The sequence below is a fragment of the Trichoplusia ni genome, chromosome 19 (genome assembly GCF_003590095.1).
Source record: "Trichoplusia ni isolate ovarian cell line Hi5 chromosome 19, tn1, whole genome shotgun sequence".
NCBI classification, from domain to species: Eukaryota; Metazoa; Arthropoda; class Insecta; order Lepidoptera; family Noctuidae; genus Trichoplusia; species Trichoplusia ni.
In genome coordinates, this window is record NC_039496.1 from 6,693,319 (window position 1) to 6,765,407 (window position 72,089).

The 72,089-nt window shown below is 34.4% G+C and overlaps 3 protein-coding genes across 3 annotated transcripts; 2 read left to right on the forward strand and 1 right to left on the reverse strand.

The window, feature by feature from the left end:
* Positions 1 to 11,497: 11,497 nt before the first annotated feature.
* LOC113503414 lies at positions 11,498 to 57,721 on the reverse strand. The gene is made up of 3 exons (XM_026885361.1): positions 57,390 to 57,721; positions 56,908 to 57,098; positions 11,498 to 11,958 (listed from the first exon to the last, which is right to left on the reverse strand). The coding sequence occupies exons 1-3, from the start codon at positions 57,395 to 57,397 to the stop codon at positions 11,852 to 11,854; spliced, it is 306 nt and encodes a 101-aa protein (XP_026741162.1). The 5' UTR covers positions 57,398 to 57,721; the 3' UTR covers positions 11,498 to 11,851.
* Positions 30,266 to 32,954, forward strand: LOC113503411 (sporozoite surface protein 2-like). Its single transcript, XM_026885359.1, has 2 exons — positions 30,266 to 31,072; positions 31,368 to 32,954. The coding sequence occupies exon 2, from the start codon at positions 31,394 to 31,396 to the stop codon at positions 32,417 to 32,419; it is 1,026 nt and encodes a 341-aa protein (XP_026741160.1). The 5' UTR covers positions 30,266 to 31,072; positions 31,368 to 31,393; the 3' UTR covers positions 32,420 to 32,954.
* LOC113503413 lies at positions 33,700 to 34,508 on the forward strand. The gene has a single exon (XM_026885360.1). The coding sequence runs from the start codon at positions 33,863 to 33,865 to the stop codon at positions 34,469 to 34,471; it is 609 nt and encodes a 202-aa protein (XP_026741161.1). The 5' UTR covers positions 33,700 to 33,862; the 3' UTR covers positions 34,472 to 34,508.
* Positions 57,722 to 72,089: the final 14,368 nt, after the last annotated feature.

Genomic DNA, 72,089 nt, shown 5'->3' on the forward strand with positions numbered 1-72,089 from the left:
ACACGGTTGAGTTAATCTTATAAATATATTCCGTCACTTCATCTCAGAAGGAAATTCAACGCCGTCTCCCCATTCATTTCTTTATTTAACTGTTTTTTCCCTCATATGATGGAATCTACTGTTATGTGGTCGCTGAATACAAAATTATTTGGTTCAAATGTGTCGAATCTTTGAAATTATAAAAGAAGCGTAATATATGTTATTATATAGGTATGAGATATGAGATATAAGATTATTGAGTACGTTTTTCTCTTTTTTAAATTCGTGTTACCATACCTAAATATAAAGTAATCGATTCAACGTCTATGATTAAAGTCCAAGTTTCCATCGCATTAATTAAAAGAGAAAAGAAGAAAAAATATTTAAATGTAAACTGATTTCTCATTAAACCTTTTTTAACAAAATAAATCCCCGAGTTATTTAATAAAGGCAGAGGTATTTACAAAAAGTCTTGCGTATTAGGCAACGAGGATTTAACACCTAATTAATGAGTCTGTTCATTATTGGGAATACCAGCGCTGAAGGGTTCGACTTTTCGTAAATTCAATGAGTAACGTAATTGGTAGAGCCTACTTAAAATAACGTATTTTACGTCCAAACGTGGGGAAAGTTTGGACGTCACATTAACTGATTACCGGGTCTAATAAACTGTTAACGATTTAGTCATATTGATAGTTTAAATTTCGTATGTTTTACACTTAGTTGTTTGCAGACTAATAAACAGAGAAACTCCTCGTAGCGGAGTGCTACGCCGTAGCTACGTCGTAGCTCAGTTAAATGCATTCTGACCAATTACGAAACATATTTTAACTCATCTCATTTGATCGTTCATTTGAAAAAGATATTTAAATAATGTTTTTTTATTTGTAAAACGATCTTGTCCAAAATCACGTTTTTAATATTCAGTGTCAAAAAATCTTCGTTTATTCCGTATCTTTATATGATAACAGCCGGTTTTTTCACAAGGAGGTTCTGTTTTTACTTTCTGGAGTAAATAGATATCGCTGAGTTCACTGCACTAAGGCAGACGTGTTTGCATCGCATCCTATTTTCGTAGAGCCTCCACGTTCAAAAGAGATGACACACGGTCAGGAAAGTAATATAATCTGAAAAAAAGACGTAAAAGAAATAATTTCGAATTTATAATATTTTGTTTTCTGTTGTTTTTTTTTCTCACATTATAATTATTCTCATTTTATTATTTTATTCTATACATACAATTTGAATTAGTTTATTATTATGTTTTGTTTTACTTTTAATTTTGATTCTCTTATTATGATTTTTGTTCATTGTATTTTAATTATTTCTGCCTAATCAAACTTGTTGTACCTACCTAGACAATAAGTGAATGATGTGGTCGCCTGTAATTGGAGGCGCACACTAATATTGTACGCAAAAATGTTAATATGCATGAAATTGTGTAGCCTCTGTTGGCGATCCGATCCAATAAATAAATAAATAAATAAATAAAATATTTATATTAAGTACACTCTTTATATTAATGACGATCATGCTTGAAATGTTGGTAATTAATGAACGACCAGGACTAAAAAAAAATTTTTGATATTATACTTCAGTCCATAAAAATAAAATTTAATTATTTTTTATCATACATAACTCTTTCAAGAAATTGATAAAAAGTCCCAACCACTTGAAACTATTTAGAAAGATCTGTATTGGGATCATTACTGACGACTTTTGTACATTATGAAAACTTAACAATACATCAAAAATACAAATATAAGGCTATATCGAAACCAAACCTATTCACTAGCTCAATATTGTATCACTTGTCCACCCCTGTGTATCATAGGCATTCTTATTCAGCAGTAAGTGCAACGACCCCTGTCAGGTATAAAAATCCTCAGCTGGGGTCCTATTGTTGGTTCAACGTGACTTTATACATCGGGGGTCCTGAAAAACTGGTTTTCCCATGTCTGACACATGAAAAATATGTAGACTATTGAAACATTTAGTATTTGTAGACCATGAAATTTATCGGGCATTTGAAAAACTGTGAAAAGTTTGTGTTATATTAAATAGCGAACTGACTTTAATTGGAATTTTAGTTTTCTTTTGTAAGCTTTAAGTCAGAGTGTACTACTAATAAACGGTTAAATGATCGACCCACAAAGGGCTAGTTGTCTTAAAAGTATAGTGGTATCCTATCTTGAATACATTTTGAATTTGAAAGTAATTTCTAAATCTTTTTGAATTAAATTCTTAGAGCAAATTAAATATAGAAACACTCATAAAAAGCAAACCTCTCCTAGGTATGAAAATAAAAATAAAGAAACACGCGAACATCAGCAGAAAACAGATTAAAGAAATAATTGCTTTCCCTAATTCGTTTCTTGGGAAAAAGTCCTTGAATCATATCAAAAGTCAAGTCAATATTCAATTAGAATAATCCTTGTGATCATGTGTTCTGAGAATGGAACAAAAAGTGTTCGTCTAAATTGCTTTTAGCGGCAATTTCAAGCGATCCCCATTCAATAAATTCTTTACAAATGAATATATCGGATAATAATATAACATAATATTGTGAACTCTGTACCGTATCGAGTTATATTGATAGATTTCTGTCTTTTTATAGAAATAGAACACTCAATGTGACTCTCATTGATTTTCTTGTCGTTAAACACAAAGAAACCACGCTTAGATGTAAATCTAATTAGGATAATTTATAAGTCTTCAATAAAATAAACTACTTACTCTACATGCCTACAAAAATAATCTCCAATTCCAAGTTGACATGCTACAAACAACGAAGGAAAAATAGAGGGCGTAGAAAACCCATTTACAAACCCAAATAGATTTGGATTGACGTAAAAAAGGACATTTTCACGCTCAAATGTACGACAAACTATAAGTCTTGGTGAATCGTCACTTTGGGCAATACATCTCAATATATTAGTTTGACAGACTTTCGAAGATACGAATGTATAGGATAGCTCTCGTGTTCAAGATGATTCTGATGAGGAAATATGCCTATGTAAGGAAACTGTGCAGTAGTGAAATAATATTAAAGAGAGACTGTTCCATGGAACCCATCTAAATTATGTGAATTACAAGTTTGCAATACAGTTAAGGGTAAGTAAGGCAAGTCTCAAAGTCTTGTCTCTAGTACTTGTAATAAAGGTTGTTTTGTATACAAAATAATTTCACCGTGAATGCTCCTGGAAGTTTTGTCTTAAAGATCCTCAATCATGCTTAGAATATAATTTTCAATTCAAAGAAGTTACTGTAAAATTTCGGCGACCACAATAAAACACACGTCTCCAGCCGGAGCCGACCCGAGTTATGGCGCTAAAACACCTTTCGTATCAAAAAGCGAAGAGCCGCCTCACGCCAGGGAACAATAACCTTTTTCAATAAAAATCCTTAATATTATCCGACATGGTTTGAGACAAAAAATACGGGAGAAAAACATTCTTAACACGTAACTGAAATAAAATCCGGCATTCGTTCGTCCAATGGACGGAATTGCTGTCCAAGAGTTTACGCACCGCTGGCTTTTAGCTATGGCCACCCGATGACGTAATTAGGTACCTAACCATATTTGGACCCAGCTTTAGAATAATTTTGCTTTATTTTCGTAGGCCTGTGAAAACTCCAACGTTTCGTCTGTACATAAGATGAATTTAGAAAATTGGAATATGGAATGGGTAGTAAACATTTTACTGGATTTTAAAAGTAATCTAGATATTTTAACATAAAATAACATTCCGCTTCCTAAAACGTTTTACTTGCACTTCTGATAAAAATAGCTTTTCTTGAAAATTATGTATCGAATCATATCAGTCCGCTGATTACAAAGCCATTTTTGTCAGACTCATATCTATTTATTTAAAATTTATCCGGTAACTAAAATGGAATAACATTTATTACGTTCATTTATCAACACTTTTCCACATGATTGGATGTACCAAACTCCACGTGTGATCCCCACTTCATTCCCTTTTTTAACACGATTGCACAGGCCTATTTTTAAGGTTCATGGAATATGTTTAAAGTGTGAGATGAACGCAATATAGGGCTTCTAAGGCGTGGATAATATAGGATGGTAGAATGATATTATAATATCTTGAAAATTTAAAAACTTTTCCTACTGCTAACCAACACCAAAACTATAAGTCCATCTCATATCTTTTCCACATTACCCTACTTTCAGCAAAGATAGCCAAAAATTTAAGCGAGTAATTCCGCAAACTTTCCAAAATAGTAAAGAACGAAAGTCTTAAGAAAAAACCCAAACAGGGAATCTTTGTCTAAACTCTGGATAATCTCTAAGAAGGCCAATTGATGAAATCTTATCTTTATTGTGACAGCCTTGATCCCGTTCGCTGTAGACTAATCATGAAGTATGGCCAATAACAAAGTTCTATCCCCGTTCGGAGTTAACTTTCATTAGGCCCCTTTAGGCCTCTTTAGGCCTCCTCATATAAAAACGTCAATGTAAAGTTAAGTTGGATTTATCGAGTTTTGTGGAACATTTTCTGAGACCTTTCGCTTGTTTACTTTGTACTGAATGTTACTTAAATAAGTTGGTTTGTACTTTTTGGGTTAGTTGAGGTTAGGAGTAAAAAGTTTTTGAGTAAAATAAGGACTTGAAATAAAGTATGGGTTAAGTATAATTAAGATGCGCTTCTTTTCATCAGAACTTACTAGTTATGTGAAGGTCTCAATTAAACTTATTTCGTTAGCAGTAGACGACAGGGTAATGAAACTTTTCCATTAAATTCAATACTAGCATTGTCTATAAATTGTCTTCATTGCCAAAAATACCGACTAAAATTAATTTGAAACGACTCCAAAAGTTAAATAAACCTTTTTATAGTTTTTATATCCACAAAGTTTTGCATTGTAACATTGGATTGGTCTGGTTATATCCGAATTTAACCGGTCTGGGCCGGTTCCCAAAGTTGGCACACTGTCAAAAGTGGTGCATGGCTTACGCTTGCACCAAATTTGGATCGTCGCAGAGTTATCGGACCGAATAAATTATAAGAAGAATGTTTTTGCTGAATTGGACGATAGAATAATTAAGTTTCCTATACGTAAAGTTCGAATTTCCAGTTTAATCAAGAACTTAGTTTGTGGGCAGTGGGTACGATGGAAATAGTTTATAAGATTCAGAATATTTTAACTTGGACCTCATTGGTCTACCGTGCGTGATTAAAAAACTCAGGACGGTAAGTAAAGATCTTTTAAGAAAGAATTTCCTCGAACTGTGTTAAGTTGCGACGGTTAGTAACGTAGATATTATAAAAAGTTTAATTATGATGGCTAAAAGTTAGAAATTTATCAAGAAAGTCGACCACCTACGATTATTATCAAATTTATGCCGTATCAAACGTTGCTTAACTTTGATTTTTATTTCTAATCTTTCCTATTATAGTGATAGCAGAAATCTGTATTTCCGTTTTTACCTTTTGAAAACAAAACCTTAATATGTAAACAATACTGTTAAAACACCAACACAACTATCGCTAAACGTCATTGAAGTTAAGAACTTGACAGCAATGATTAAACAAACTATCCTTAGTGATTTGCTATCGCTCTGCTCTTGCGATACACGTTATACGGCCGGTCCTGGAAGTAACGTGTCATCGACAAACTCTTATAACACTCTAGAGTAAGTACTAGCGTCTAAGTGTATTTACAGCGTGTGATTTTGAAGGCTCATATTATCACTTTTATGCTGCAATTTCTGATTTTATATGTTGTTGTTAGTGTTGCACTTTGCTTTTAAAACGTCAGCTTCAGAACTTAGAGATCGGAGGGGAAATATATTTTATTTAAGTTATTGTTTCAATTGCGTCATTTAATTTCATTTGTTTTTCTGGATTGGGCAAATGGGATTTTTAAGTAAAGAGAAAATTTTACTTGGACTTCGGTTTTGACCTTTTTATGTGAGATGTGAAATTGTTTCGTAATTGTTGAATAATTAAAATTAAAATACCAATGAAATGATAACTCAAGAACCAAGTATTAAATTAATAATGCTCTTGGCAAGTGTACTTAATTCAACGTGAACGTGAAACAACTCAGAAGAAAACTTCGGATAAATTACTTCACATTAATCTATACTTATACTAATATATAAAGCTGAAGAGTTTGTTTGAACGCGCTAATCTCAGGAACTACTGGTTCGATTTGAAAAAATATTTTTGTGTTGAATAGACCATTTATCAAGGAAGGCTATAGGCTATATAACATCACGCTGTGACTAATAGGAGCGAAGATATAATGGAAAATGTGGAAAAGACGGAAAATTCTAACCACGTGGACGAAGTCGCGGGCAAAAGCTAGTTATATTATAAACCGAGTGGACTGTATCTTGAGTTTGTCAAAACGATACAGATTTTCAATCAGGAAGCCCTTTTTATGCACTGTAAATTCATTTTATAGATACAGTATCACTTTTAATTTGACGAAAAATATCTTAAAACAAAAATAAACTTAGCAACACCTCGTTAAATAAAAAAAGAAAATATTATCGTACTCTGTATAAATTTAATATGAAGCTTATACCTGGGCAAAGGTTGTGGATGACGTCACACCGCCCGCGATCCCGCCCCGCCTACGCAACGAACATTACTTAGTAAGGATGCCCCAATTAGTATTTGAAGTTCATTGCCGACTAGCGACTATCGAGTAAGGTCTTGTAATCCGAGTAATCGATAAAGCCAATTACTGTTACGAATGTTAAACTTGGAATTGATTCGGCCCGATTTTATTACCGCCGTTTCATGTATTGAATTTTGAAATTGGAATAATATTAACTTCGTTGATAAAACGGAACGCAAAATTTGGTCGTTGTTAAAATGATATTGCTCTTATCAACGTTGGGAAGTTTTCTTTTAATCTTGATTATGGAAAATGAACTTATATCGTTCTGTTATTAGAGCTATTTTTGGCTGAGTAATTATTAAATTGTTTGATACGCTTTTAATGTTTGGTTATTAATTCAAACTCCTTTTACAGGAAAAGAATTATAATCTATACTCTATGCTAATATATAAAGCTGAAGAGGTTGTTTGTTTGAACACGCTAATCTCAAGAACTACTGGTTCAAACTGAAAAAAATGTTTTGTATTGAAAAGACAATTCATCGAGGAAGGTTTTAGGCTATATACAAGCGAAGATACAATAGAAAAAACAGGACAGGTATAAATCATAACTTATATCTTCTAACCACGCGGACGACAGCATCTATTCGCGGGCAACAGCTAGTAATATCATAATCTAAATGAAATGTTATGAATGTATATGCACTAAAAAAGGTAAATGTATGCGATAAATGACCTTAATATAAATATACAAACAACACGTATTCAAATATTAGCCGCCTATAAAACAAAAACAACAGCGACATCGAATTTTAAGTATCGCGCGCTTTACATTGCTGTTGTTATATGTCATCACTTGATAGCAGCTCGTTCGCAGCGGCCATGCATCATGCCGTCTGGCGTTTTTATAGCCGAAACGTCCATCGGCGTTATTTGCACTTAGAGGACGATTTAGGAAGCCTCATTGACGGATGTTTTGGATGAAAAATTTTCAGTAGATGTGTTGAACAATGTCAAACAATGGAGCTTATATAAAAGCCATTCATTACGGTTCACTGAATAATTTGAATATAACATGATTTAGGAGTTTGTCGTGTCAATTCATTAAGGGTGTTATCCCGGTTCTGATTGCCGGTTGATCAATTCATTTATGTTTATTACTGACTGAAATTTACTGTTATGCTGTGTTTCTCTGATTAAAGTACGATTGGTTTATATTATGAAAGGAAACATTGATAACAAAATTATTTTGACACAAATTTTATTCGATCAATTTTATACGTTTTTTCTTGTCCTTCTTGTATATTAAAATGACGATATGAATAATAATATAAACGTGAAGTTTGTAAGTACGGATGGACGGTTGTTTCTCACAACTACCAAAAAAATAACACCTGTGTAGTGCAACTGTATCATTCAAATATTGTAAGGCTGCTATCATTTTTAAATGCGACCCAAAATTTATTAATGTTATGATTTTAATGTCATTATATAAGTTACTTCTACAAGTCTACGCTATTCTAATATAAGCTACTCAAAATACTATTCCTGAGCAAATCTCAGGCTCTAGATAGTTTAATATAAAATATTTGCTTTAGTTTATCCATCCAACACAATTGATACCGTATGGAACTATTGACTAACAAAATAGTTTAGATAATCTTCAATCCAAACGAGTGACACTTCATTACAATACAGCACCTAATCATATTAAAGATCTCGAAGTTTCCTCACAGAATGGGATTCAAAACTTACAATCATTGAACAAGAATTCCCAAAGGGTGGAATATTTGAATACAAATGTTCCAGGAAGATGCGGAAGATCTCTTTCGAGATCTAGAAACTACCTATTTCTGAAGAAAATCTAACTTTGTATTCTATTCAGTAGTGTGTCCCATAAAACACACTGTTTAATAGAAGCCTAGATGTAGGGAAAAATTTTGGGTTTCTGTGACAAAGGTCATGTCGATAAGGGTAGCGGCTGAATTATGTAATCGCTCGCTTTGTATTGCTCTTGAAGTATGGCGCCCTAGTACTTCGGACGGAAACAAGGCTTTTTATTAGGTTATAAATTTTGGCTCTGTTTGGTTCCTAGGATCAATAAGGTTTTTAAACAAAGGAGAAACACATACTGAGTAAAGAAATATATCTATTATGTCTATAGATGTAAAGGTTATTATTGCCTGTCAAACCTGTGTTATTAAACAAGATAAGGATCTTACTCCAAGGAATACATGTCAGTAACATGTTCAATTCACGTAATCGAACAGTCACGTACTTTTATTAAGTACCTGCAGAACAAAAGATTCGCTGACGTAATACTTAATTGCATAGAATTGAGGATAAAAATCTTTTCTAAGGGAGTGTAACTTAAACTCTTTAAAACAGTAGTAGGATGTAAAGAAAATGAATTAAAATACTAAGTTTTACAGAGTACGAACTAGTAATACGAACATTAAATTACAAAATAAGACCATAAAGAATGTCAATATGGTTAGAACCAGCAAAATTTGAAAGCAACTTCACAACATTAATCAATGCAAAGTTACCCCAAACCAAGTGACCAACAAGAAACTTGTCTTCACTGGACATCAATGGACTTGAACTTATCAATTTATCTCAACACCACAATACAAAAATTCCCACTCATTTATCAAAGCCTATCTAAAAAAAAACAATAGTCCCCTTACTTAGAATGAATTAATCAGCGGAGTCACGATCGCTCGTAACGATGGCACGGAGCAAAATATAACGAAAGTTAGTTAGTCGAGAGGTACAAGGGAGAGTTGATACCTTATATCGGCGTTTTATAGAAGTTTTTACGTTGTTCCTATTATTATCTTGTGTGTGAAATGGTGTGAGGATGATTGGATTTGTTTCTCTCGATGGCGGAAAGTTTCGACATCAGTCAACGTTATGGACGCACGTGATCTTTTCGAGTATTGTCATTAGTTTGTGAAATGTATTTTTTGTTGGTATGTAAACTTGTATTTTTCTTTTTTTCAGAACAGGCACTTAGTGAACAAAATGATAGCCCGTACAAAGTTGGCTAAAAGTCTACTGTTAATCCAAGATGTCATCTACTTACAAATCGTTCTATCTAAATCACTCTAGCACTATGGACGTTAAGATGTAACATTCATTCCGAAACACACACACACATACACACTCACACACATACACATACGTTAACACATACTGTTATACATATAATGTAAGTTAGATATGGCAATAGTGGTTTCGACAATTATAACTTTCAGCTTCGGCGATTCGCGTTGACTCTTCGCAATGAAGTTTCAAGTCAAATATAACAAAAATAATACACACATTGCCAATAACTCAAATCAAAGGTATTTGGTACAAAACGACAAAAACGTTCTTAAACGTAACGAAAACAAAACAGTTTTGTTATTTTACTTAAGATTGTTGACAAAAGTCTGGTGTTTCATGGGAAAGGTTGTTCATCAATCAATATTGTCAAACGAAGCTGATCAACGTAACTAACTGATGTTCCTCGGTTCCCATAAATCAAACGGTAGCTTGTTTTAATTTAATCCATTAAGCGATTCCCTTTGTTAATGTCCGAATAATTGTTTGAGCTGAAATAAATTGTGCAAATAATACGAAACTGTGTACATAGTTTATGTAGATTCGTGATTCGAGTGTCGTTTTTATTTAATTTGGAAAATGGTTATTTAAAAAGATTCAATTTAATTAGAATTGTTTATTTTAATTTAGTAGTTAGACTGTGTTCGTAAAACAACCATGATATAGTCGTCAATAGTAAACTATTAATTACCAAATAATACAAACATGTTTTTTTTAGTATACTAAATAATTTATTTTATATAATGTTGTTGAAAAGTAATCAAAAGAACGTAGAGGTTTTTATTTTAAAATGCATTCGTGTTAATAACCGCCATGACAATAAAGCAAATGCACCAAGATGTTTATTTTAACATTAAAATAAAATAATTAGTTTATTACAAAAACAAATAAAATATTTAAATGACTCTCGCAATTTTCTTATAAATGAGAATTTTTAACTTAATTACTTAGTAACAAATTATATCCAGGTTCACGTAGTACGCGTCGTTCATACAGGTACCAGGCAATTATAAATCAAAGGAGTTACAGAATTTAATTTAACCTACTAAGCATTCTATTTGTGCGAGCTTGCTAAAAGCAAAAAAAAACTTGTATAGGCAACGTAGCGGGACAATCTCGGGCGTTAATATAAATTTCATGAGTCAAGCTATCGCTGTGTTGCTGTTTTATTAAAAGGCCGTTGTTTAGGCTCGATTCATATTAAAGTATCCTGCCTCACACCGTTTCGAACGTTTGAATTTATTTATTGGCACTACGATGTAGGTCACTTTTGATTTTCGTGTAAATCGGTTGTGATATACCTACATACTTCACTAAAGAAAAGTTGACATATATAATTATATTATAGAATGTTACTCCATAGTATCGTAATAATCCTTGTCGTTTTGCTTTTTTACCAACCAAACAATAATTCGTAAAGTTAAGGCAATTCAAACGTTCTTTGAGTGATAAGCCTGTCGTATGATTTCATTAAAAATACAAGGCTTAAAATTGATAATGGATTACGTTAATCAAATTATATTCAAGTCATCTTTAAAAACATCCATAATAAATTGAGTTGCAAAAAAAACACAACCACAAAAATCTTATAACGCTTCGGTGTAAGAGGCGGCTCAAAAAACGGGGGCCGTAGAGCAGTAGTACCTATTACTTATTAAAACCCCACTGAAAAGCTAGCTTCTAATTAGCTCATAACTCGAAAGATGGACCATACCTATGAGAGCCATGATTCCTAAAGTGGTTTTCCAAACTTTTAAAGGAATTAATAATTACAATATAGCTTAAGAGTTGCTAATTCGAAATTGCTTGGCAAGTTTCATTATGAATATGCCATTAAGAAGTGCGGAGTGTTTATTTAATGATATTTTCTTGGACGCTTGTGTTTGTTTGTTAAAGTAAGTGTAATAATTAATAGCGACATTTTCTGGAACGTTACAGTCTCTCTGCAAGTCTTTTTAAATTAAGACTGTTTTCAAAGACTCCAATAGAGATTAGTATTTTAAAGAAAAGTATTCTCCAATTGTAAAAAGCTAATGAGATGGTGAACACGGTTGTACTTAATCACGTAATTATATTTAAAAACTTGCAATGATTCAATTCTTGAAGAATCGCTCTTAAGTATTCAAGAGAGTATCATACGATTTATGTTTAGTTTAACACACAACATGCTACACAAAAACAGAGCAAATAAACAACATTGAAGCTAGTATTACATGAGGCCTACCAGTAAGACATGGGTCCTCCTTGGTTGCGTCATCGACAGATCGAGACTTACCTGAAAAAAGAAACAAACATATTAGACAATTTTCTTTAATTACTAACGTATATATGTAGGTTAATAAAATAAAAACGACAAATTTAAAAATAATAGATATGTTTAAGAAAGTTACGTGAGGCTAAGTGAGGAGCTGGTGGCTAAGTTATAACCGCATAAGTGAAACACTCACAGGTTAAGCTAGGCTTGACGCGGTTGGCCCATAGATGGGTGACCATCTGTGTCATAGCGAGTTCCTCCGTGTTTCGGAAGGCACGTTAAATTGTGGGTCCCATCTGTTATCCTACATCCTTGACAGTCGTTACAGGTAGTCAGAAACTTGAAAAGTCTGACAACTAGTCTAACCTAGGGGTATCGTGTTGCCCAGGTAACTGGGTTGAGGAGGTCAGATAGGCAGTCGCTCCCTGTAAAACACTGGTACTCAGCTGAAACCGGTTAGACTGGTAGCCGACCCCAACATAGTTGGGAAAAGGCTAGGCCAATTAATGTTTAAGAAAGTTACGTCTGTCATAAGAAATCATAACTAGTAGGTATTAAGTAAAAAATGTACATACGTACTATATTTACAATATATTTTTTTGTTCAATGGAAAAAGAGAAATAATAACTTTCTCCGATTATGAACCTTCATCCTTTGTAATTTGGAACAAAATTTATTTAAAACTAGCTGTTGCCCGCGACTTCGTTCCCGTGGGTAGAAGAAGACATAAGTTATGATTTATACCCGTCCTGTTTTTTTCACATTTTCCATTGTATCTTCGCTCCTATTAGTCGCAGCGTGATGTTTTATAGCCTAAAGCCTTCCTCGATTAATGGCCTATTCAACACTAAATATTTTTTTAATTTGGACCATTAGTTCCTGAGATTAGCGCGTTCAAACAAACAAACTCTTCAGCTTTATATATTAGTATAGAAGTATAGATATAGATATAGATTACCTACTTAAAGTTGAACAAGGTTAATGACTACTGTACATTTCCGTTGTATCTTTAGATGGCTTTTGCTCTACACTATATCTTAATCTAAACCGTTAAAAATAAATTATTTTCGGTCATGAAATTAAATAGTCAAGAACCAAATGAGATTCCTTAAAGCGAAAGCTGAAGTATCTCAAAATATTCGACACATCAATGCCTTGATTGACACTCCATCAATCAGGAAGCAAGTCTTCGAGACAAAGTCGCTGAAAGAAAAGTTTAAGGTTCACAAGTTTTGATTTGTCCTGAATTTTTGCATTAAAAATTAAATATTGAGTTTTAGCATTGAGGCCTTCATGGTTCTTGGTGGAATACCGTGTTTTAATAAATTTAGTATAAAAATATTTAATTGATGCATCCAATGTGATATCAAATTAAAAAGTTTGTTCGCTTTTTAAAATTCGGACTAAGAGCAGCTACTCACATATTTAAATACCTACATTTTAATTATTCCAATCTTAAAAGACCGGGACAATTGATATAAACGTGCAATGAATCATTTTGTAAGACAATAATAAGAACTACTCACAAGCTCCCCAACTATAATTTATAAACAAAGGTTTTTTCCCTTATCCTTGGGGAAATCATTCTCGCTGTGACATCATCAATGCACTACTTCACATAATGTTACCCATTTACCTTAGCTGGTTGTCATATTACTACAATAAATAAAGCCGATGAAAAAACTGGTATGATTTTTTTTCTTGAATGTTCATCAGAGGGAAATATTAAGGGAATATTTCATTCACATTCAATGTTTTATGTTCAATAAATATAATATTTATAAATAGTCAATTATTAAGTAAGTTTAAAGCACATTTTGGACCCTGTCAAATACAGTAATAGTACGATAGAGGAGAAATATGCTTATTATTATATTTTTTATGAAATTTGTCGTATTTTGTACTAATAGGCATCTTTGATTACTCTATATTCTTAATCCAGCCGGTACATTGACTGCCTTAGACACCACTGTTCAGTTTGCCTCAAGTCAATGCCACGTTATCAAAGGAAGATATATTATTGCGGTACTTTAATAAGTAATAAAATTTGTCCACCTCCCACAAAAGTCAATACATTACAACCTGATTATTATAACTGACAGTTTCGACACCAGCAAATCGTTCAAAACCGACATTTAATTGTGACGTATTAACGTGTGATATAATAATTAACGACAGACTGCACCGCTGTTGAGTGTCGACCACTAAACCGCAATCCATTAGTTATAATTGTTGAATAGAAATATCTCGTTTTACACGAGTTTGAATTTATTATGGTTATGTGAAACCGATGAGTTTGAAATTATTATCTGGGAGTGTCTGACCGCGTTGTGTTGGGTGTCTGTGTTGTGTTAGTTTTGAATTACAATTGTTGATAATAGTTTGATCATTCGAAGGGATCTTTTATTTAGAGTTTTCGGAACAAAAGCCGCTTCATAAAATTATTTTAGATTCTGTTTTATCTGGGTCAAACGAAACCCTTATTGGTAATCGAACCGAAATAGAAAAATTCAATCGAACAAATTATATTTTAAGCAGTAAGCCAAGCTTGGTCAAATACCAGGAGAGCAGAAGTTTGTAGGAGCAACGTAACAGCACAGCGATAAAGTAAAACGATAACCGGCTAGTTTCAACAAAAAATCATTTTGAGCCCGTGTCCCTTTCTTGATAGAATTGTCCGTAACTCCCGGGAGCCTTCATGAGCCCCTGAATTATTTCTATGAAATAACTTCTTGCCGTGGCCCAAAAAAATAATTGGGGAAAAAGAAAGATAGAAAAAAAACCGCGCACAGAAACTAACCGTTCCCAAAAAGGCAATTTCACTCGCAATCATGAGAAATAACGATATTACCCCATAAACTTTCGACGTGAAACCTAAATATCTCCTCATACCTTTTTACTTCTTTACAGACATTGTTTATTTTATATACGTGGACCATTCCGACGGTCCTATGATATTTTTATTGTGAGGTGAACGAAAACGATTCTGTCCCTTCTGTTTATCGTGTTTTAAGTTTGGTGAACGTTTAGAATTTTTATGTTGAATTTTATCGTGTAAACCATTTCAGGTAGGAATCATTACGTGTTTGAATTTCAACTAATGTCCGCTTGTTGTTGCCGCGTGGCTTTATGTGGCAGTTTCCTTAACGACATTGGAGCTTGTAGTACCGACAATGTTGTAGTTTTCAGATGTCTCGCTGTAGCCCGTCCATTTACGACACTTGTGGGGCTCATACTGAACATAATGAAAATTGAAACCTAGAGTTTTTCAATAATACGTGCTTCCCGTGTACATTGATAATATTTTTATTGGAGCTTTGTTTTATTTTGTAACTGTAATAGGGATTCAATTGTGTCTTGTTGCTATCTATCAAAAAGCAGTATAACTGACTACTACGGTTACACTGCTTTTTTGAAGACATAACTTTAAAAGTTTGATTTACTGTCTCTTCTTAAATCTTAAGTAAAGTATAGTCCAAAATTTGTTCAAGTCTGCCACCAATATTCAGATACTACCGGTTTAAGCAAAATAACCACTCGATAATACATACCAAAACATCCAAGAATATATGATTACCCGTCTCTTCTACTGCGTCATCTCATACAGCAGAGTTGTTAACAAAAAGCACATACACATAAATAAGCAAAAACAGAAGCAGACTACGTAATCCAATAAAGTCTGCGAATCTTTAATATCACAAGCAAAAGTTTGGATCATAACGATGAATAATAGCCAAAGTCTGGATGCATTATACATGAGTTCACATACGAGTGAGCTTAATAAAAATAACAAAATATTATGCATGTGTGTGTGGGATCAGTGCCGTCCTTGGCCTAGTTTTGGTGTTATTGAAATCTAAAACTGCCTGTTTAGTACTTCGTTCGAGTTGACTGAGGAAAGCGATGCCGTTGTAATTTACTGTTAGGGGTGAGGAAAAGTCCGGCGGAGTCCCTTCGTAGATGCAGCTGAGATGTTCAAGGATTTTGTCATCGCGTGCCTATTAATGAATCTGTAAGAGTAATTAAGGTTGGAGTCGCTTGGAGATTTAAGTTGTCGTATATGCTTGAATTATTCTTTATAAAATATTATTACTACAACTTTATAAATATTGTTCGATTTAATGCCCATAGACATAGACTAGGGATCCGTAAAAATAGACTAAGAGACTGAGATACAGCCTGGTGGTAGACGGGCAGGTACATAGCGGTGCCGTTTTTATCCTGGTACTTGCAGCATCTTAAGAATACGATGTCAAAATATCTATCCACATTTACGTATCGCGGTAAAATGACCGCTACCAAAAGGTTTTGTAAATTTCGTATAGCTTAAATTCCAAGGATAAAAGCCCTTTTGCCGCATTTCAAAGCCATGGCCAAAAATGTTCAATGAAAACACGAGCTTCACATGCTCTCAGATTAATCAATCAGTTACCCCTTTTTTCATTCGATCTGTGGTGCTGGTGGCATAGCAGTGATCGTTGGCTTTCACACAACTGTAACCAATGTGGTCGCGAGAGGAAATAATTGTTTTCGGACCTGATACGTCATTTAATTTATTTTTCCAATAGAATTATTCGTGATTTATTGAATGCAATAAAGGGTTTGGTGGTTTAACCGCAAATATCTAAAATTGCTTTGAGAGTCATAAGTCATGTTATTAAAATCAAATCGCGAATAATCATCAATAAATTTTTATGTTTGTATGTCTTTTTGTTTGTCCTGTATTTTCTGAACCATTGGATAAAATGGTCTCGAAACTTCAAAAGGGTCTAAACCCTGTCCATGAGTCCATGTAGACACAGGTATAAAAAGTAACTTGTCAAGAGTATTCTACAAAAAAAAACACACACACATGTTAAACACATATGCAAATATGTCTACGTAAAACAAAAGGCTTGATTAACCTTCAAGTCGGACGTGTTCTAGTGGACGATTCTTGATTTAACCAAGTTATGTGAAATGCTGAATGTTTCTTCAAGGTTAATAGTTGTTGACGTCATTACAAAATCTGGTAAAGGAAAACGGGATCTAGCTTAGCTAGCATTCTTTTGTTTTTAATAGAACGTACATCGTACAAGTAGATAGCTAAAGATAGCTTAATTGTCGCAATTTTTAGATTTTACATCAGTCAGAAGCTAAAACGTGCTTTTAACTAGCAAGATCGACTACTATGCATATACAGAGCGATATACATAAAAGCCAAAACTGAAGTCTGAACAATACTCTCTAAGATCACAGAACAAGTCAAAAGGTTCTGACCTTTAAATGTAATTAACAAAGCAAAACAGAACGTTAAATGTTATCCGATGTTTACTGATATAACAGTCAATATTATAAACATAAAACTATTAAAAACCGAATTCGTTTAACATTTGACATTTAGATGTTATGTACATTTTAATATCATACAAAGCTCTGTTTTTTATCCTAAATACACAAAGTATACTGAAGACTCTATTCTCAAGAGATTTTGTTTAAGATGTCCCCGTCATCATTGGCCTTGAAAATTCCACTACATATACACTTTTTTATGTCATTTTTCTGTCTCTTAGCCTTCGCATCCATCTACTTCCTGCTATCTTTTTTATATCACCTACCAATTTCATTCTCGGCCTGCCGGGGTTTAATCGCCCAAGTTTTGGCCATATTCCATCATCAAAATTAGGCTAGGCTCATTTATGTTTCCACTTTATGTTTAATCCGATTACAATTATAATAATTTAGAAAATATAAATGTGTTTGGCGGTAAAACAAATAGTATATCTACACATGTACACATACATAAAATCCCATCCTTTTACTTACGAAAAAAGGGCAACTCAAATCAGCATTCCATTTCCGAAATAGGTAGACTACTCTCATCAAGTTTGCAGAAAATTCAAAGAATATAATTCAACAAAATCCAGATCTCGTTAAAACAAAGCCGAGCATATAACAGTGAGTAACATCGTCTAACTAACTACACGAGCTCATGCAACTTACTTAATGAAGCCGACTCTAATCCCAATTTCTATACAAATGCAAGAGAAACAGCCGGCGCAGCTGATTCAACAGTACTGGTACCTCTGGGAGCCCACGGCATAGATAATGCGTCTTGTTAGGCGGACGTTGCTGAGAAAATATAATTAACTTGCATGTATAATGTATTGTATGAGTTTGAGTTTGTTTATAATAATCATGAGCTAAAAGCAGTGCGTCATCTAATAAATAAAGTTTTTTCAAAACATACAAGAGTGTTTTTAAAGTAAGGGTTAAGAACTATGTATGAAATTTACAATGACATAATTACATGAGATGTAGTGCAATCAAAATTCAATGGTACCGTAAATGAGAAACAACATTTAAGGGCTATTGCTAAGGTTCCGCTGACTGGACTAAAATGTTTGCCTGAACATAAGCGTCGTATCTATTAGAAAATAATATTCCTGAAAAAAAATATATATAAAAATTAAAAAAAACGAGACAAACAAAGAACTCACTATCACCTCGAAACTTGTACCAAACCACAGGAAACATCAACAATATAATTCCAATGTAAACAATAACTCGCTGATTTATCCATCGAGCTAACTGAAATCTCCAGGCAAAGTTGTCCGTTGCCAACGGGGCGCTACCACGAAAACATAATGCAATATTATTGTATTTGTGAAAGAAAAACAGCACCAATATATTGTAAGGCAGCGTCCTGCTCTCGCAACAGCAATAATCTTACTTTTGGAGAAAGTGGTAGGCACCCAGATCGCCTAATCTATGCCGTAGCCAGATCCCCAGGGCATTCTCAATCGAATCTGCTGGTCTTCAAACGTCTCTATCTTGTTAAACAGAAACTTCATTATGGAACTAATTGCTTGCTTAGCAACAAATTCTGTTTGACTTGTTTATGGAAAAGCGTAGTTGTGTTTTGTAAAAGAAGATTAAAATAGAACGCTGTGGATCTGAAAAGTAGGTTTATCTATCGCTGTATTGATATTACTAGCTTACTTATTACTACTGCTTGCGATAACAGTTATGCAGAAAGCTCGTCTCATGTGCAAACATACTAAACACACCCAAAACTGTTCGTTTGGTTTGTGTGATTAATAAAGTAAATCAGTGTCGTGGCTAATCGCAAAGAGTTGACTTTTCTCGAGTACATTGAAACACTCGATCCGAGAACACACTGGTCCATTATATTTAACACTTCATTTTTTTCCTCTCCACCCACCATAAAATTTGATTCGATAATATTTATGCATTTATTCTGAAATTGTATTTGTTCGTCACCTTTTACCCCGTCGTTCGGATGAATGGGTTTCCAGTGGAGACTTGTCAAAAGATTGCCCTCAATCTTGAATCCAATCTTACGAGTCAGGAGTCAGAGGTGTCTGCTCACTGACCTGATACGTGTTTTAGAGATCCGTGTACCTCGATAAAAAGGTATATGATAATGTTGATTTAGATTATTTTGATTTTCGTTTCAATTTTGTCTTTAGACTTTTATTATGATAAAATTGTAGTATGTCTATATCTTATTTTACTTTCCATATTGTTTGTATAATAGAGAACATACATTTGTAGGAATGTTATAAGTACCTTTTCGACAAATGACATGATATCCAGTTAGGCAAAACGTAAGTTATCAATACGTAAACCTAGAGTAGAAATATCAAAATGATAATATTGTAGCAAGAAGCGATAGAAGCAAAGAAAAAACAACCAGATTCTGGAGAAACACTCGTGGAACTCACAAATGTTTATCACACTATCAAAACATAACATCCAAAACAGCTAATCTCAATTCGCTAATTCCTCAAGCCACTTGAACCATCAATCCTGCTAAGGAAGCGTAGTCCAGTCCGCTCAAGATTCATTAATATAAGGACGCTCCACACATCTTGCAATTACAATAGCCTTCTTTGTTCCCTGACGGGTATTAATTGACAAATCGCTCGGCATTTAATTGATGGCGAAGTCAACAGCAGACGCGCATGACTGATGGTACGAAAGAATGGAGAGTACATATGTGGTTTCTTGTTTTGGGCTAGAGAGAAGTTTCTGTGTAGGGGATCAACTATAACATCCGATGACCGTAGTTTTTGTTTTTTTTTTGTGACAAAATGAAATGATCTTGACTCCGTTTTACGTGATTAAAAAGTTGTGATGTGTTGAAATTCAAATACGTTGCCATTAGAGTTTTATCAAAATAGAGAATGTGACAATGCCACGAAGACCTGTGTTTGGGTCATGATTTTTGCCATATGGGCATCATCGACTACTTAACATAATTCACATTACGTTCTACAGTCTTTTTTCAAAACAAAATCAACAGTATTCTATCAAAAACCTACGTAAAGATGACTTCAAAAAAGTGTATCAATAAAGCAACGAGAACTAAGTTTTAGTTCCAAAAGTCAAATCTAACTCAATCACCGCCTCAAACAAACTCGAATTCGAAGCATGAACGTCCAACTAAATGTAAATATCGCTATTTAACATCCAATTGCCCAATTTACGTTAACATACAAACTTTACTAAACTTGTGAATACTAGTGATGAAATGACGTCACATCTCAAACATTCGGAAATTTAAGTTTATATGGTTTTTCCGATGCTGAGTAAATAGGAAATCGAATTTAGCCGAGTGTACACGATGTTAGCTGACTCAAGCAAGGCTTGCGTGCAAAAGACTAAGGGTTTGTTCAGTTTCGAGTGCTTTTGATGTACACTACAAACGAAAACAACAAAACATGTAGGTAGATGTTTATTTTTGTTTCGTGTGAAATATAATAGTGGAAGCTGTAAAGCTTAAAGTCTTCGTTTATTTGAAAAAGTCGTTATAAAAGTCAGTACAAACCAATATTTTGATAGGTTTTCTGATAACGAATAACAAATCTGTGAAAAGATTTTCGCCTCTTTTCTCTGTTTTCTCGAAACTATTTGAAAACAGTTAAATAAAAGACCTGTCGCTACGCCTTAAAGTACCTACGAGTGTAGAAAACGAAACTTTATATTGCGCATAATGCTTCCAAAACAATAATTATACTGCTTTAGGTATCCACAAAAACAATTCTTGCTTTTCCATTGCCGAAAAGGTAGAGGCTGCTAAATGAATAATGTTAAGATGCACTTTCATCATACTACCTACCCCTGCAAAGTGAAACGCAATGGCCACCAAACACGCGAACTGTCGGCTCCGTGAGAATCGACGTGGCGTGCCTGAACACAACTAAGAACCGCGGACTTTCCTTCTTGGTCGTTTTAACTCGCTCTCAAGAATGTATTAAAGTTATACGAACGATTTAAACGCCCAGACTTGCGAGTCAGGCATGTAATGAAGGAACTAGTTTCTATAGATTGGTCGATTCGTTTCCTGTTAACAGTTTCTGGTATGGAAGGGAAATATAATGAAATATAATTTTACTTGACGGCTCTTTAATAAAGCGCAATTTAATTTTGCTGATTTTTGCAAACTCTATATACTTAAAAAACGTCATACGAACATTACAAAACCTTTAACATTATAAAACATTAAAATCTGTAATGTTTAACAATGCATCACCGCCATAGTTTTTACACAAGAATTAAAAATCTGAGGACACTGGCACATAAAACCTGGGATGTCTACCTATTAGACAAGAATAGGGAAAATATTAAACGCATCTAGACCAACTGTACCACAAAACATCAAGCAAGGTTAAAAACAGTAAATCACACGTAAGTGATACTTTATTCGAATTTTCTGGAGCAATAGGTACCCATAAATCAAAGATAATGTCCGCTTCATTGAGTTTAGTCACAAAACAAAAGCCAGATTAGATAATATAAAAATGATTTCGAACAGCACCGTAATTCGACCCCGACATACTAAAATCACTAGTAACCCCGTATAACCCAGCTGAATCGCGTAGTCACACAAAGCAGAAAAGGTTGAAACAAAAAAGGCACAATTTCCACAAAACAGTATATCACCCACAATCATTTATCAGAATATAACTAGTGGGGCGGAATGGAATACATTGGCTTGGACATTTTCGTCGGTGTTCGCTTTTTGTGGATGTTTTTACGTTGTTTTTTGCACAAAGCTGCTTTTCGTGGCAGTATGAGTACGGCTTTGTACAAGTATTTTCGCCTTTAAATTTTTTGGATTGAAATTTTCTGAGCTTTTTATGTTTTCGAAATGTATCGTCAATTCGAATTTACGGAAGTGCGTTGAGAGTTCTCGCCAGCTTTTGCCGAGGTTATTTGATGATAGCGTGTTCCGAAACAATCCTAGCAATTAAATTGTATTGAGGACGTGATTTTATCACATTTTCAACTTTAGCACATTGATATTTGGTCAATTTAAATATTAACCAATCTCAATATTGTTCAACATTTGTTTCTCCATGTTGGATTTTTATTTTTCATTTCTGACAAGTAGATTAAAGAACTGTTTTCAGAAACGCAAAGAATTTAAAAGACGCACAGCGTACATCTCATTCACACAAATCAATTTTCCTTCTAATACGTTGTTGAAATGCCGTGTGAACATTATTATGTGTAATTAGATTTTTTTTAATGCAAACTAGATATTATTTATAAAATAACAAAATAAATACTTTTGCTATACATACTAAATCCATTAAGTCGTCCAAAAACACATTTGAGCCTAACAATCATGAACTAAGTTCCAAAAAAATATATCAGAAAAACACGGTGAAATAACTTTCCCTGGCCATTCGTCCAAGTTTCTGTATCGTTGGAATATCAATGTGATACAGAAAACTTTTCTCTTCGTTAGTGTAAACGTTTTTGCAAGTTAAGGCGCGAATTTCGGGGGAAGAAGTCGCAAAGTGAATTCTTGATCCGACGATGTCTGTTTGAGTAAGTGCTTCCCGTGGCTTCGCTTGTAAAGTTTAAATTAATTATCTGGATCGTTTCTTGCATTCAAATATTGTTTATTTTCTCGTGTTTTGAGAATAGAGGCCGTACTATAATTTATCAAACTTATTATTCAATTTATAGGGACAGGAGTTGACTTATCTCAATCAATAAGAGTTAATTAAAAGACAACTTGATTTAATTCGTTTATAGTAATAAGACAAATATGACTAACAGAATGTTGACTACTTAACACAAAACATTATTCAAAAATATTTATTTGACTATTCGATCCGCAAATAACGAGCATACTCGTAGTTGACTATGTAGTGGTCAAAACGGATTGATAGGACGACTATATAGTCAACTCTTCCCTCATACAGGCATGTACTTGCCGAAGAACAAAATAAAACGTTATTTGTAACGGCATACCGATTCACGTTGAGACCCGGTCTCGCTCGCGTCCAATTTGCATCGTCTAAGCGCACGTACACAACCCTTAAAACTTATCTACATTTATTGAGTTTAAGACCGTCCCGAGCCTTTGATTAGTTCCAGGTAAACAGTTTTCTGGGTTAATTCAGCTAAGAATAGCTTATCTTATTTACTTTTAAGTAACTAGATATTAGGGTCCTTAAACGTAGGAAATAAAACTATAATTTATTTTAAGTAGGGTCAGAGTAAATTGGATTGGATGTTCGGATGGCTATTGATATATGTTTTAAAATGAATTCCATTTTTTGTGTACTCAAGTATTCTTTTTTGAATTCTATATGCAAAACATGTTGAAGTTATAACCTGGTAAATGGTGTGTCTACACAGCTCTTCAAATTGCCAAACTCACTAAACAGCGGTGAACCATATGGGATCATGTTACAGACATTATTAATTATACCCACATGATGAAACTTTGACTCCTGACCAATAAGGGGCTCAGTTTACTCATCAAAATCAACAACTTACTCGAGACTTACTTGTGGGAAGTGTTTTGTCTCTCGAAAGAAACTGTGAACCCAATGTTGATAGAGACAGAATTGTTTGATGAAATCGGCAAAAGTCGAGGAATTTTGTTTGTCTTGGACAATTGTGTTAACTTCGTCAGAAAAGAATCCGAATGTTATGAGGGTTAGTACTGTTGAGATGGGTTATGGATATGAATTCTACGTAGTACCTAATTTAATGGAATTGTGGCGACTTCTATGATAGGGCAGAATGATAATGACATATCCAGTAATATAAAAAGGCGATTATAAAGAAAATCCTTAAACGCTAAATCTTCCTCAATCATTTTCTTTGAACAAACATCAGTCAAAATATTCTTTGCATAAAATATGCATATCATTATACAATCGCCTGTGGCGTGGTTTTAATACATGTGGCTTCAAAAGGTGCAAAAAGGCCCTGTCGGCCCTTGAGGGTTGAAAGCGTAACCGGTGCGCATGTACTCCAGGGATTTAGAGGTCCGATATCCGAAGTTACCAAAAATAAACTTGGAACCCATAAAGGATGGGTACACAAAACTTTTTACAAAGGTAAACCTTGAATCAAAATGAATTCGCGGTGTACAAGAGATCGGGGAGATACGTTCATGTTGTCGTTTTTTTTTTTTAAGTTTTCGATTTGGAAAGTGTTTTTAATGATTATTTTGGAGTCAATTTTGAATTGGATGAAAAAAAAATATGTAAGATATTTTATCAAGCACACCAACAATTTTTGTCATACCATCTGGACCTCAAATATTTACTTAGGTATACATAGAATCTTTTTGTAGCAGCGTAATTTCCAAATTGATCCAAAAGGGCGGAATTCAACAAATTTTGAAAGACGCCTATAAAGTGAACGTACGAAGTGAATTGAAGTAGGCAAAGGGAAGCAACTCAAACTGAATTAGCCTCAGGCACTGTAAACTCGTAGCCGGATGCGGATGAACGTGACGCACATAAAATTTGTTAAGTACGTGAAATATGTTGATTCCAAAGGCTTCGGCGACAATTTATGGTATTACTGTTTAGGTGGGCCTATTCTATCTTGTTACAAACATACGTTTTATTATGCGGTGGAGCAAAAAAAGGGGGGTATAACTCATGATTTTGAGATTGAGTATTTTCGGAATTGAAAATTTGACAATAGACACATTTTAAACCCCAAAAATGATCCTTCCTTTTTACTGCGAGACATTTTTGCAACATTTCAAACGATATAAAGCTTAAAGCAAATACTGTGAAGTGTAAGAGCTAATAATGATTACGATGAGTACTATCATCAACGCTTCACTTAATGTTCTTGTTTTCAATTGAATCGCATCGAGGCATAATAGGCCGTGAGGCAAACTGAACAGCGATTGATCCCTTCCGCAGTAATAGCTGATAACTACACTTGATCCAAAAGAATAATAAAATACCACAACAAAGGAAGGGCATTCCGTACGTTCCGTAAATCACAAAGCCCACTCGAACTAAGCAGCGAAAATAATAACCCTTCTTTTATCGCATCCGAGGAAAAATCCTTTTAAGCAATTTGGTGAATATAACAAAATCGTAAACTTAGTTCAGCCCTTTCATTCCAAATTACGCCTCCGTGACCGAATCGGTCCTCAACAAAAAGAAAATTCCAACTTTCAATAATCACAAAAAGTCAAAACTTTTCGAATAAAACCAGACCAGTATTGATGTGCCGAAAGGCTGTATCAATGTTAATACGTATTAACAAAGACATAAGGTAGGTAATCCTTTGACACTTTAATTTTACATACGTAATAACTTTTATCAAGATGAACGCGGACTTTAAAGCATTTAAAAACTCTTGTTAAGCTAAAGAGGGCCGCAATCAGATGAATTTGTGAGGGAAACTTTTTTAAATAAAATTGATAGCGATAGTTAGCGCCGTTCCCGGGGCACTGTTATTTTTAATTAAATTTTTTATCTTTTACTTTTTGTTGTTACTGGTATTGAGTAATTATGAAATACTTTATGTTGGTATTTTTGCGTTGAAATGTGTTTCTACAATACGTGAAGAAAGTAATGCGTGGTTTACTGTCATAATGAGTTTGTACAAAAATCGTCATATTTAGGTACATGTCAATACAACTTTATTTGAGTCATTGGTATTCGTATCTATTACTAGGCGTAACATCTGATTTTAAAACTATTTCGACATTTAGACGCAAACACTAAGAAAAGCGCACTTATAAATAATGTTGTATTTAAAAAAAAAAGTTGATCCAAAATATTCTATTCATAAAGTTCTCAATCTAATTGCAAAGTAAAGGTATCGTCGACATAAAAAAAAAACAGGATTTTAGTAAAAAATAGCACCGATTTACAGTATCAAAATCACGATCATCAACACAACAAATCGCCGAAAAAAACGCACCTTACACTCAAAGTAACTTGCTACATATGTTGGTACAAAGAAACATGATCGGCCCCTTTGGACAGGGATAATAAATAAGGGTGTAACGTTGACTCATTTACCTTAATTGTTATTACCTGTTAGAAGCCAATGGCTTTCAGACTATACCAGTACTATAAACTTCAAGCAAAATAGTTCGAATCGTGGAAGCGAGATGGAGCTATACACTCTGCGTAAATGCATCTCACTTCTAGAACGTCAGTAGTGGTGCAAGAGTTCATAGTAAGTGTTTTAAAGAGGTCTTTGAAAAATTAAGCTATAGTATGTTCCTATTATTTAACGTCGAGGTAGACCTGTGTTCGGAAAGTTACTGAGAGTTAGATTGATTGGGGATGTGTGTTAGCGATCAACGAGTTTGATCGTAGTTTGTGATAGGTACCTAGTCCCTAGTTATTGGAAGAATTATTTTTAACCTTTCTTGGAGGGTTTACGAAGCTTATTGTAAGGTGCACGTTTGTCGTTTTGTAATGATAATATATTGTTAACGAAACCTCCTTTTCAAAGTGAAACCTCCTTCAAGATCTTTAGTGAAACCTCTTTCGAACCTGGGATTTGACAAGCAGTCCGCTATAAAAGACGGAGCGCGCTTAGCAACGCTCTCTCTCCGCTGTCAGCTGGCTTCGCTGGAACATCTCCGTGACATTCGTTGTATTTATTCAGCATAGCAGCCATATTGTTATTTCGATAATTGCCATTCATATTCCTTTGCAGTAATTAGAGTTTGATGTATTAACTTTAAGTTATTTTTGTAATGATTTGGTTAAATTGTTCGTGATGTAACCGTGCTTTCTTTTTAAAAACCTGTCCTCACTTCTGGTTTCTAAGAATATTAATGTTAAAGAAATACGGGAACTAACGCGATATTTTACCTTGATTTGCCCGACGTTTCGAACAGGTTACACCGGTCGTGGTTGTTTTTATTTTGTATTGATATAGTTTTAAAAATGTAAATATTAGTATAGTTTAATTTAATGATAATTGTAGCTTTTAAAACAATAAGTTTTGTAATGATATTTATTACCTTTTGAGAAGCGAAAACAACACTTTTAAAACGTTCCGATTAATACGTAATATAATCCACCTATGGCTTTATATTTTTTTTAAAGTGCTCAATTTTTTTTGTTGGTATTAGCGTATTTTTTTTTTGGTTTCCATGAGAAGTGGTTTCAAAACGAAATGATTTACTCATATAATCTTTTTCAGTTCATTTCCACCCTTTCATCGAGTGTATCTGACGTCTCTGATACCAGGCTCGCATAGACACAAACATATGATCAGGCATTACATTAGTTCCTATTCACTGATATGGCCCGCATGTACCCAATTAATTAGATAAATGAGCTAAATTACTAATAATGACATTGCTAGTGTCGCACTAAATACTCATTAATGATCTGCGGCTACTACTGTAATACTTAATAGGTTTTAATTTACCTTTTATCATCATTTTATTTTTATTATATTTAATTTCAATATTGACATTTGAAACGCAACAATTATTAGTGCTTTAGGATACATTTGTGACCTTGTAACGAGATATTATTATCTAAGTATTGATTTGTTATTAGTGAAGCTGAATTTAAAAGAGAATGCTCGTATCAAACTTCACAAAGAAATGAACAAGAATTTTGATCCTTGAAATATAATCTAACTTTAGAAAAAGGGCAAACCAAAAAACCCGCTTAAGGGCTCAGCTCGTTACATGCAACAGTAACGAACACGAAAAGAAATGAAGTTTGCTATTCCATAATTCCCTTTTCCGACTTTCCGACCAAAAATCAATATGAAACGCTCAAAGTTCCGAAAGTAGGGTGTTCAATAAAAAAAGAATTGATGATAATAATCGCTTCCCTTCATTTTTTCCTCGGATTCCGTAATGGTCGGTGAAACATCGAATGCTAGCAAATTGCTAACCATTTGAGCTTTTACTTCAATTCCGATATTGTAATAGTGCTAGCATGGGTCTTTGGCGCCATTAGTACGTGGCGTAATTGTGCACTAGTGTACTTTTATGTCTGAACGTAAGGTTACCTAAACTTTTATAGTTTTTCATATTAAATTCACTTTTTATTCTTTAATTTTTATATTGGTATAACGATTCATATTTTAATATTGGTTGAGATTTACGGCGAGTACTCAGAATCAATCTAAATTGCACGTTCCCGTTGCTGCAGTACTTATATTTTTCTGAATTCTTTGGATCTTCTTGCACATCAAAATCAAACTATATTAGAACTAGCATAAAACCTAAAGTGGAAAAACAAGAAAAACATTCCGTACCCACATATCAGTTTGGCCAACTTTAGTATTTGTATTTGGCCCCGCTGAAAGTTTCATAAGGTTCATCTATTGTGGCGTAGGAGAAAACTGAAGCATGTTTTGAACCCAACGCTTTGTAATAACAATCTTCATGCAAATGTTGAGAACATTTTGAGGATAAGTTGCACCTTAAACTTAGCTATTAAATACTTTTACGAGAACATATACTCGTCTCTTGAATTCGTGAACTTGGAGTTATGATATATATTAAAGTGACTACTTACGACAAGACCGTAACGGAATGATTACTAACACTTCAACAGTAGACAGTCATCTCTTCTTATATAGGTACCAATCTAGTTCTTACAATAATTTCACACATAATTAATGATCTTAAAATGAGAAGAAAGAAGAGTAGTCATCATTCTTTCTTCTAATGATTACTTGAAATACACCTATCCTAGGTTATAAAAATTCTAAATAACAACACGTTACCTTTTCTATTCTCACTATCAACCTTCGTCAACATCTAAACACATTTCCCCTCTATTTTTGCATACTTTTGCTCACCGAACTAAATTAATTCAAGCTTGGTCTACGGCTTGCCTTACAAGCGTAATAACAACATCTAGTGTTACTAATCATGCAGAGCATTTCCATATAATTACACGCAAACACATGTATGCATATCCCGTCTGGATAAGGAGGTCACAACTTGAGGCCTTGTTACGCAATTGAAGCGAATAAACGCACGCCGCCATGCTTGGTTACTTACCTGTAACAAGAGAAATGGTTTTGTTAGGTAAATGTAATTCTTATTTTATGATGAAATTAAGAATTAGTAATTTTGGTAGGAGTTTATGTATTTGTATAGTGTCAAATTATTAGTTTACATGAATTATGGTGTTGCCTCAGGTATGAATTGTCTGAGAGAAATAAATTTAAATAATAAACTTATAAATTTAATTTCATACGCAGTCAATTCTTTTCATTTCGAAGTTGAATAATGTTAAACTGTAATTATTTTGTAATTAATTATACTACATGCTTCAACTTCGAGGCAAAATTATTGCCAAAATTGCAACCGCGAACTCGGTAATAAAAATAATATTGAAACTATTTTGAAAACCTATCGCCATAAATTTGGCAGCTGGCAAATTATTTATTTATAATACTTTGAAGTTTCAGCTGGGAACATAGAATACATAGAAACCTCTTTTGTATAAAGTATCACACCCGGAGCGTATGAACCATAAACGTACGTATAAACCTACAACTCATGAATCCTCAAAAACAAAAGTTTGTAAGGGCGGGCACTGTCACGTCTACCAAGATAATGACGTCACGCAAGCTAGGCGCAAATTTGACGCACGTGGGTAGTCGCAAGGAGTTTATTATAAATTTAAAATCCTCTGTGGAAAGCGTTACTCTTGGAATAAATGTACATTTTCATGTGCTATTCATTTTTTTATAGTTGTAAAAAATATGCTCCAATATATCTTTGATACTAATTTTATTCTTGTCTTGAGTACGTTAAAAATTTATAAATACAAACATTATCTATCTACATTTAATTTTATATCCAAGCCTGTGGGTTATAAAAGTGGTGATCATTATTAAGAAAGATCAGTACATTACAAATATGACTAATTCACTAGTGAAAAACCGATACTTATGTTTGCAACATTTATAAACAGAGTATATTTAATTTAAATTGGTAAACTTGAAAATATTTAAACTACGTAAAATAGTTTTGAAAGACTCATAAAATAGCAACGTATAGAGTCTCCCAATCGATTTTGTCTTACAAAGCAAACAACACAAAATTAATGTGTGTACACATGGAAATTATTGTATCGCACCATGTTAGTAATTAATTAAAAGATTTTATCGACGCCAGATTGGGCTTCTCGGCGAGAGCTTGTTACACAACCGCAACCGTTGAAAATATCGGTGTCCGCAAAGTCAACAGTTCAGCATAATTGAATCGACATAGGTAATGGTTGTGATAAAGGAAGGTGGGTCGCCACCTGTAAGGGGGTTGCCACGTGCAGAAACTGTGCAAGCGAGAGCGCAACATCACCCCTCCCCGTCACACTAATGGCTGACGTATACGTGTGCTTCCAGGTAGCGTGGGAGCTATGCGTGTCGAGGAGACTGGCGCAACATATGTTTCACATCCAAATATATGCCACACACCGTCCCGTTATTTTGTTTCATAGGTACGTACGTAAATAGGTCTCTGTTACAAGTTTCGATTTCAATACGCCATTGTAGGGCGGCGTTTGATAACGAATTCAATCATGGGGAAGTAGGTGACGCAATTTGCGTTCATACGCCTCAAAGAAACGATCGTAAAGGGATTTTTATTCCCTCGGTAACACCAAATAGGGATGAATTTTAGCGATAAGTATTCATATTTATTTAATCTCTATGGTTGATTGTTTCTTCTATATATCGTTGACTAACTATGAATGTCAAACTGACAACATGATTTTATTATAGCAAGTGAATAAAATACAAAAAAATGATCACCCTATTTGATAACTCAACAGTAATGCTTTTGGGTGCTAATGCAACGCAAATGTTAATAGTTGCACTACTGTTACTGCCAGTTAGCGACATTGTTAGTCTTTCCAAATATATTAAACGCTGGTCATATACATTGAAAAGAAATAAGTTATATTATGTTGCTGTATTAATGTACATCCTAGTAATTGGTTGTTATGGAATTGTGGCCCCAATGCACACATTACATTACTACAGAATACCGGCCTATCTACGACCAACTGAGACACCACAAGAAAAATTAGAACGCATTATCCAAGTAACAAACGCAACCAGAAACTACTTGCTTGCCGGGTTCTCTCTTTTTTATGTGCTAGTCATTTGGAGATTACAAGATTTTATACTGTTTTCAGCTACTCTACATGAATTTTCGGATTTAATGGGAAACTATGATTTAGTTGACATAGATCAGGTAACTGAAGGAGAGGGCGTTACATCCATAATAGGAGAACTTGATGACGCTATAAATTACCATGAGGATGAAGAAGTAAATCCTCACTGGCCCGTTTTAGATGAACTGCAGGCAAAAGACAAGCTACGCCTTAAAACATTCTTGGAAGAAACTTCCCAGAATCCAGCCGAAGAAGTTGTCGATTCTATGATATGTATACAAGACAGTTCAGAGGAAAAAACAGAAACAACATCAGGAATATCGCAAGACAGAGATTTGCCAGAACCGGTACATTTAATAAGAAAGAAACTAAAGGAAATTAAAAAGAAGAAGCAAGAAATACTAAAATTGAAAGCAAAAGCTAAGACTGAAACTGTTAACAAAGGCGAACACTCTGATTACAGCGACTGTACTGACGACGAAAATAATAAAAAATCTGACAAAAAAATTAAAGTAAGATCTAAAAAGTCTGAAAACCCTCAAAACGAAAAAATACTTGAAACATCTCCAGAAAGTAAAACACCTAAAAGTCCTCAAGCATCTGCAAAGCGTCAAGCACCTCAAAATCCGGAAACATCTGTTCTCCCTCAACCACCTGACAATCCTCTGATACCTCAAAATCCTCAACCACCTCAAAATCCTCAACCACCTCAAAAGCCTCAAACACCTCAAAAGCCTCAACCACCACAAAGTCCTCAACCACCTTTAAATCCTCAAGCACCGCAGAATCCCCAACCACCGCAAAATCTTCAGCCACCGCAAAATCCTGAACCACCGCAAAATCTTCAGCCACCGCAAAATCCTGAACCACCGCAAAATCTTCAACCACCGCAAAATCCTCAAACACCCGTATATCCTCAACCACGTCAACGTTCTCCACCACCTCAAAACCCTCCAACTCCACAAAGCCCTCCAGCACAACAAAACCCTCAAACATCTCAAGGTACTCGAACATCCCAAGGAACCCAAACATCTAAAAATCCCGATAACGACGGTAACAAAAAGACATCATGATAAACTTGTTTAGTATTATCATCGGTTCTTCTCTCTTTATGGAATTAGCTATAATAATGGCACTTTTAAGACCCATACAGCAACCAGGTGCCTTAAGAGACCTTTATTGCGACTTTAAAAAAAAATTTGCTTACCCAACAAAAATAATTGTACTTCTTATGGCTATTTTATTTGTAAGCACACTTTTAGAAATTTCTTGGGAAAGTACCAATCATCATCGTGCATTAGCGAACTCTCATGACGCCCATCTTATAATACAATTCTATGTAAGCAAGATCTCACTTTGTTATATTTGCTTTTTCATGGAGATTTATCTTATATTCGTTATAGAATGGATTGCCGAGTTTACGATACGGGTAGCAAGGTTACTTGAGTTTGAACTTATGTGTAGGCATGCTGTTTTAACAAGAGATGACACAGCTGCACAGATCTCGAATACTGCACTAGTCATGGCAAACTATGGAACTAGTTACAAAGCCATTCATACAAGTGATTCCGATGACTTTTTCATAAAACCGCCTAAAGTTGAATAAAACATTTGGTTTATTAAGAGACCTTTATTGCGACTTTAAAAAAAAATTTGCTTATCCAACAAAAATAATTGTACTTCTTATGGCTATTTTATTTGTAAGCACACTTTTAGAAATTTCTTGGGAAAGTACCAATCATCATCGTGCATTAGCGAACTCTCATGACGCCCATCTTATAATACAATTCTATGTAAGCAAGATCTCACTTTGTTATATTTGCTTTTTCATGGAGATTTATCTTATATTCGTTATAGAATGGATTGCCGAGTTTACGATAAGGGTAGCAAGGTTACTTGAGTTTGAACTTATGTGTAGGCATGCTGTTTTAACAAGAGATGACACAGCTGCACAGATCTCGAATACTGCACTAGTCATGGCAAACTATGGAACTAGTTACAAAGCCATTCATACAAGTGATTCCGATGACTTTTTCATAAAACCGCCTAAAGTTGAATAAAACATTTGGTTTATTTTTAAATTACTTCAATAACTACCTAAAAAACTCGAAATGGACGAAATTTTTATTTAATTAAATAAATCAATATGTAAAGTTTATGAAATCTCAAGGCTCCACAACTATATTATATTTGTATTTATAATGATGACGAAAAAATAAATATCATTGAATTCACGATTTTGCGTATTTGATTGACAAACCAATACACAACCATACTTTATTCTAGCATGTATCACCTATAAAATAGTTCAAAAGCATATTGACAGCGAAAACCTAGAAAAAAAGAAAATGATCAACGAGGAAGAAAACAATCGCTTGTCATAATCTTGACAGTATATTGTCAATAAAAAGTGAAGCGTGCAAAATATGAAAAGGGAAAAGTGAAAATCATCTTTCAACGCAAAAATGCCATAGTTTTATCCACTAACCAGTACCAATATTATCAAGATCAACAAAATGGACGCCAGCTGCATGATTCTGACCGGATTGCTACTCATTCAAATGGCCATGGTGCTCATCATGCTGAACCCGATATACGATGTCCGCAAGCTTACCCAGTTCATAAGCAATCTAACAAAAAATTACAGACGAACTTACTTATTTTTCGTTGCATTCTATTTCACATCAGTTTTGTACCTTGGCATGTATTTACCATTACAAAGCATCCACAAATTGATTTTCAACGTTGGCCTCCATGAGTATGACAAACTGATTCTGCTGCACAACGTCGAGAAGAACTACATAACTGCCGGATTTTCTCTTTTTCTAGTCGTGGTCATATATGGCGTGAGAGCTTTACTTTCATACACAGCCAGTCTGACTTTGCTCGCAGAGAAACGAAGCCAACCCTTGATCGTCAGATCAAAGTCCAAGGAAAAGTGCGTGCCTAACGAAAGCATCCTACCTAATTTGCTTCGGGTTAAGAGATCTATATCCTACGAAACAGTTTTATTTACAAACGAACTCCGGGAACAACTTAAAGTTATTATCAAGAGCGTTGAATACCCTCACGAGAGATGCGCGCTTTCTAGCATTTTGGAGGCAAGCAACATCACCATGTCGTGATTGTATACTTTTCCCAATAAATTCTTCGTTCATTTTCCGTGTTGTTTTTTCTGAACTATTGGTTACGTAGACAGTCGCAAGTATTTGGAAATTCCTTGGTATTACACAGGGGCGAGGCAACGGGAAATATTCCAAGACACGGCTATAAAAATAAAATGCCAGTACAGAAGTAAGGGAAAGAAAAATGTCGAATAAGAACGCTTGGAGTGTGAGAAAAAAGGGAGCGTGTATACATTAGAGGGCCGAAATGTTTTCCGTTGAATTGAGTATAACGTTTATAGGGTTCCGCACAGAATCATAAAACGGAATACTTATTGATTCGACGCGATACATTCTGTCTGCAGGTTAAGTAACGTAATGTGGGTTGGTGCCTGAAAGCCGGTGGTGACCTCATAATCAATAAACGTTAATTGTTTATTCGATCTTCATCCTTCAAATTCGCATGTCCAAAATGCAAGTCTAGTACTTTTCATATGGAACACCAGTGACGTGGATCCATAAATGTAGAGTTGGTCTAAACCCACCTCTAACCTCATGGTAAAAGCAATTTTGAATCATAATTTTATAATAAGTAAATGTATAATGCCTTTCATCTAAGACCAACATTGATTATAGTCTGGCCGCCGAATACATGCGTATTGTGTTCTGGCACCAATTCAAAATTGCCAGAGCTCCAGTCGTCAGGTACCCAAGAATTAATGCCATACTGTTTAAATTTAGCATTGTTCGCCTAAATATAGGAATGCTTGGTATTATTTTTTGCGCTTCATCAGGTCAGGGATACGCGAGTGGTAAGTTTAATCATTGGTTTTTTGTATGGCTTGGTAATATGACTTTTGTGATTGCTTGTGTTACAATATGGGATGTTGTTCTGTAGGATTACGTCAGATTTCATATCTTTTACATACATTTTGGGATCTAATTTATAACTATGTTTTGCCTTTAGCTTAGCAGTTTAAATATAAGGTGTAAGTTATAATAAGTTAAGAGAATTCAGATTAGAAGTTTGTTTTTATGATAATGCCTTGACAATCGCTCAATATCCTAAGGAAACCTAAATTCCCGATATTGAATTCTGAAATCACAAGACTACATATTGTGTAAATAAGCTTGGTTGCAAAATCTCATTCCTCTTAAACCTTTACAGACTTCCATTACCACTGTATGCTGATTATTAATTAAATAGTAAAAAAAAACCAATAAAATTCTTGGAAACTGAAAATAATCAAATATAAAACTATAGGCAGCCCAAACTCCTGAATACCTACAATCGTACACATTTATAATTACCGTCGAACTTGGAAAGAATCCCGAAAACGTATTTTGCGGTGACCGTAAGATCTCGAGGGACAGGCACGCAGTGCGCTTGATAAATATTACATCACTGAATCTGCTTTAAATTGTAGGAGAGGTAATTCCAAGAAGATATGCAGTTTTATGGCTAGCTCGTGACTTTGGGTTTGGGGTCATATAAAAATGGATTAGTACTGGTTTGTGGTAATTGCGGTTTACTGCTGCTTATGAATTTTTTGTCGAGAAGTTGAACTGTTGGTGTCTTGAGTTCCGGTTGGTATGTATAAGTTTTATAGATTATTTTTTGTGTTGTCGAGTGTGAAGTCGGTAATCAGGTTTGTAATTGTTTAACATAATACACAAATACTTGTCCTTTGTGGGAATCTATCTTGGATGAAATTTAATGATTTAATTTATTCAGCCGTCGTAATAGGATAGACGTGGTCACTTTTACATGTATTTTTTCGCGCTGTGTGGGTTTGGCGTAGTGATTTCAGCCACTCGACTTTCCGTGCATTTAAATTGCGTGCATGTAGGTATGAATATATTTCGTAATTTATATGATTGTGTCCCCAAATACTTTAAAGGTATTACATAATTGCGTGAACTATAATTATTTTGCTTTGAAATTCACTGCTCATACAAGATGCCCAAAAAGTCTATCATATATTCATATTTTTAACCATCATCTTTTTTTAGACTATGTACAATTTAATTACAATGTGTAATGGAATGGCACAGAAACAGATGAGCGTAAATACACAATACATAAAAAAAATCCGAACCAAAAAACAAACGTTAAAAATATTGTAAAATGCTTGTACAGGCATTTTATCGGCTCACACACGCTAGGCCGGCGTGACCCTGAATATCGTATCGAACATAAAGTGGAGGCTACACTGTCAGCTAGCGAACGAAAAATCGCTTCACTTCATGTTTTGGTTTATCATCTTAACACGAAGACCCATGGAACATAGCGTGGTAGAATACGTATTTTTGAAGCTAAGAAGCGTTGAGAAATAAACAGCGACCAATAACGATAACTACTACTGCACTGACATAGCTATAACTATGCTGTAAATAAATATTATATTTTCTTAATTTGGTTTTAGGCACCATTAAGAATTATTTCACAAAAATACAACACCAGTTTTTACCGTATATTGAAATTTGAACTTTGAACGAGGCGTGTTTGGCCTGTTCGCTCGCTCGCTAGCTTTCAGTGAGCCCTGCCTTTAGCCAGCGGGTAACGCTCGAAGCCAATTAGTGATTTGACACTGTTTACACCCCACCAATTCTAAACCCGACGCGTTTACTACGAGTAGCTGCGACGAGGGTACGGGGCGTAACTAATATTGGGAGTATAACGTATATTATACGGCAGCTTTATTTTATACTTGAGTAAATATTCGTAAAATAGATTTTCAATTTCACAGTATCATTTTTAACTTAATTCATTAATAGTAACGTAAAAACTAGTCCTTCGGTTTATGCTGTTCAATTTGTAAATTAATAAAATACTATAAATCAAATCACAAAAAAGATGTTGCTTATTAAGTAATGTTCGAAAATGAGTCCTTGCTATGCCCGCAGTAAATTAATAAAAAGCTGTTATGATTTTAGCCTTGGCAAAAAATGCGCCCTTCTTTTCTAAATGTATAAGAGCAGGCAATCTCGAAAGAGAAATTAACCAAAACCTAACTTAAACCTCTTAAAATTTTAACAAGGCGAAATAAATTTTAACAACTTTATACGAAAAACTGTGAGCAGTTCAATATAACGTAACCTAACCTATTCCTGAAAATCCAATCAATTCCCAAGTCACAACAATATTATTTCATTGCAGCCATACACAAGCTTTACCAGAACTTACTCTAAGCCCCGAAATCCTTAGCAAAGTCCGTAAAAGAAGTTAAAAAAGGTATTTACTGACCGTAATTACTGTTATCGAAGAGTATTTGCTTTAAGATTTATTTTATCCACATGTATTACCGAGGGTCGTTGGTTAGTCACCGGTTTCGAAACAAACAGGAAACGGGAACTGCCCTATAAATGGTATTATGGTATAAACGACGAGAGATTAGCGAATAAGGAAGTGTTTTTAAGGTGATTCGCTTTTGTTTTATGTTGTTGTTCTTTTGTTATTTTCTTTTTGTATTTTCTCGATGGTTAATGGTAAAATCGATTTTAATGGTGGGTTTGGTGGTTAGGTTCGTTCATTGTGCAGACGTGAGCAAAAATGTTTTAGTCCTAAATGGTTGAAGTGTATTTCTTATAAAAATGGTTTAATAGTTATGAAATGTATAACTAGAAGTTTGTAGTTATCAATACTCTTAACAAAAACGTTTGATACGTTTTTTACAGTGATTTTACTGAACATCATTCGGAACCAAATTCTTCTCTTTTGAGCACAAACTATAGTCCACTTAAGATTTACTTTTCCTTTTTTCAATCCGTAAACTAACATTTCTCAAAAATCGATCTGAAAATAGAGGGTAAACAAAATTAATATTCCCGCTGTCGCTTATGATTTACGCCTGTATTGCTATCCTGATAAAACTTAGATGTATTCTTTTCAACCGAATCCTTTGATCTGCCCAATCGTGAGAGTTATTTTTTCTGGGACACGCAATCGCAAGTCTTGGAGGCTATTTCTTATATGAATGATTTATTTTATTGAAGTCTCTGTATTTTTGTCTTACTTGTCGTATGATGAAATATGGATATCACCTGATATGTAAGACTCTTGAATACAGTTGTCGTGATGAATATTTTATTGTTACGAAGACAAATGTTCGTTTTTGGTTTTGTATACTAGATCTGCCAGGGACGATGATGAATTATTTCTATTTTTTAACAGGTCAGCTATTTTACGATGTATCCCTTTGAAAGAGATTCGATGTCATCAAAATATTAAGTGTCACTTCTTCATTCAGTTACGTAAAAATTTAAACAGCTGTTCATGATGTAATTAAGTAATACGACCATTGATAAACGTAAAAAGGCACGTACTGAGAAAACGCTTACGTGTACATTTTGGTAGGATACGTGTGAAAATGAATATGGACCAAGAGTAAGCGGGCAGCGGGTGACTTAAAAACGCGTTTACGAGTCGCGTGTTATCCCCAGGCTGACCGTCACGCCGGGACACGGCTGCAGGCACGCGCCGCGCCGGCCGGCTATCGACCTGCTTTTTTTGCGACGCCAGCTTTATATTTACAAAGCTCACCTATAAAATATACGCTTGTGGGAAAAATCCCTTTTATTATAACAGTCCTTTTCGCAATAACAAAACCCCGGGCATATCAAATATTTGTCGTAAAATAAGCTTTCACAGAAACCAATTACTTTACTAAATACAAATGTGACGTCATTAAAATGTAGAACAAACACTGAAACTATGAAGCGATTGGTTTATTACGTATATTGCTATTTCTGTGTACTGTAAATATTCAAGCGTGGAAAATAAAAATGGATGAGAATAAAATTCATCACACTTAATAACGGGTAAACGAGTTGCAAACGACGCATACGTTGCTGTTACCAAAAATATTAAACCGTCCTTTTGTACCGCAGGCCTATTTATAAAAAGCAGGTAACCACCTATCGGGGTAACCTCCGCCCGCAGAGTTCCCTAAATTCACGAAAAAACAATTGAACACACGATAAAATCACGAACACTCTGATAAAAACGAACGTACAATTTTCTCCGGTTCAAAGTTTAAGTGTTTTAACCCGTGGAGTAATAGTGCTGGAAAATCTTGGCGAAACAGCTTAATATAAGCCGTCTGTAGATAGAGGGAGACAGATATAGTGGTCCTGCTAATGGCTTAGGGCAGGCGAGCCAAAGGCACACTCGTAAATAAATGAGCGAATGTGTTTTCTTTTTTTTCTATTTTTTCTTGGCGTGGGTGCACATAGCTCTGAAGTTAGGGTCGGAATGGATTGTTCTATGACTAGTTGTAACGTCGAAAGTAGGTTAGTTCTGTATGTTTAGCTGGCGTTATGAGAGCCTTTTTATACGCTGGCGCGGGAAATATCTGGGCAAGTATTTGTTATGATAACGTATAAAATTATGATGGTACTTTTTATGCTGTTTTCTGTTTTGTGTGTAAAATGTAAAAATATTTAGTAACAGCTCTATACAACCTTGCATCAAATTATAGATAAAATAAAATATAATTCAATAATGTAAAAATCGTATTTTTAATTACATTTAGAGGCGTAGTATCTTTAATTTCTTTACATCAAATTCATAAAGAATCTTCTAGTATGAAAATAACATTTTAAAAATGCCATTTTGTCGAATGCTAGTCAAGAGCACTCTTCATTAACGAATATGTATGTTTCTAAAAACTACCACATATTATGTATATTGTTGTGCTTAAAAGTGTTCACGAATGCTGTAAGACAAAATTTATCCAATCCACCCTCAGTTTATTGTAGCCATTTTCTGGCGCCCATTGTTGCAGGGGGAGGGGGCTGTAGTTCGTGACCGTACGCCGACGGGGCCTGTGGTATAAGTTATAAATATAAAGCGAAATGTAACTTTAAGGAAAAGTATTAAAGCATAAATTGACTCGCAAATTTAAATGAGGAATAACAGGGGCTAGGAAAATTAGTCAATAATTATTTTTATGTCAACCATAAATTAACAAATAAATTATAGTATTATAGTGTTACAATACATTTCGTCTTTGACTCTTCTTTTGGTCAAGTGGTTAGTAGCCCTGATTGCCATGCCGGGTTCTAATTATTCCAAATATTTTTTGATAAGGACTTTCAATTGTTCTGTATCGGGGTGTAAATTATGTTTAATATTTGTTGCTGTTTATGAGTAGTAACTCATAGTACAAGTTTTGCAAAGTTTGAAACTAGATGACGTTGTAAATTATAGGATTTTAATATAACTCTAAATAAATATAATTTCTTACAATATTTTGTACTGTTCCCGCTTTCGCCTATAAATTGTACCGCCGCCTTGTTACAGAAAACGAACGCAAGCTTCGTCCGAGACCCGATGTATCTGATATAACCTTAAATTATTAATGTTTATTCACGTATTTACTTCTCCCGCTGAGTCTGTTCTCAACAGACGCAAGTATCTGAGATACATTTGCTTGTGTGCTTTTATATTTAGATGTTTTGAAGAAATTTTTGTCATAAGTTTTATATGATCTTCAAGACATGCTTTAATGGTCAGATATTGTAATAAAATTAAAGTAGTAATTTCACAATTTTTATACTCCTAAAAATCGATGAAATGTTGGATATATTGATATTTAAAAATGATTTTCTATTTTAATTTGAAAGAAATATTTCGGTTAACATGTGTTAACAACCTATAGACACTGATTATGTAGTTTATAACAAAGAGTATTTATTCCAACGTTTTATTTAAAAATACATCGTTGAAAACTTGTTGATTAATTACAATGATTTGCCGTTTTTGTATCGTCCATTTTTTTGGTACGGGCTTTTTTCATACATTTTACTTTGCATGAAGCACTCAGTACCTTTCCATTGTTTATGATATAAAATATCCCGAAAGCAAAGTAGAAAATTTCAAATTTATTGCGATAAAATACGAATATATGTATCTGTATAAGTAATGATGAAAAAAAACTGTGAAAAATATATAGAGGACTTGGGACGAGGGAATATCGTTTTGATATTTCGACTCATCACACATCCGATTTCGCGCATTTTTGGCATTCACTATATCTTACTGTTGCATAATTTAACATACAACTTTCCATCGCTATACAAAGTTTACATAATCAGTTTCAGGTTTTGCACATCAAGCAATGGCCTGCATAAAATACCTATACGACCGTCTTGTTGACCGCCACTCAACCCTGACAGAGGAAACTAAACCCGACCTCCTCGAACCGATAGTACCTAATAATGCTTGCGCATCATACTTACACCATAATCTTTGAAGTGGGCGTTTCGTTTATGTTAATTTTTAAGGGTCGAAACAGAATATTTGCAAGGGCAACAACCCATTTATTTTTACGATACGACCTAAAACGTTAAAGTTTATTTTTAGGATTACCATCCCCTACAGTTTGTGGACACATTTTTAAAAGACATTCTCTATTTACTGTTGACACTTCGATAATAATATGATCTTAAATTTTAGTACATTGATTTTAATATTACATGTGTATTGTGTAATTTAAAAGTCGTACGTCACATTAATTATAGATTTTGGCTTTCCATTCAGTATAAAATTCGTATCCCCATTTTTATATGCATTTTCATTTATAGTTTATAACATAGTCAGTATATCAGAAAAAATATGGTATGCGAATTTTGAACACCTCTATATAGTGCAAAACTGTATCCGATGAGTAAGTTTTAAGCTAATATTTTAATGGAATTCATCGAAGCGTTAAGACAGGTTAAACCCCAGGATGTGGTGCGTTAGTTGTAGAGTTACGGAAATATACGGAAGTAAACAAATAGTTTGTTCAATATTAAGAGAAGCTTTTAATAGCTTGATGTTGAATATAAATTGATGGGCAGAACGTAAAGCGTATAATTATAATGGAATGAAATCACAACTCCGTTATTGTAAATAATATAATCTAACTGTTAGCGATTAGTAGAGTAGAGCCATTTTAAATAAACTGCTGAGTCACATAAAGATTATAAGGCTAAGATAATATAAAGAAAGAACCCACTCACATACGCTAAATACCAGCCTAATTAAATTTGAACAAACATCTCGCAACTCAGACCACACACCCCCATACACCCTAACTCCAACATTTTACTGTGTTTGTAAAACATTTGTATAAATACATCCTGTTTATCATATTTATTGTCGTTCCAGTCATAACCTATGCTGTTAACATAGTTACTGCACAAAATATGGGGCGGAATAGTAACTGTGGCGAACTGGCGACCGGGGAATGGGGTCAGCCCGCCATGCCAATATTTGGATGAAAGTACTTGTAGTAATGTGGTTGATTGCTGCGTAAGCAACGGAGGTACGTTTGGCAATTGTTTTTCGGATTAAGAAGATTATGTTGAGAAAAAGTAGTAGGTATTAAATATCCACAAGATGTACATAGATGTCTGGATGAAAACCCTGAAAGAAGATGTACATAGATGAAAACGCTGAAAGCTTTTGATATCAAGCAAGCTTTAAAAAAAAATGAAAAAGAGGTTTATTATCAGGATTATTTGCTCGTAAAACAGTAATATTACCACCATGGAAGCAAGACCTCGTAATACCTTGTTGGCAGTTAAGTCTCGCTTTTATAACGGCATAGTTTTGCTAAAAACATACTAGTTAAAAAAAAACATTTTCTTATGATTCTATTATGCACTTTAATCAAATTCCTTTTAGTATACAAAGAAACTTATGATACCTAAATATACCAATACTTAAGGTAAGTTTACATAAAAATACCCTATGGCTTTTCCATAGGCTAGTTACTGGACCAATTATAACACGACAGCCAACATATTTCATCACACAATGGTAATGACAACATCTATAGGAGCATTATCATATAATATTATTATGACGTAATTATATTTAACCGCTCATGAACTGCGACCATTAACCCGATCAGGGATATTATTGTAACATAATTCAATATAATTAAACAAGGTACTTTAATATCATAGGAGTAAAATATTTGATTTATAGTACTGATTTTTAAAGTAACCATCACTTAAAGAAAAATCGAAATCAACCCTTTACTTGACTTAAAAATACTAGCTTATAAGTTTAAAAAATACTTCGTTGCAGCAACAAAAAGCAAGAATACAAAATCACGCAAAAAAAATGTTGCATCTGATCGAAACATAACAGTTTAATAGGGAAACATTACAATATTCAAACATCACCGTTAATACTCACCCGTAACTACACGTATTTCCATTGAAAACAAATATCAAAATAGCGAACACCCTATATAAAACCGGTAAACATAACTGCCGCCACCTGTTCGCGACCTAAAGGATACAAAGCGGTGCGTGACAAATAGATGATTTGGGCCAGTCGGGGCTTTTGTCAATGAGTTGACGTAACAATTCGAAGGCAACTTGTCACAATTATTGTTAGTTTGGGTGCCATTTTGGCGAAAATGGGAGATGGTAGTGAGATAACTGTCCGTACGGGAAGTTCGACTAACGAAAAATACGTTTATTGTATACAATTATTTTGATGTAGCATTGCATGTTCCCACAAATATAAGACCTTCGCTTATGAGTGCTTTATGACAGAATACAAAAAAGGTTCTAAATGTAACTAGCCTGATTACTACTTATTCAAAAAATTATCTACGCAAACAAAAATACTTGTAAATATACATTCCTCATAAGATAAGCTATATAAATCTCTGTAGCTAGACACATTCAGCGCTTCAGAACTTTTCCATTAAACCACATTTTTCAGCGCCTCCGCATAGCCAGGTTAAAACATTTTATTCCTCGCCATTCTTTGTTTTTAACGAGTTTTTTTTTTCAGCATTTTTAGTCGCTTTCTGCAACATACATATCTAAATAGGATACGCTAAGATAAAATCTTTTGACAAGATAATTTTAATTTTAGACTGTTTTCGTTTTAACAATTTTCATTCCTAATTTTGCAAATTTGTACTATTTCCAAAATTATCCTTTAAATAAAATTGAAACATGCTTCATTCTTATTATATAAAACTAACTATAAAAATATGGGAGAAGGCGCTTCCTGACATACAGGTTTTTACCTAGTTTGGGATTCAGAGGCTTCATAGGCTTTTGTAACCTGATATTATGTCAAATAAAGATTTGATTTATTATTCATTTATTTATTATTATTTGCCTTTCTTTGTTTTCCTTACAATTGATGCTCCATTTATGAAAATGTTGATATATAGTATTAACTATTGAAAATTTGCAAAGTCTCAAAGTTTACAAATATGGCAGACCCTTTTAGATATTGTTGTAGAAGACTCATCTGTATAGCCAAGAACTTCAAACAAATCTATTTTAAAATCTATTCGTCTGAGGGTTTGCCATCAATCTGTCGCGACCCCGGGTCCCGTCACCACGATCCATCATCGCTTTTATCACAGAGTTCGATTGTTTTAGTACCAAAACTATCAACACTCGATGGTATGTTAACGATGAGAATTAGTTATTATTTTCTTTAGATTCTGATTGTTCAATTTAATATTAGGCAATTTTTCTTTTTAGTTGTATAAAACAACTAATTATTTATTAAATGAAATGAAATTTCCTAATCATGAGCTGACGCGGTGGACTCCGGTTGGGTCCGAAATTAGTCGGCCAAACCCTATAAATACGCGTAACTAAACCGTTACATCATTTAATAATGAATCAGTCTCACGATAGTTATTATAAAAAACGAATAATTATTATTTCTTTGAATAAATAAATAAAAAAAAACAGATCTAAATACGTACGAGATGCGCACTTTGCACATCTCCGATATTTTTAATCATAAAATTGAAATTGTTTACGCTTTTAACAAATTAATACATTTAACAAAAGACAACACACGAAAACAAACACGCACACAACATCGAAAACCATCGTAAAGATATACAAACATGTATTTAATCAAAGCATTGATTATTTATCTGATTAAAAGGGGTTCCCCGAGGCGTAGACATTCGTCCGAACTCAGGTCAATCAATTCGCATTTATCAGAATACATTTGGGCAGATCAATACTTTCAATATTGTTGTTCAATCTCTTGGTTTAGGTCATCTTTAATGAATTTTGGTCACAGAAAGACTATAGGGAGAACTACAATTACTGCTGTCTCATTTTGAATTCGCACTCTCTTATTTATGAAAAGGTACCTGGCTCGTACTGGATACGGAAACTAGCATAGTGTAGTACTCAGTCACTACTTGAAAGAGCCCTATCTCCAGCAGTAGACCACGATAAGTGGAATTGATTTATTCATTAATTGATAACATTATTACATAACGAGTTTATACGCACCAATAATAAAACCTTATTTTGCCAAGACTCTTTGCAAGAAGCGTGTTACGGTCAATACTGCTAGTACGCTAGCCTATCACCCTAAAACGCTGTCGGTCTCAGATAAGCTAGATCCACAATAAACATAACACTAACAGATATAATATTGCTGGTATACTGATACTGGTGTTATGGATAATCGCTAATAACCGTGATATCTGCTCGATTGATTCTATACATGGGCCTGGTATTTGTTGGGCCGTAAATGTATTTGATTTGTCGAGTACATTTTGATGTATGCAATTAAGAAGTAGGATCGAGTTAGTAAAGAGTGAGTAGAAGAAAAGAATAAGTAGTTGTAATTGTTTCTTGTCAGAAAAAAAATCTATTAAGTTTTTGAGCTTGTGCTTATGTGTATATCTGTATATTATGCAATCGGAAATTTTCTGTTCGTAACCCCGAAATAAAAACTCCTAATCCCTAATCTGTTGTGACTACCACACAGACAAAATAAAACCTATCATTACATGTCATAATCTAAAAAGAGACGGAAAAACCGTTCAGTCAGTAATTGATACAAAACAGGACAAATATCAACAGAACGGTCGACCAAACAGTAAATGTTACACAAACACGGTTTTATTTTACATAATAAACAATTTTTGTACATAATGTATAATACTGTACAATTTAGCGAGGTTGACTGCGCATGTAATGCCCTATCCCGGGAGACATTGTTTCTGCATTCGCTAATTTTCCTCCCACCCGACTCCACTGTTATTTCGAACAAAATAATTTTAACACAAAAATATGGAGTAGCAATTTTAAAGAAATGCGTGATTCTTTTGTTATTTGAATTACTGTGTTTTATTATTCTTGTTTAAATGTTTCTGACGTAAATGTGTTTATAAGAAATTGCTTTGATAGGTTATTAATGAATTTATTTTAAGTGTACGATGAATCACTGTACTTACTACTATGTTTCCTTATATTTTCAAAAATATGGATCAAAAATAGTAAAATCACTTTTAGTTATCATTGTGATCTATAATGTCTAATTGATTTATAAAAAATATTTAGTTATTCTTGTAATATTAAGCCAAAATCACCGCAAACATCCTTTCAAGCTACAAGCTGCATACAGTTTAAAATGAACGACTTGTGTGAATTATTGACTCGTTCCGTAGGAGTTCTCCATTCAATTTATTTCGAGTATAACTGAACACTGAGTAATAAAAACACCCACTCAGTTATCGGAATATTCCAATTTTATTTTTTTATTAAACCCGTGTTTATCTTTCAAGCGATTCTCTTCGAGCTTTATTGTGGATTAAACGTTCACTGGAAAATTTCAACGCATACGTTCCCAAGGCTGTTTCTGATGCGGTCGCGTTTTCAATCAAAACAATTTTAAACGAAATTTTGATGAATATTTTTTATTATTTGCAGTTGAAAATTCATGCTTCTGTTTCTTTAATTAATTGGAATTATTTGGCTGGCGTTTTGATGTTTTTAATTATTGGGAAGTGAAGCTTTTGGTTGATGATTTTTGTTCGTTAACATATTAATAGCATTTATTTACAGGTGTATTTCATGCATTGCGGTACTGAACAGTATTTAGTTATACACAGTTTAAAATACAAAAACATTAAATCTCGTTAGATGTCGCCTCCTTGTATCAGTGTCCAGTAAAGTTCAGAATGTTATCGAGCAACCATTCTACATATTTATGGGTACTAACTGTGTTTACACATAAACAAATCAAACCAAGACCGAATACTCAAACCAAAAAACAACTATTCTAGAAGCGGTCCTATCCACAAAAATGCTAAGCCAACAGTTTTATAGCCCTCCATCCATATTCCTGTGTGGATACGTATACGTACCAATATTCAAGTAAGCCCACTGTAACTTATTGATATTAACCCATGTTACATTGCAGATATAATGGTATATGACACATCTAGATTTTTTACGACCCCTAAGAGTGACGTTTATTGCCGAAGTGCGTAGTATAGTGAGGTGTATGTATTATTGCCCCATTACACAAGAAGGGTCATGTTTGATATACTCTATGTGTGTTTTTTTGGACATAAAACCGTGCCTGTCATCTTTAATGTTGTTGGCTGTATCTTTCCGATGAACTGCTTAAGAGTTTGTGTTCTTGGAGGGGTAATTTCTAATTTTCATCTATTGTTTAAGGAGGTATTTTGGAAGCCAGTTCCGATGTAAAAATGGCGTAATGTCTTCTTTAAGGTTTTATTTGATACTCCCAGGTATGAACTGTAATATGAATATTACTCCTATTTATGCATAGGTAAAATAAGTGCCACCAAGTGTGCAAGTGTTTAATATCCTCTGTACACATTAAATCTCACTCAAATTTGAAAAATAGCTCTTTTGAAATATAATTTAAAAGCTTTTCTCTAGAGAAAATAAACGTCAATCTACATGTTAAAAATAATAAATTTGATACCTGGAATACCAAATTAATGCGTTTCATCCCCCGCGATCTCTACTGGAACGCAACCGCGGTAACCAGATCCCACAGATCGATTGATCTGCGCAAAAGTAAGCCGAAGCTTCCAAAAATATGCAAAATATCGAAAATAAATTCATTTAAACATTGCGACGGTAGTTACTGTCGTAATGTCCGATCGTTTTAACACATTTAGTCCATTAATCTGTATTTTTATGCCCCGAAATTTGTTGGCGGGATAGTGTGGGGTATAAATGTTATGGAACGACCGGTTACACGGGTATTCAATTAATAGCCCCGTTATTATTTCAGTTGAGAATGTCCTAGAAATGCTTCGATTTATCGGCAATTACTTAGAAAGTTTACTTCGATAACAATCAAATATTATATTGGATTTCGGTACTGACAGTATTTAAGATTTTGTTATATGAGGAACTTATACTATATAATAATAATATATACTTATACTTTAATTTATTTCTCTATGTTTGGTCTTTCCAAGTCAGTTACTTTATTCCGTAAGATGACGTCACATTTTTTATTTAGGTAAGTATTTGATCAAAATGCAGGAATACAGAAAGCTCAGGTAGAGGAGTCCAATAAAATAAATATCAGCTGACTCCAGGAATATTTAAGAGGCGGCAAGCTCTTAGATACTGCCGCAATAGGGTCGTCATTGATTATTTAATGGTGCGTAGGTACGCACTGCAGCTAATAAACGTCCAGGAACACGAAAGAGGATTAAATTGTGGAAAATGAAGAAGATAAAATGAACTATAGTACCACGGAGCATTTGTTTTTTTTTGCGTAACATATAGACGAATTTTTTTGTTAATGTTATTACGATGTCTATAAAATGACTACAAAAATGTTTCGCATCATATCGTTTAACGTTATATACATTAAGTACAAAATACTAGTGCAAATAGTCGCATCAAATACTTAAATCACACGCAAAACTTAACGACCAACCAAATCCGGTTGTCATAGCAAAGTCTATAACACGGAACTAATTAACAACTTCAAAACTAAACCTAGACTAAAACAAAGTGGAACAACAACCAAAAACCGCTATTCGATACACATTTTGAGAGTCTGAAGAAGCCTGAATTCATAAGGCCATTGGCAAACTGGCCGTTGGAAGCCTGGCTTGAATTTTGCATCTAAAGTGACTTTATAAGCTCATCAAAGTGTCTAATGTACACACGGGTGGCGACGATAATCTGTGCATGCTTGGACCGGGTCTATGATATGTGCTAGGGAACGTTTTGAGGTGATCGGTGATAGTTTTGGGCGAGTTTGTTTGCTTTAAGCTATTCTGATATTAAGCTGCTGACAGTACAAGCTACTGAATATTGCTATAGCGTTTTGTTGTTTTTATGGGATAATGTTATAGTACTAGTCTGCCAATGTAGATTCTTAAAGACAATAGTGATTATTTCTATCTCAAAATAAGTATCAATTATCTTTTATCATTTCGGAAGATAGACAAAATTGTATTCGAGTTCTCAAAACAAATCTTTGATTTTAAATAAGAAAGTCAATACACAACATCAAAAGTTCAGTACGCAAAACAAGCTGACTTAACAGGACTTTTTGCCTCTTTCTATCTTTGCGTGAAAGAAAAGGATGCTGAAACACTTTCTCGTCATTTCCATGAATCCCTTAGTCTTGGCCATGGAATAATCTCCTTTTCATTTCAGAGAATCTTTGCACTGATCGCTAGCAAGATAACTATTGTATTACAAGATAGCCTTCGCCCGCGGCTCTGTTTGTGTAAAGACAGAAAATGCAAAGCGTATTGATTTATTTTAAAATAAGGGTAGCTAACAGAGAGTTCGTTCGGTTTTGTTGTTGTTTTCCAAATGAACGGTATTTGTGATTAAGTTAATGAAATAAGTGGTTTTTCGAAATGAATATTGCTCATACTAGTGTGTATTTTATTGATGGTAAATTGTTACATAATAAACTAATTGGCAAAAAGTATACTAGGATTTTTTTACACTAAAATAATTTTTATACCAACCTTTAATATTGGCACTTAAACTAAATTGAATTGGAACAATAATAATCTTCAGTTGCTTTCAACGATACAAACACATCCGACAATATTATTTTTAGATGAAACGAAAACCAATCAAATAAAGAGGTCAACACAGAATACGTCGTAAAGTTATTGTTTGGGAATCTAAAAATTGCCAATGCATTCAGTTTGAATTGATTCACTCCAGTGATAAAACTCTCCACACGACCCACATCACTAACAATCCATTTCCAACACTCAAAATAAGCTATTCACCTGTTAACTCTTCCATTTCCCGGCCACAAACAAAATAACAAAACCAACATCAACAAAACTAGCAATGGAATAGAAACAAAACTATAATCCCGCTCTCACACACCGCATAACCGCATTCTCATGAAGCTGTGTATAAAGGAACCATTGATGCGTCGATGACGGATTTGCGTTGGAACAAATTAGTACCGGATAAGTCGTTACCGCGATCAAACCAATCGCTGTGCAAGGAAATGACGTATCCCTGTTCATTTGAGAAGGGAAATCGTGAACCGTTGAACGGAAGTTTCGTTCGTTCGCGCCAATTAAGGGGCGTGGAGCCCGCGATTGTCGATAACGTGAAGCCTGTAGCTTCAAAAAGTAAAAGAGCAAGAAGTCGCGGCCATTAATGGCTGGTAGAAAGTCCTTCAAACGTTCTTAGAGCAAAATTTAGTAATGAAACGAGTCCTGGTTCAAAGAAAAATGATCAATAAAAGGGGACTTTTTGTCAGCGGGCACTTATGTTCTTGTAGGGGTATTAATTATAACTCAAATTGTTACCAGACATTGCAGTTAATGTTGGACATGTTCACCCTGTTTTCGATACTCTATGATACAATTATGGAAAATAGTCAGATAACATTTAGCTCTTATTACGCTATCCCTACTGTTCAGAGTCACGTAATCTGCCCACTCAAATGTGATCCGAAAATCCACAAAATTTACAATAGAGCCAAAATAGCAATAACCCTGGTTATATTCGATTTGGTACCACAACAGGCATTAGACTAATGACATTAACGCCGACACATGTCTAGCATGCCAATCTAGTACACTTAGTATTGAATAGCTACAGGTATCGATTGATTTGACATCTGAAGGACTTGTAAGTAGCTTTTTGATGTACTTTGATGATGTCATCTGAGATGTAAAGGGCTTTAATTGGGTAGGGCATGCAGTGTAGAGTACGTGGTTTGCATGTGTGAATAGAACAAGTTCATTGTAGAGGGCGAATAAAATACGCTGTGTGAAATATTTGATGAGATTTTTTTTCTTTTTCAGTTTTTCGGTTTTATTTTGTAGAGTTTGTTTGCAAGCTCCAGTCACGTACTGTTTGAACGATTCAACATAAACTTAAAAATCAAATAATGTTTAAAATATTGTTGGGGCTGTCACGTTTCTGTCTCACAAACAATCGAAAATACATTGAAAAAGAAACCTAATGTTTTTATTTCTGTACATCTTACAAGTACAAAAGTCCAAAATTTAAAATTAACTTAACTTCAAAATCTTCAAAAACTGAATTGTTCATCACTTTTCTCACTGTCGAAACCAGATCAAGCTTCAAAATTTTCCTATCCCTCTGGATAATCAAGAACACTAGAGATTCGTAGAGCAATTTTCAATTCGCTCGGCACCCTTCATTCGTCCGTCAAGTTCGGTGCTCCCGAAATCCCATGGCTCTTCATATTAGCTGTGGATTCGATTGGAGCCAATCGTTCACAGTCAAACCATTTTCTAACTTGCAGTTGTGGGTTAGTGTGGTTTAAAGGAGAATTTGAATTCGTGTTTTACTAGAGTAAACGATAAACGTATTGAGATTAGAAAAAAAAAATAGTGTTACTACCTAGCGGTCTTATGATTAAAAAAACATGTTCCAAAAATATTATACTCGTTTGAAACCATATTACCTATTTAAAGGATAAAATGTCTGTAAAACTCAATTCGTCATAAAATTTCTAATTTTGCAACGATAAAGAATACAATAAAGTGTGTGTAGACTTGGCGTAGACTTTTTCTGACGACGTAGACGCTTCTCGTAGCAATATCGTAGCGCTACGGTGCTCGTAGCATCACACGATATCGCGGTTGCAACAAAAATTTAATAGCATTTACATTTATGACTTCAAGATGCTCTTAGTAACTTTGTAATAATAATGGCAATATATCTTTGGCGTATGACAATTTATTAGAAAATTCTAGAGATATGTGACATAAAAGTGTGATCGTAAATGTGAATTGCAACTTTGATCTCTCCAATTTATTCTTCGGTAACTGTATTGCGTAATAAAAAGCAAATATCAATACATCTAAAATGCGTTACTTTTAAATAAGTATATCCCTCAGGCGTGCGTTTAATAGCGAATCATTGTTTACAAAAATATTACGGTGCAAATGGAAAACCTAAGTCGAAAACAACGTTTCACCGCAAACACTTTACCGATAAGCCAAATGAAACCCAAAGAAAAAATCGCGTTGTCACAACACTAGGGGGTGGATCGTTTTGGGGTAAAGGGGGGATGATTTAATAAATATTCAAATAAAGAAAGAGGTCCATTGGGCTCCAACGACGGACGCACGGCCTGAACCGAGCACTCTGTATTACAGTGTCGATTTGCGACAAACAGACAAAAATACATTGTAAGTGAATAGTAATAAGGTTGTCTTTGTAATGACTGACGACAGCGTTTTGTAACTAAATACAAGCGGTTCAATATTTTTTGTTTTTCATCAACTTGTCTTAATTATACTTTCGTAAACAAATCGTGTAACATAATAAGTGTCCTTTAGAAATAAAAAATGTACAAATTAAATCAATACAGGCTCTTGAAATGTTCTGTCTAATTTAAAATTCTAGACGCATTAAATAAATCTAAACCTCTATTAAATAAATCATACCATTACTTAAAACAAAATGTTCCCAATTAAAATTTTGAGATTTTTTTATCTCGATTATATCGTATTATTATAGTTATTATTTTGTATATTTCTTTTAAGCTCATTTTCGGAAAAGTGTGTGAATTTCTTAAAAAAAAAAGTTTAATTTATCAGCCCTTTCTAAGAATAAATTGTTAAAGCCTACATAAGTGTGCATCCTGTACCCCACGGCCCCGACACAATAAACGTTTAACGCTGACAAAACAATACCCCGAGATAAAGGCTCTTGAAAAAACTTCATATTTGATACTTTGACGCCGTTGACGCAATAACTGCCTCTTCACGATAAAATGATAAGCTCCGGCTAACGGAGGTTTAATTTTAACGGTTTAAGATGCTTAGATCCGTTTCTGGTTATGTTAATTTGGTGTAGTTTTTAGGCCGTTATTCTATGGTCGCATCACACAGGTACATTTTTATTTAAATGACTGAAACTTTGTTGAAGGCAAAAAAAAATTCTTTAAAATCATATTTTGTAGACAAGTACGACAGATGAAAATATATTCTTTTGGAAATTGCTAGAGAAAGAAATTCTGTTAGTAATCTCTAATGTGAAAAAAAATACCACTTCTATTGAATCCATTCAGTGATGGAAAGGATGTAATTATATCGAAACAATTACCCGAAATTGAACCAGTGGATAACGATACCTGCGAAACGCATAAAATAGCAGCGTTAATATTAATACATAATCCAGTTAAGATTAAACCAAGTTGATTATTTTCCAGTTTTGACTTATTAAGTCATTCAAGCCATCTTAAACTCGGAAGATTCGTTAAGAAGGTTCTTAACAAAACAGTCCTTGGAGACGATGAGTTTCAGCATTTTTCGAGATAAGGCCCCTTTCGCGTGAATTTAAAAATATTTATGCCATAACATTGGGGAATTTATTAATACATTTGATGCTTGCGCAAGCTATAAAATTTGAGTCATGATCACTTGAAAACGAATTCTAAAGTACGAGCTAAAAAATGATTGGTCTTTTTAATTTGTATTTTAGACTAAATAGGCTCAAAGTTAGACATATATTATTTCCTTCTGTCTCTTGGTAACTTTTGACAATCATTTGAAAACATTATTCAAACCAAAACGTGATCGTTTAAAAATATCGTCGAGTACAAATTTGGAAACGATCACGTAAATATATTTTATTATTTTCTTTTTGGTTAATCGTATTGTTTTTTTCTAAGCAAGCAAATAAATACCGGTATTCTTCTCCATTAGAACAGCTGACCATCAACTGGATAAAGATTTGCCTCACTATATATGGTTAACATAAAATAAAGCATCAAATTTTGGAGGTCGGCACAAGACTCCCACTCACCGCGACGTCAAGGGAAAATTAAATATAAATAATTGCGTAAAAGCTTAATCGATCATTAACCTGAACTAACCGCCTCTGAACTGCGTGTGATATTTGTATGAGACATTGATGAATTATGAAAATACCCGCCATCCCTCAAAAACAAAATGATCTTGATTTCCCAAAGGCACGGAAACCGATACGGTAGCTACTTTGACATTTACGTTACCTTTACTCTGACGTAAATGCTTAAACATTATAAAAATAAAATATTTTCGGTACAGTATCATTTTACTAAACGAATAGTTGAAAAAAGGTGCAAAGGTGTTTATTTTTAAAAGCGTTTTTGGTTAGCATGAAACGATTTCTGTTTTAGGTATATGAAAGTTCTAAATTTGAACCGGAGCCTTATCGTTTTACACGTTCGCTAAATTGAACACTTGCTACCATTCGTTTATTTATGGTTCACTAAATAACAGGCGCCTTAATACCAGAAACAATTAAACTTCAATATTTTAGATTAAAACCTAATTCTTGATGAATCATCAGTTTTCTTACATCTCTAATTTTTAACTAAAATCTCCAAATGTATGTTTTTTTACTCATCAATCAAGCAAAGGTATCAAACCATTCAGTCTCTCGATTAAGATTGTTTTCAAACAGATTTCGAACTTGATGCAAACTTCTTTTAGTTACAATAAAGGCAGTCGATATAAAAACTTGTAGAACATGGCGCCGATATTCCAAAGCGGTATTACTTTTTTATAAAATGGCTCTTGCAATCTTTGAATATAGAATGATTCGTTGTCATTTTTTAAGATCTGTTTTTCCTATTTGGCAACTAAACGTAAAATTGTTTCCAGGCTTTATAGCATTTCATTTCTTTTGAAGAAATTTTCAAAGACTTTGTTTTATAATAATTTATTGCAGAACTGAGTCACGAGAGACACAGAAGCAGAGGTCTGTACTTTTTTCTACATTTTGGTAACTCTTCATTTTGTTTTATCAAAGATAACCAGATAATTTTGTACAGGAATCATGTAAGGTTTTTTTCTAATATGAATACAATTTCCCACTTATGTCGTGAATTTTTGTGTTATAGCCAAAACCTTAGGAAAGTTGAATCAAATTGAAAACAGCTAACGTAGAGATACACATACGAATATCATTCGAAACATACATATTATGGGAGTAATGGTAAAAAAACTGTTACTTTAGAAAGACTTTCCGCTTAGAATTTGCGTTTAATCTCATAAAAACCAAATTTGTCTAGATATTAAATGTACAAAATGAGTACACCTTACTTGATTACACTGTTTAGTGTGTTCAAAGCAATATTAAGTATATTCATTGAAAATTCCTTTCCAAAAAGAGAGTAAAACCCGTGCATAACTCCGGCTCTCATGACATAAGGTAAGTGCCCTTCAATCGCTTGAATTGAGTTCCAACCATGACTTTGATTGGCTGAGCTAAGTGCATACAGTTTTATGCTAGGTTTTATTAGTTGAGGCTTTTAATTTTCACTTTTATATTCAGTCTTAAGTGGTAAACGGAGTATGGGTTTTTTGCGTTGGAAGTTTCTGTAATTTTATTTTGCTGGAGGAAATGAAATTCATATTATTTGATTTTTTTAGCTTGTTTCTTAATCATTCTAAATGCTTATTCAGATATTGTGAGAGGCTTTAAATGAAAGTATATTTTTGTGGAAATATTTTCTTACAGAAATTGGAGTCAGTACAAGCACTCCGTACATTTTTCAACTGTTTCTTACTCAATCCTTATTTTCATAACTTCAACAAACATATGAGCCAGCTCAACAAAAATTTACAATTTATGACGTAACCCACTTTCGGGTTTAGACAGCAAATTGCAACAAGCGTACGCACAAAATTTATGTACGATGTCTGTACAAGTTACGTCGCGACGTTATCGTAAATACGGACAGGAGAATGACTATGGGGAATAAAGTTATGGGTCATTTTGTGAAAATGGTTAGTGCCTGAGTAATGTTAACTACGTAAGTGGCGGATTAGGGATTATTTCAGCAAGAGAGAGTACTCAGCCTTGATAAACCCTTATCTTAGGGATTCTTAAGAGCGTCTGCTTGCACGTTATTTACACGTGTAGATCACCGGTTTGCCAGGTGAGCGAGGTGATTAGTGAGATGTGGATCTGGTTTGTGTCACACATGTGTTTGTGGCTGTGTCGCGAAGAATATGACATAGTTAAGGCTGTTTTTAGGATGTTAGGTATGCGTTATTGTGAGTTCCCCAAAAGGTATGAGAAAAGTATCAGAAAAAAATGTCTTTTCAGCGTGACCTGTGATAGTTCTGGTGATAATTTTGTTTGGTGGACTTTGGGTGATTTTTGAATAATGCGTATTTTTGTGAATATGTTTACAGTGTGGTACTTACAGTGTAGCGCAAGGGGGGCACATAGCCGAGAGCGCACGAGTGCTCGCCCGCCGCTCGGCCGCGCCGCCGCGCTACCGCATGGCGCTGGCCCGCCAGAACCGCGCGATGAGCAGCCCGCGCGCGACAAAACCGCGCGTCCAACGCCCGCGCGACCACGACAACCAGTCCACGACTCCCCACCAACAGTCCGACTGCCAACAATTCACAACATCGTCACTTTACTCTAACCTGTATACAGCCGCCACCGACCGCCGCGTCGCCTGTACATGACATGACACTCGCACGTTAATAATGTATGAAAACTTTTTCGTATCCCAACAATGTCGCATTGCAGAAAAAGCCGCTCCGAGACATTAACTCGCTTTGTCTTCTAGTACGACTTTACATGCTAGCTTATTTATTCACGGGGAAAATTGCGTGCTCGCGTGGACGCGACGTGGTGTCTGCGGCCGTTAAAATTGATCGGGCTTGTGTATACTCACATTAGCATGCCAGCGTCGGCCTCCCGGTTATCAACTATCGTTAACGTAAACAATTGAACACACAATCATTTTGTCGAGTGGCGCGGCGCGATATCACATGCCGGTCGGACGCGGATCGAAGGAGCTCGGGCGGAGGCGCCCGGCTCGTCAGAGCATCGGCCCCGGGGGCTCGGCGCCGCAGGGCTGCCACCGCCACCACACCGTATGCGGCGTTTGCTTGCTAAATGAGCGGATTAGGTGCGCGGGGCGGAAGTGTCGGAGGCGACACGCGCGTCGTTGCCACTGCAGGCCGCCACTGAGGCGGGGCGGCCCGGGAAAGCCGCCCCGCGCCCCTCGCGCCCCCGCCGCCGCCCTCCCGCGCCTCCCCGCCCGCCATGTGCCCGGAGCGCGCTCAGCCTCTCGCCTCGCAAAGGGTTGTCGGCAAAGGGAAATTGCTACTATCGTCTTTTTGTCGTGACGACAATTGGCCGTGCTTTAGGCGGCGTTTTCTCTTTGACCGGGGGTCTGCAGGAGGTCGCTCATTGCAAATGAGACGTTATTTTATTTAGTTTTTGATAGAAAAAAATATATTAAAATAGTTTTCAGTCATGTATTGGGGTCGGTGCGTTATGTAATGCTGAGCGGGTGCCATGGTCGTCCCACAGACGCAGCGCGCCTGTCGGAATACCCCTAACGCAGCCCTTAAATTTCTAGTGAAACGTTACGAGCGAGTGCGAAGTTTGCCGAGTTCGGCCGAGCGGCAGGGCACGAGCGCGGCCGAACGCGCGCGACCGGCGCCGCCCAGTCAATAAGGCCGTCTCCACTCGCCGAACAAAGACACTAACCTATAATAATTACATTTAATTAAGGATAACTGGACTATTTTGTATAATAAGCATATCGCGCTGCAGCGTTAGCATCCAGATTTCACACTAGATTAACGAAAATTATTTTATACATGAGAGTTGGTTAGCTGACTAGACTGGGTGCGGGAATATTTTATCTCGAACCTTAGAAATAATTAGTACTTTTAAAAAATTAAAGAAAAAGAAAAATAAATAACGTATATTTTCCATTCAAATAATTCATTTACTTTCAACTCACCCTTATATTTACCGGCACACGTTGCGCGTTTTAAGTTGCAATAACGTTTGATTACGCTTCGCTACAGACACGAGTGTGTGGGACTAGATTTATTAACACCACTTTGAGTTCAATCGCTTTCTTTTGCGGCGAGTTTCATATTGAATCAATTAATTTATGTTATATTAATGTTTGCTCACTGTAAATCTTGTTCAGTTTTAACTTTGTTGCGGTTTTAATGCAGTTTTATTTAGAATGCATGTTTACTGTTGCGTTAAATATGTTTATGATTCTGTTTATTTGCAATATTTGTTTTAATTGGTCAGCAGTTTAGTTTGAATAAATTTAAACGATATCGTAGTTAGCCTCGTCTCATATTCAAGTAATTGTTATATTTTTCAACTACTATGCTAGTTGCAAAAGACAAAAGAGTAAAAAAAACTATTCGAAAAACTATCAAAAAAAAATCGTATGCTTTCTGTGCTAAAATCTAAACAGAATGCTCGACGCATAGAATCAGGAACTTTCACACTTATATATCACTATATGACAGACACTCAGACGTATAAGTATCTGCGTGTAAAACATAATTGGAATTGAGTCACAGCCAAGTGTGAAACTGCAATAATCAAACACACTAATTTGAACTTTATCGTGGAAAGTTAATATTATTAAAATGTAGATAATCATATTAACGATGAATGATACTACAGAACATTTTAACAATTTAATAGTTAAAACTTGAATAAGAAGAAATATTTAAACCTCTATTCATTGCTTTGTGATAAAAAATCACATATAATTCATTAGCTAACAAAACAGGCACTTACATTAACCACATAAGAAACATTAATATCAAGTTTCATTGAATTCAGTTAATGTGTCACTAAAACAAATTTAAAATGTGTTGATGTAACATTCATTGAAAAAAATAATAGCTGCCCACACGCTCCGCTCGCATGGACTGCAAAAGCATTAAGAATACAATTGAATCAACATTCACAGATGACGGATCGACGCGGATCGCAAAGTCAACTGGGTGATGGTCCGTGTGAAAAGAATCACAACCATTGCATACGGATTTTAGTGACGGCTGTCGATTCTACAGAATGTATAGAGAGATAGATGTAGATCGTCATTCGTTTGTGTTCTATTCAAATACAGAGATATAGCGTGTAGATTTAAGTGCGGGGTCTACGGTACAGATGTAGTTGTGTCAATTTTCCTATATTTTATACACTTTTTGTTTTTTTGTCGTTCCGATTGGATTTTTACCCAATTACCCAATTTTGAAGCGCTTCCCGATCAGCTACCAGGCTGAAATTTCCAGGGTAGCTTTTTTATTTGTATCAGTTAATGTAATGCAACATTATTCTAAATGTAAATCAATTTCACTGGCTATCATATTGCAATTTTTGTTGTTTGTTAAAGTAATTACCTGAACGAAAAATAAATAAATTAATAAAAAGGTATGAAGAATCATCATTTTTAGATACGCATAATTTATATTGAAGATTCTGACAAGTTTTATAAAGGAAGTATTATTACCTATTTCTTATTCATATCATTTCCTTTTGGAACTTTCAATTTCGTGTAATTTAACGAACTGTATTTTACTTATCTACGATATCGAAGCAAGTCATTACTATCATAAATCAGACATCGTATCGATTCTTTAAATTAATAAGAATAAATCCAATACAGTAAAACTGCAATTGGATGGCAGTTGAAACAAAACTCATTCAGCTCGGATCAATTAACTAAGATTTCAAAACTAATTGATAGGAACGAATTTAAATATTGTTTTAGCTCGTCTTTAAGAAAGGCAGTGCTTGAGACGTGCGCGATTTCATCTTCAAGTTAATTGAATTTAGATTTTATAGTCCTTTTTTGAGTGAACGCGTTTAACTTCTGAAATGTCGTCCTGTTGTACACAACATGTTGATTAAGCATTTATTCATTTCTGCGTGTCTATTAGTCGTCTATCATACATTATACCCTGTAGAAAACTTACTTATCTCTACGTGATAGCTCATATCAAATCGCTCAAATATATTGAACGTCAACTGTCTGAGAAAAAAATGATTTTTTCAAACGCTAATAGCGCTTCATTGTATTAACAAATGTGCTTCATTATTTATATAGAAACCTAGCTAAATCGTGTGCTTTTTTTATCTCTCTTCGTGGTAAGGTCATAAAAGCGTAGTTTCAGTATTATTTTGTAAACTAATAAATGCGTAAATATGCTACGGAGTTATATGTATATGCATTTGTTAAAGGTGTGTGAAGAAATAATTAATGACACATTTTACTTCCACTTAATTCAGTGAAAACTTGATATAAGGACAATACAATAAAAAAAACTCGATAAAGAATCTTGACACTACAATTCAAAGCGTCAATCCCGTGGACTTAGTAACTTCTCTCTTTAGTAAGTAATGTTTACATGCTGTACATGATAGATACAACGTCAGCGTCGGACCATAAAAATAATAGCACCACTTCATCTCGGCGTTTGCGTGCCGTAGCAGCGACAAATGTAAATATTATACTCGGAGGTGATGATAGGAACATGTATTGTGTTTGTACAAAGACTGCATAAAAAAAACTTTTTGTTGGAATGAAACGACGACTTGCCAATAGGCTACCTACCAATGTTTAAAGAGTACTTATCTATTTCTATATATACTAATATATAAAGCTGAAGAGTTTGTTTATTTGTTTGTTTGAAAGCGCTCATCTCAAGAACTACTGGTTTAAATTGATTTTTTTTTTCTATTGAATAGAGCATTCATCGAGGAAGGTTTTAGGCTAGTAACCATCACGCTGCGACTAATAGCGAAGCGAAGATACAATGTAAAATGTGGAAAAAACAGGACAGATATAAATCATAACTTATATCTTCTAACCACGCGGACGAAGTCGCGGGCAACAGCTAGTATTTAATAATTAGTATGGTTTCCAACTGACATTCATTTTAATGTTCACATTTACAAATGCTTGCACTTTCGTTGAACTTATTAAAAACTGTGGTTCGTATAAATAATGTACTAAGAATAAAATAGTATTTACAACAAAATCGAAACCTTAATGCAAAACACACAAAATAGCTGCGAATGAAATTACACCTTAGACAACTTTTACTTTCCATTTAGAACTCACATGATTATGAATGAATATTGCACATTTCAGATGAGATTGAAACTTCAACCTCTTTAGTAATCCACAGTAACTAATGACTCGAGATAATAATAAATTACACAAAAATATCGTCAGCTGTTTCAGCAATTTTTAAGGCTTAGCTAATGTGCCCTGATTTGTGATAAATGTACGCATAGATAAATTTAAAAGGTCTGACAGATAGCTTTGTTTTAAGCGGGCACTGAATAAAACGGGATTTTAAAGTATTACTTTTCGACGACCTCCGTGGTCGAGTGGCGTACGCACCGGTTTCAAGGTGTCGCTAGCTCTGAGGTCCCGGTTCGATCCCCGGTCGAGTCAATGTAAAAATTCACATCTCTACATTGTGTCGGGTCTGGGTGTTTGTTGTACCTTCGTTGTATCTGAATTCCATGACACAAGTGCTTTAGCAACTTACTTTGGGTTCAGAACAATGTATGTGATGTTGTCCGCATTTATTATTTATTTATTTATTAACTTTAAAGTAACTTGTGAAACGTATTTATTTGGGTGTTTTAAGGCCACGTTATAGGCGTGCAAGCGGTTAAAAAACTATGACACGTACCTATGGTTGAAAAAAAAATCTGAAAAAAGGTTTGAGAAGCCGATTAAGAAAAATCATGTTTTATGTTTGGACCAGTTGTTAGCTAAATTTGTGCAATGTAGTTCATCAAATAGCTTTAAAACAAGGCCAGTCATAAAAAAAATGTAACCATCTTATAATTTCCTTTACACTGAAGTCCTTTCAGTTGTCTATTACGCTTTAGAAATATTACTTGTCCTTCAAGGTAAGTAAGGCGCTTACAACTTTCTTTTGCAATTTATTGGAATTCAAAGAAAATAAATAAATATGACGTGCACTGAAGCACAGATGTTCAATCAAACTAATATTATAAATACGAAAGTATATGAGTGTTTGTAGTTGTGTGTGAGTGTGTATGTGTGTGTATGTGCCCATACGGGTGCATGGATCTTATTGATATTTGGTCTGGTAGTTGCTGACACCTTGGATTCATATAAACATTACTTTTATCCGACTTTGTTAAAGGAGGGTAATGTTTTGGTACCTCTAACGACGGGCAAGCGATAGGTAGTAAAATTATAAAGCGAACTTTAATTTTCTTGCAACCATTTTGCACAATGACACAATTTCAAAGCCCCACTATAATGTAATGTACTAGGATTGCAGAGGCGAGTAGGATGTATCGATCAAGGCTTATCCCTAACAGGTTGATACACCAGGTAATATCAAAGAACCTTTTAAAGCCACAGAACATGTGAAGATTAAACTGGTATTTAATTTAAGATTAATTCTGCAAATTTAATGGTCCAACGGTTTGTTTTGTTTTGGAAAAGGTATACAATGAATTAGTGTGTGATGAGTTGACTGAGTAGATTGTTATTTTCACTTAAATTTAATTAGAAACCAATATCTTGAGTGAATTGCAATTAATTATTCTTAATTATATTAGTTCTCGAAAGAGACTAAATTAAAAGTCATCAAATAATATTATTTTATTTTGTGGCAATAAGAAAGAAATACATAGACATATTAAATACTCATTATATATAGAGCAATTTCAATAACATCAATACAAAATTAATGTTAAATGTCTAGGAAAATTAAATTGAGATTTTAATTGATCACTTCGGGTAATTTAACAACCGCATTTATAAACAGCAGCAGTAACAAAACTCAATCTAATTCATACTGAAAGCATCAAATAAATCAGTCAATCGTTATTCTTTTAGGACTTATCCTTTAAAAGCCATAGGCAACCTATGACGTCACGCCGGACGCCACGTCAGGATGTCACTATAGAAATTGCATACGGAATCTAAGCGTTTAAAAGAGACCAGTGCAGTATCTATAAAGGGTCCTCAAGACAAAATATGACTGACTCGAACACGTAATTTTTGTTTTTACTCAAACAAGTTTCATTGTAGGCAACCGATTTGAAAGATTTTAATATAGACGACATATCCGTTTGAAGTATGTTCACGTTGTGTATTACATTTATACTTGTCCTATTATATATTCAAGAGACCTTCAAACAGGTTCCAACCAATACCTTTTCACTTCAGCTCAGCGTATCTTTTTTTACCTCATGACAGCCCCAACCTCCCCCCCCCCCCCAAGTGGGTTTTAGTGCTAATCATCGTCATAATTACAACGTATACAAAATGATCAAATAAGTTTAAAACACACGTGTTTGATCATCTTGGTGGATACTTATATTAATCGTGACGCGGTGTACAGCGTGACGTTGCATGTGGCGTAAAGCGTAAAACGTTTGCTACAAACCACGGCCCTAGAGTAAATAAGAAAATTGATTTTATGTGGGAGTTTCCACTGCCTGAAGATGTTGATATTATATTTCGATATGGTACCTACTTGTCTTTTTGAGAGTTGATTTTGTTTTCTGGAGCCTTGTTTTAGGTCGAGAGCCTTTTAAATGATTTAATGATTTTAAATAGTCTCAATTTGTTGTTTCAATGCTGGAATGTGGGAAAATTTGTTCAAAATAGTGTTTTTATATTTTTTGTTTAATTGTTAACTAGATCTTCTACTTGTATACAATGCTGTAGATATTATTAATAATGACAATTTGTGTGTTTCCAATTAAAAAAAAGAACAATTAATTTAAAATTGTGCGAGTTCATAAAGTATTGCAATTATACTAAGACCTTTGTAGCACATTAAATGACTGTAACCGGATTATCTTTTTGTCCATATTTAATTTTTTCCTTTACCTAAACTGTATTTCAGTTTGACATCTATAACTCCAGAACAACCTCATAGTAGAATACTTCAATTTCTCCCTCGTTTTAAGACCCCAACAATTTGCACTCGATATTTATTCTAGATTGTTCAACTCCGTTCCAGTGTTTATCAAAACGTGACGTTTTATATTCGTAGGGATTTATGTATTGTTAACGTAACTCCCTATTTATGGTTTACTAGCTGTTGCCTGCGACTTCGTCCCCGTGGGTAGAAGATATAAGTTATGATTTATACCTGCCCTGTTTTTTTCACATTTTCCATTGTATCTTCGTTTCTATTAGTCGCAATGTGATGTTTTATAGCCTAAAGCCTTCCTCGATGAATGGTCTATTCGACACAAAAAGAATTTTTTAATATGGACCAGTAGTTTCTGAGATTAGCGCATTCAAACAAACAAACAAACTCTTCAGCTTTATATATTAGTATAGATATAGATTTGTCTTTGTCTTTATTTGATACTATCACATTTTCTTGGCATTTCCGAGACGTATTGATATTTTTTGTAGCTAGAAATGTGATAATGTCACAGCTAGGCATAGAGTGCTCGACGTGTCGTGGGTTCGATACCCCCGTAGGCTGATTTTGAGTTTTTGGATCTTGTGTATGTAACTTGAATGTTTGATAAACCCCACTATTACTATGGTTTTACGCGTTTTAGGAAAAACAGTCCGGTCAAAAATATAATTAGTAAACAATTCCTTTGCTATAAAGTTTCACATCGGCCTAGCCTTTTCCCAACTATGTTGGGGTCGGCTACCAGTCCAACCGGTATCAGCAGAGTACCTGCGTTTTACAAGGAGCGACTGGCTATCTGACCTCCTCAACCCAGTTACCTGGGCAACACGACACTCCTTGGTTAGACTTGCTGTCAGACTTTTTCAAGCTTCTGACTACCTGTAACGACTGTCAAAGATGTAGGAATAACAGCCGGGACCCACAATTTAACGTGCCTTCCGAAACACGGGAATATATTTTGCTATAAAGTTTATGAGCCAAAAAATTGCTATAGTTGAATAAAATATGGTGTCCCATTTGCATTGTGATAACAGATTTTTACATATTTTATCAATACTGAAGTAAATAAACTCAAAGGCAATACCGACTTCAACTTGTATTATACAATCAAAAAATTTCATCGGAAGCCAAACCTTAATTTTTAAGATACACACAAACTTAACCTTACCTCGTACACATAATATTATACCACTACCCATAGATCACTTCACACCCGCTCATGACATAGATCCATTAACCAGATAATCAGATTATGCGTTATTACAACTCCATAAAGCTTATATTCCATTACACTGCGGGCCGCATTCAAAACTCGTTAACGTCGCCGATACACTGTCAAAACCTTACCTAGTTATTGTAGAGGGACTATGATTTACTTGAATACATTATTTTATCATTTTTCTTTTTTTGTTTCATTTTTTTCTTCTTAATCCTCTTTAGTTCTAAATAAACCTACTATTTGTTTACTCAAAATACATAATTAAATTGATACAAGAGTAGCAAGCGTTTGTTAAATTAAACTAAAAGAATGCTGAAATATCGTCACAAATGCAACCTGCTCTATAATTGTACTAATAGAAAGCATTGTCTGTTTCTATTTTATAAATATTTAGATTTAAAGAAAATGATTTTTGAATGTACCCCACTTTTTCATATACCGTTTTTGTTGTAAACAATCAGCAAAGAATCGAATAAAAATGGAATAAAAATTTTGATGATCTGACTTTAATGTTTGTTAAACCCAAATATTTCTTTCAAAAATTTACTCGTTTCCTTTACTTGTTCTTTTCTTAATCCAGTTTTTAAACGTCAAACTCCAAAAGGAACCAGTTTATTCCACGTGGACCACGAAAACGGTTACAGATATTGCCTCTACTTTAACTGGCGTCCTCACAGATTGGATTCTGTCATACAGCGGGCTTTTAGCGGCGTCTTGTCATTCTAACCTTAAAACTATCGAATGGTTCGTGACGTGTTATTATTCAATAGTCTGTACGGATATTGACACAGACTCTCCCGAGTAGACGCGTCATACTGAATTTTAAACTCTATGTAAACTATAAATAAATGGATTTTTAAAGTTCAGATTTTATTATAAGACGGGTCTTGACGGCGCGGCGTTGTGTTTTGTGTGTCTTATATTCAATATATGTTACGATAATGGAGAATAACTGATGATTTTATAATTTGGGAAATCGCAATTCTTTATTAAGTGGTTTACTCACACGTATTTATCGGAGTAGCCCGACTAGTTTCGGACCCAACCGGAGTCCTTAATCTTGAGTAGACGCGGCAGGGTCGCGAGTCGAACTATCAAAATCGTAATTCGGCTGATTACAGATACGGAGCCGACGACTTAATTTGAGCATACGTCCTTTAAATTTACCAAAGATATGTGACTTAGACTTTTCTACATTACATTCAATCTCCAGAATACATTTATGCATAACTAAGCAAACATAAGTGCTAAGTACACCATACAAACTTAGCAAGCAAGAGATAAGTTCCCTGGCCAAAACCTTCACACACTTCTATCATGACTCTACTTTCTTCATGAGTTATCGCAATATCTCTATCAATTTAAGAGGAACAAATGAGACCTGCGTTACAGCCTAGCTCTACAGGACATAGTCATCAATACAACGTTAAAAACAGAGGTAGGAGAGACCCGGTAACCAGTTATTTGATTTGTGAAATCAATTCGTCTCCGTTGCAAGCCGGTAACCTGATATTTCCATTACCGTTTTTATGGCGTCTGGATTTGCTACGAAAAATATTTCAGAGGCAAGTGGAGTTAGAGAGCGAATGATGTAATTATGTTTCTGTTAAAACAGAGTTTTTTTTAATGTAAATAAACATGCAGTTTCTTAACATTTTGTTAAGACGTTTCTTAACATTTTGTTAAGAAACTGTAAAGGTATAGGGCCTATAATGCATGTGACTTTAATGTTTGCGAAACTCGACTTTATGCAAGAATTAAATTAGTGAATGCGGAAGTAATTAAAATTAATTAATCTATAGTGCCCTATGACATTGCTAGGTATCATTACGTGTAGAACGGAAATAAAAGGTTGGATAGTTTGATAAAACAACTACACTACTTATATACCAGACTCTCTATTTCTTTATGATTTTACTCGCACCAATCTAAATAAGTCCAATAGTATTGGTATCACTCTAATTTTTCAAAGTGACATATTATACTTTAGATATTTAACCAAACAGTGTCACATCCATACATTTTAGCGATTCGACCAGAATTACTATCTATAAAAAAATCACCTATTGAGACGGCTCTAAGTAATATATACGATCCGATTATTCACTTTATCGATGATAATTCAGACACATAATTGAGATACTTATTGTAAGTCTCGACTTTGGCCAACTAATAACATAAAAAATATATTTCATCTATTTTCAACTTCACAAGTATGACTATCGAACATAAACACATCACTTTCTCTTTGTTTGGTTTTCACAAACAATTTTATTCGGGTCATAACATTGTTAGTACAAATCTTATGAGAAAATTATCTTTGGGCGCCTACCACCACGTCTTCAAGTATGTGACAAGGCTGTAGAAGCATGACAGAGAACTGCATAATGTACTTTTTATGTCATTTTAATGCACAAATTAGCGACGTAATCATAATGAGTGTAGACTAAGAGCTAAAGTTTGCTATGTTGCTGCAATTTTCAATCAGCACATTTTATCACCAGGTGTTAGTTCCAATATTCCGAAAAATCTAATTTCTTAAAAAACAAACTTGTCCAATCACGTTTTTCTACATTTGCAAGTACTTTATTTACATTTCACTTTTAGTTTCACAAAACTAAGTATTGTTTGGAACTGCATACTTTGCAAAGAGCAGTCTGAATACAAGTAAGTCTACTTAAGCAACAAAAAGTAAAAAAATATTGGTTACACGGTAAAAGAAAACCTGGTTTCCAAATGTTCAAATTTGGGAACGTCGCATTGAGCGCACGTGGTTATCAATGATCAACGCTTCTCTATTTGGGGAGACTAATGACTATAAAAAGTCTAACAATAGGAAAACAGACTATTATTATTATATCAGCTCTACAATGAACAATTTCCTTCGCTACCTTGGAATCAAGTGGCATAAAAGTTGCGAGACTGATGGAAGAAAAAAAAAATAGTAATCCTGACGCCGTAATTAGAAGACCTTTTATAATATCTAAAATTCTGTAATTTTGTTATGTCAAAAACATAGATGTACGAAATGCTATTAACGCTAAGTACACCAACATTCCAAAGAACCCAAGTCACTTATGTTACCATCTAAAAGCCTGTCCAAGAAATGTGGGCTCAACATCAAAACCAAGAGGGGACGTCTAAAAATTTCAGAAATTTTTAAAGTAACAAGTTTGCCAACAGATGTCGCTAGCTCCATTTTCCAGACCAAAAGAAGAAATGTATTAGTGTGTAATGAAAGTGACAACTTACCGAACACCGGTCACACGGTCCGTTGGAGTAATTTAATAGGCTTTAGTTACGAGTATTTTAGTTTTAACAGAAGTAAATTTTTCACCTTCAAAGCTCGTAGTGCTTTCCTTCGCGGATCAGTTGTCTGAATTTAATATTGGATGGGAAAACGCTTTCTATGTTGTTTTCTTGAAAGAGTTTACAAATTTCTTGGAATAGTGGTGTTCTTTATAAGAGATGTAAATTGAATTCGTTCCGTGCAAAGTAATAGAGAGATAATGAAACTTTAAGAAATTGTAACCAAGCGTGCAAACTTGTGATCAGTACTCATTCCAACTGTATGTGGAATGGAGCATTAGCTGAGCATGGGAATATAAATCTAGGATAATCTTCGTGTTAATTTTAGAGTAAATTCAAAAACTTCCGAATAGCACCTTAACACATTCTAAAAAATACGCAATACGTCCAAATTAAAAAAAAGAGGTTTATTGCGAGTCTTCTAATCTTTTCCAAAAAAAAAACATAAAATTGCAACACAGTATTCACACTATTTCTCAACAATATCGCAAGATACTATTACTTCCAAAGAATAGCAGACAGACGAACAAATGAATTCTGTTTAGTGACGCGCGTCAGATCCCCTGGGGCCTGGACTGGTCCTGATGAAGGCCTGTGAATGTTATATATCTAAGTCAGAGACGTGGTACGCTTTTAGAAGTACCTCTAGATATTAAGCGGGTTTGTATACTTCTAGACTACCAAGTGACTTTTATCCGTCGTAAATATGACACACTGCCGAAAAACATAGTTTGTTAAATTATTATTTTTAAAGAATATTGGTCACATTTTTGTACGAATGTACGCTGGTAAATGCTTCCCTTCTCTTTAAAAACAAACTGACTCCCGCGCTACGGCGTTTAAGCGGATTTTACAAACGTTTTAGGTTCATTCAGAATACCATCAAACTATCTAACAAACACTTGTCCTACGTGAAGCTTTAACCCGTGGCACATGCGGGAGTATCTTGATGACTCAAAGCACTTGGCTATCCGTGAAGTCAAACCTCTTTTCTTCTTTCTAGCGATTGAATGAATAAATTGATAAAGAATAATTTTGTTACATCTTGTCAAACTATCTGTCTAATGAAAAATCTCTAAAATAATTCTAATTATTTTCGCGTGAAGAGAAATCTAATACCCAAACATATGTAAACACAATTATCAGCTATAAGTGTCTCCCTGCAGGGTAACTTACACCAAATTCATTATATGATCTCAATTCGTATCCCAAACCGATTACAAACCTTACATAACCAGATAGATTTTCAATCACGAACCAAATCCCAGCCTAGTCTTAACTACATCGAAATTCGTCGCCAGAATTTAAGACCAATACAAAATATTGAATGAAATAGATCTCGCTCGATTGCTTCTCTTTTCATAGGATATCCGATTCTATTATATTTATTGGTTTTAGAAAAGAGGCCTCCAGGCGGTAATATCGGAAAGAGAATTAAGATGTACCAAACGTTTTGTTGTTGTCATCCGATATGAGATAAATAAGAATGTATAGGTTATAGTTAAATATGTTAGCATTGTTGTTTAATGTAGGATGTTCAATAAGTAGTTGCCATTTTAGTAACAGAGAAATTGCTAATCTTATGACTTCCAATAAAAATAACTTATTGTTAAAGAGTATGTTTAAAGTTTAAGAGTAGAATATGCCTATTTCTTGTCGCATCAGTTTCAGTATTTAAAACGCAGCTACGTTCAAAAAAGTCTAATTAAATACATATCTGTGCATGTGACATGAATAATCGTGACCCCTTTGCGACACAAATTTTGGACTGCTGAAGTGGTTTTTATTATTGATAAAAAAACCTTTTGTGAAAATAGTTTGATAAATTATTAATTACCAAACATACTCGAAATGCACAGAAATAGGCAAAACAAAGCATTAAAAATGGTAAGCCTCATTTAACCTAGATTTCAACAGTTTGGTCACGGAGCTTAAAAAGGTGTTTAAAATACTAACTTAAGTGACAATATTTAATTTACGTCTATCACACTAAAAGCTCCTAAAATACATAAGTCCAACTAAATTGTAACTAAACTGACCTACTTTAAACCAACAGCCGTTCTGTTTAAGTAATAAAATTTATTTTTAATATGAAAATGTATAAAAATGTACTAGGCTCGCATGAACTGCGGACAGATTTCACTGGCTCGGAGCCAATAGTAAGGGGTGGTTTGCCAAGCCGGTACAGTAATGCGGGTAACGCTGTAGATACAGAACCCGGGATAAAGTATCCACTGCGTTTTTTAAACAGTTCCATTTCATTGGCGAGTGATAAAGGGCTGGTTGTGGTTTGACGCGGGTTATCGATGAAAGATATTAATTTTAACTTCAGATTGCTTGTGTTTTGTTCGGACTTTGTTTGGTCCGAGATTAAGTTTTGTATGTTACGATTATGTTTCTCCATTTTGATCTTGGTAGAAAGGACATAAAATTATTGGAAGGAAAAAATTGTTATGATCCGAAAAAAAATAGTGAAAGAAAATTAGGTTTCATTTTGAAATTACTTTGGATATTTGATTGTCTCATCTTCTATTTACCTTTACCATCTAAGGTAAAAAGTTTTTATTGAGCAATTGATGCTATCTACTCATCGACATAAGGTTATCAAAAATCTCTATCAGCGCAACCCTAGAGCACTATCATCGCTTAGAAGATTTGCAACTGCCGTAGTACACAGTAATAGATAGGGTTGACCCAACTTATATTTTAACTTCGCCGATATACTGGCTGTACATAATGGATGAGTCAGAATCGACCGCTCACCATTACTGGAATTTGGTGCGTCATTAAAATTGTAAACCGTCTGCCCAGAGAGTACTGGTTTGTAGTTAACAAGTACAGATTACTGAGCCCCTTGTAGTGGGTAACGACTTGTAGTGTTTACATAATAAACTTTACTTCTGACATTCTTAATGTCTATTTGTATCTTCATTTCATCGTTAAGTGAAAGAAATATCACTTAAAACTTGATAAAAAGCCTTATAAAAAGTGTTCTGTTCTTTAAATTTATTAAACTTAAAGAACAAAATAGGAGACTTGTTTCGAAGTTTTTCTACAGACCAAAACAGTTCTATTTTCACATAAAGCGCAAAAGCGAAATTGTTTTTTCTAAAAATCATTCTTATCGAGA

What these genes read in the sequence shown, in the direction of transcription:
- LOC113503411 (XM_026885359.1), top strand. Translation starts at nt 31,394, where the DNA reads ATGGGAAACTATGATTTAGTTGACATAGATCAGGTAACTGAAGGAGAG.
- LOC113503413 (XM_026885360.1), top strand. Translation starts at nt 33,863, where the DNA reads ATGGACGCCAGCTGCATGATTCTGACCGGATTGCTACTCATTCAAATG.
- LOC113503414 (XM_026885361.1), bottom strand. An exon ending in TGCCCCCCTTGCGCTACACT is followed by an intron (nt 11,959 to 56,907) that starts GTAAGTACCACA and finishes TTCTTTTTTCAG; the next exon opens with GTAAGTCTCGATCTGTCGAT.